This window comes from Ambystoma mexicanum, chromosome 1p, assembly GCF_040938575.1.
Source record: "Ambystoma mexicanum isolate Mex_15411 chromosome 1p, UKY_AmexF1_1, whole genome shotgun sequence".
NCBI lineage: Eukaryota > Metazoa > Chordata > Amphibia > Caudata > Ambystomatidae > Ambystoma > Ambystoma mexicanum.
In genome coordinates this window covers 1,169,766,469-1,169,838,557 of record NC_090921.1, presented here as the reverse complement: position 1 = coordinate 1,169,838,557, position 72,089 = coordinate 1,169,766,469, and the positions used below count along the sequence as shown (strand labels likewise).

Below are 72,089 nucleotides of genomic sequence, written 5' to 3'. Positions count from 1 at the left end.
TAGTACAAGTGGTAACGAGACTGTAGAAGCTCGACCAATCTCCCACACACAAAGAACACTCCTACAACACTCCCCATTTTCTTTCGGGCTTTTAACATCCCAAAATGTCCTGCACCAGGGTCATCATGGCACCATTGAAGAAAGTGTGTCTGAAGGGCCATGGTGGGTAACCAGAGTAGTTTCCCATGGAACAGTAGTCCTTGTCTTTCTTGGTGTAGCGGATCTGCCTCAAGGAATCGTTTTTTGTCAAAATCAGTGTAAGCATGAGAGAGATATTCTCATACCCTTCCAGTTTGGTCTGGATGGTAGAGAGGATCTTTGAAGGAGACACAAATAGGAGGCCTGTTGTTTTCTCCAACAGGACAGGGTCTTTTTTACGAGATAAAGCATCAGCTTTGGTGTTTTGGGTGACTGGAGAACATGTGACTTGGAAATTAAATCGAGAAAAGAACTGAATCCATCTGTTCTGCTGTTGGTTTATGGAATGAGAAGTACGTAGAAATTCCAGATTACGATGATCCGTGATCACAAGGATTGGATGGATGGCTCCTTCGAGATGATGCCTCCAGTTGATGAAGGCTTTTTTAATTGGCAACAATTCTTTATCGAAAACGTAGTTGTTTTCCGTGTTCGTAGGTTTTCGAGAGTGACACGCTATGGGATGTTTGAACTTGGTCTGAGGGTCTGTTTGAGACAAGACTGCTCCCACAGCAGAATCGGAAGCATCTGCTTCTATGATAAAAGGGAAGTCAAGATTAGGTATCCGTAGACCCGGAGCAGTGGTGAATTGAAATTTCAGACATTCAAATGCTTCCTGGGCCTGTGGGCCCCATTCAAATGCTTAACCTTTACCTAGAAGTCTAGTCAAAGGCAATAGTGTCTGAGAATAGTTAGGGATGAAACGCTGATAAAAATTGGCAAAAATCAAAAATTTCTGGAGACTTTAAAAAAATATATATATATTTTTTATTAGCATTTTCTTTAAACATGAATATCGGGATTTCAACATCATCCCTTCCTCCCTCTTCCTCCCTCCTCCCCCCTCACCGGTTGTACTGTCCTTCATTTTCTTCTGCTTCCACTCTTCGTATTCTGTCTCATCCTGTAAACATGTCCAAAAAGCAGATTTTGTGTGGGTACCACTGCATCCTAAAGTTGCTTTGTAGATAGTCTTATCGCCTCTCCCTAGTATGTTACAAATTTTTGTCGGGCTCCTTGAATATTGTATGTAATTCTCTCCATTGCCACGAATGCCCATATTCTCTGTAGCCATTCCTGGTTGGATGGGGGTGTCTTCTTTTTCCATTTTTGTGCGATTGCTAGCCATGCAGCTGTGAGGAATCCCATAAAGTTTCTCTTCTGTATCTTTGTTAATGTCCTGTCTTGGGGATTCCACATGCCACACATCTATACCTCTTGTCCTAGTGTTTCTGCGCCCTTAAACATTCCTTGCATTTGGGTCTTTACCTCTGACCAGAAGTTTTGTAATTCCGGGCAGTCCCACCAGATGTGTCTCCAATTGCCCACTGCGTTGCATCCCCTCCAACATCTGTCTTGTGCTGTGTTGAACATTCTGTGGAGTCTTTCCGGGGTATAGTGCCATTGTATCATCATTTTTGTCCACGCTTCTCTCGTCTGGATCGCCTGTGTCCATTTGGGAATTATTTGCCAGATGTATATTCATTGCTCCTTAGTGATGTTTTTCCTTAACGTAGTTTCCCATTTCTTCATATATTACCATTTTATTTCCTCTGTCTGGGCGTTTATGAATTTATATAGTGTGGAGACAAATTTATTTCCCCCTGTCTGTGTCATGATGTATGTTTCGAATGGGGTCAGGTCCCTTGATATTGCCTGTGTTATTCTCGGGGTAGTGAGCCAGTGATGGAGTTGTTCATATTGATATCTTTCCTTTTCCGTGAGGCCCAAAAGGTCCTGGCATTCCGTGTATGTTCTGATGTGTAGACCGTCATACATGTCTCCCACTTTTGTGCAGTCTGCTTCCCACCATTTCTGGAATGCTCCTTTCTCTGTGCCCGGGAGAAATTCTGGGTTGTCGAGTATTGGTATAATGGGGGCTTGGTCTTTTGTCAGTGTTTCTTTTTTGGTCGCTCTGTCCCATATTTTCAAGGTTGTGCTCATGATCTCACTTATTCGGACATTCTGATGTCTATATTCAGGTTTGATCCAGAGCAGGTGTCGCATGTTTGATCTTGCTACCGCTCTGTCCTGTGCCTCCCATAGTTTTTCTGACGTGTTTGGGATCCATTCCTTCAGAACCCACATCTGGGCTGCCTCGTAATACTTCTGGAAATGAGGGAGTGCCATGCCTCTTTCTGACTTTTGCACTGTGAGTGCTTGGTGTGACAGTCTCAGGGTTTTGTTCTGCCAGATGTATTTCGTTATTACTTTGGTGAGTGACTTGGAAAATGCCGGTGGCATCCTTATTGGGAGTGCTTGAAAGTAGTATAGAAGTCTGGGCAGTATTGTCATTTTTATGACTGTAATTCTGCCCCACCAGGATATTGAGAGTGGGTTCCATCTTTCCAAGTCTCTTTTCACCTGTTCTATTAATTTCGTGTAGTTCCCTGCATAGAGATTTTTTATCGAGTTGGTCAGCGTGGCTCCAAGGTATCGTATCCCTTCTTCCGCCGTTTGAAGCTGTAGCTCTTCCGTTTTCCTATGTATTTCTTGTATGTCTCCAGCCAGAACCATTACCAATGACTTTTGCCTATTTATTTTCAGGCCTGATATTGTTCCATATCCATCTATTTCTTGTATGAGGTGGGGTAGTGTCTTCATTGGCTCGGTTAGGGTCATCAACATGTCGTCCGCGTATGCCGCTGTCTTGTGTGTCTGCCCTCCCATTTCTATGCCCATAATGTTGGATGCAGCCCTTATCTTTGCCAGTAGTGGCTCGAGGAAGATTGCGTATAGGAGGGAGGACAATGGACAGCCCTGTTTGGTGCCTCTCCCTGTTCTGATCTTGTCTTAGAGTTCTCTGTTTACCGCAATTCTTGCTGAGGGTGAGTTGTAGTTGGCCCGTATCATGTTTATGTACGTGTTGCCCATGCCCATTATCTCCAATATTGCAAATAACATGGACCACTCCACCCGGTCATATGCTTTTTCGGCATCTACCGCTAGGATTGCTGCTGGGGTGTTGGTGATCCCCACTTTCTCTATCAGGTGTGCGATTCGTCTGATATTGTCATGAGTTTTCCTGTTTGGGATGAATCCTGATTGATCTTGATGTATCAGTTTGGGGAGCAGGGGCGAAAGTCTGTTAGCGAGGACCTTTGTGTAGAGTTTTGCATCTATGTTTATTAATGCTATTGGGCGGTATGAACTCGGATTCTCTGGGTCTTTGCCTTTCTTGTGAAAAACCTGTATTTTTGCCTAATTCATTGACGTAGCGATGTTGGCCGTGTCTTTAAAGGTGTTGAAGAGGATCGTTAAGATGGGGGAAAGAATTCCTGCGTAGGTTTTATAGAAGGCGGCTGTGTAGCCATCCAGACCTGGGGATTTATTTTTGGGTAGATCTCTGATTGCTCTTGTTACCTCCTCTGTTGTTGTTTATTCATCCAGTGATATTTTTCCTTCTGGGGTGATGGTTGGAAGTGTGATCCCCCTCAGGTATGCTTTCTGTTCCTTCTCTTTTGGTTTCTCCGATGTGTACAGTTTCTGGTAGTAGTCTCTGAATATTTCTTTTATCTCTTTGGATTGTGTTTTCATTTGCCCGTGTTCGTCTTTTAATACTGTTACCGTTTGGTTTTGTTGTTTTCCTTTTAGTTGTCTTGCCAGGAGTTTATCCGCTTTGTTCGATTTCGTCGCATACCAGTGCTTTAAGTATAATAGTTGCGTTTCCGCTCTTTTGGTTCTGAGTGCTTCTGGCTGGCTTTGGAGGTGTCGGTAGGCTCTCTTTATTTTCAGAGATCTGTTATCTGCCATTTCTTCTCTTATCTCTTCCAATTTGTTTTCTAATTCATTTTCCCATTGTCTGGATTGCTTGTCTTTCTGTGCTTTGAGGGCTATTATATGTCCTCGTATCACCGCTTTGAAGGCTTCCCATATTGTGATTTTTGAGACTTCCTGGGTATCGTTTTGTTCGAAGTATTCTGTTATTTTCTCTCTGATTGTTTCTCTCGTTACCGGATCCTGTAATGTTTCTCTTGGAAGTGTCCAGCACTATAGACCTGAGCACTTGCGAATCTTGGGGAGGGACATCCACAGGGGGGCATGTTCTGAAAGCGAGATCTGGCCTTTTTCTATATCCTGTATCTCCCCTAGTAGGCTCCCGGTGACCCATATATAATCGATTCTTGAGCTCGTGCCATGCACGTGTGAGTGGTATGTGTATCCCGGGGTAGTGCCTCTGATTCTCTGCCATACGTCTTCCAGGGCCATCTTTTTCATCAGTTCTTTTAGCGATTGTGACGGTGTCCCTTGTTGCGTGTGTTTGAGCGGCCTTCCCTCGGGTTCCATGCTATATTGAAGTCTCCTGTCGTCAGAATTACTTCTCCTACTGCGAAATTTTCCAGTTTGTTCAGTGTGTCTTTTATAAATCTGTCCTGACCCATGTTTGGGGCGTATATGGTTGCTAATGTCAGTGGACGGTTTTCGATCTGTGCTTTCGCAAATAGTTATCGACCTTTTTTGTCTGACATCGTTTCTCGTATTTGTACATTGAGTTGGTTAGCGAATGCTATCATGACCCCTTTTTCCTTCTCTTCATCGTTGGCTTGGAGTATTTGGTTGTAGCCTCTTATGTGGATTTGTCCTTTTCTTTTCCTCTGTATATAAGTCTCTTGTAGCATTATTACATCGTATTTTTCTCTGTGTAGAAAGTGTTCAGTTTTCTTTCTTTTTACGGGAGAGTTCAGCACTCTAATATTGTATGTTAGTATTTTCAGCCCCATCCTTTCCCTTGAGTTTCTGAATTCCCATGTCTCTTATTGTGTGGTTCGCAGGTATGTCCATTGGTGCCGGTGTTTGGATCTTTTCCCCTTGTAACTCTCCCACAACTCCTCCCCCTTCCTTCCATCCCTTCCCCCCCAACTTTTTCCCTGGGGAGGGCAATGGGCCCTATGGTTGCTCGGGTGGGTGGCCTTCGCTCCATGTGCTCTAAAAAATTCAGGTTAATGTCTTTCGCAGGGAGTCCTAAACCCTGCTTGTCTGTTGTGGATTCCAAGGGTGTCCCTTGGCTCTGCCGCATTCTCAGGCGACAATTGGCCCTTTTCTTCTTTTCGTTGCGTAAACGGTGTCTCCCTTCCATCTGATAATCTTATTCCTTTTGTCTTGAGATGGTATTATTTGTGGTCCAGGTTTCGGGTTTGGCGTCGCGTTCGTTTATTCTCTGTTTGCCATCCCCTCGGCGCCCGTCGTTCTCAGTGTGTATCCCTGTCTGTTGGCTCTTTCTCTTGCTCTTGCATGTTCAGTATTTTGAGACCCTCCTCACATGTGGTGATACAATGTTGCTTCTCCTCGTAACAAGAAGGCCAAATGGGAAGGTCCATTGTAGCGCACTTGTTTCTCTGCCAAGTATTTTGTTATTTGGGCCATCTCTCTTCGTTTCCTGAGCGTCGATTGCGCTAAATCCTGGAAGAGCTGAACTTCTTTGCCGTTCATTCTTATGTGGTCTATGGTCCTGGCTTTCGTTAAGATTTGCTCTTTTTGCGTGTATTGCGTCAGTGCTACCAGAACATCTCTTGAGCGGGATCCTGGTTCACCTGCTCTATGGGGGCCGACTCTGTGTATTCTGTCTATCTGGATTTCTTAACCTGAGCCATCCGTGTGTATGTCTTGGAACACCTGTTGGACTGCCGTACGGAGGTCTTTGTCCTCGACTGATTCCGCCATGTTTTTAATTCTTATGTTTGACCTACGGGAGCGATTCTCTAAGTTCTCATATTGGGTTTCTAGTTCTTGGGCCAGTCTTGCCAGTCGTTCTTGTGCTTCAGCGTATTGCTGTGTTTCCTCATCTATGTTCTGGACCGTTTTTTCCAGTTGGTCTGTTCGCGCCTCCAGATTCCCTATATCCTTCTTCAGTTACTGAATTGCTTGTTTCATCTCACCTTTCATGTTTTCATGTTTTCAAACTGTGTTTGCATGGAGGATATGAATTGGTCCTGAAATTCTTTAAACCACATTTTCATGTCGTCTTTGGTGGCCATGTCTGTGCCTCCTGACTGCTCTGATATAGTCTTCCCCTTATCTTTTTGCGTATTTGCTTTCGGTGTCGCTCCTTTGTATGTTCCCCAGAGTTGTATTAGGTCTTAATCTTGTTTGAGCTTGCTGCTGGATGGCTGTGTCGCCTGTTGCACTTGACAGTTTCTAGATCTTGACATGTGTGTGAGTCTTCTCCCGTGGTAGCCTTGGCGGTGTGGGTATTCTACCAGTTATGTTCGCTTTATTGGGGTTTCTTGCCCCTGCGGGATCTATTTTCCCTTGCTTTGATGGGCTCTTGAGTCGCCCCGTTTCAGTCCCTTGGAGGTGCCTTCTCTGTTGTGGTAGTATTGTAAGTGGGGCTGCTTTCCTGTTGCGTCTGGTTGTGTGCTCGCCGTTCATTTCTGGTATTCACCCCCGCGCAGCGTTAATCTCGTGTGGCTGGGTGTTTTCCCCTACGGTGTCTAATTCCTCCCCTGAGGGCTTTCCCAGCCTCTTCTGCCCCGCGTTGTGGCATGTGAAGTTGTCAGTGCCCCCTTTGTGGGGTGAGCCTTCGTTTCTGCCTGCTCCCTTAGCCCCAATCCCCTCCTGTTGTTGCAGGGTATGGTGGGGGGAAGAGGGGGCGTTTGCCTGCAGTCACTGTTGCCTGTTCTCCCACCATCCCTGTGCGCTTACTGTTTGTTTTGATTCTTTTCCTTTCTCCTGAGGTGGCGGTCTCGTAGTCCTCTGTTGTTCTCCCCTCTGGCGAGTGGTGTCCACAGTGCTGTGTCTGCTTTCTCTGCACATCTGCACCTGTGGTTCTCCTGCCGGACGCGTGCAGGGGGGCTTCTTCCCCAGCTGTTGGTGCACCGTCAGAGGTTCTGTGGATTTCCTTCCCCGGTTGGTGCGGCTATCTCTGGAGACTTTTGACAGATGTAGGAACGGGTCACTCCAGGACGGCATCAATCTTCTTTGGGTCAATTTCAATCCTTCCTGGCGACAGAACGTAGCCTAGATAGACTTCTTTCTGCTGATGAAACACGCACTTGGAGGCCTTGGCGTACAGTTGGTGCTTCCGGAGTCTAGGTAGTTATTTATCTTACATGGAGGACGTGCTCTTCCATAGAGGAGAAAATCAAGATATTATCGAGATATATGACAACATAAACGTCCAGAAAATGCTGGAAGGCCGCTGGGGCATTACATAGCCCAAAGGGCATGACCAGGTATTTGTAGTGCCCGTATATGGTGCGGAAAGCGGTCTTCCACTCGTCTCCTGCTGCTACCCTCACCAAATTAAAGGCCCTAAATCCAGTTTGGTGTACACATTGTTATGCCGTGCTTGTTTCGGGAGGACTTGAATGAGGGGTAGAGGATACCTATTCTTGATAGTGACTTCATTCAATTGTCTATAATCAATACACGGCCTAGGTTCTGTGTCGTCCTTCTTTGGTATGATGAAAATGGGTGCGCCTGCAGGAGAGGTGGGATGTCGGATTAATCCTTTGTCAAGGCTTTCTTGGATGTATTGCTTTAACACTACATTCTCTTTTTCTGTGAGCGCATATGTTCTTCCAAAGGGTACCTGGGCTTCGGGTACCAGTTTGATCTGAAAATCATATTGCCGATTTGGCGGTAGTCTGTTGGCTTCGACTGGGTCAAAAACATTGGCAAAGTCTTGGTATACCCCGGGTCGACCCGGGATTTGGGTCAATGCTACAAAACGTGGTAACCTAGAAGGGGCATCCTCCACTGGGTGTCACTCTACAGAGGAGAACAATCTGTTCCCATAAATGTGAGTTTGTGGTGGTTCCAATCAATCCTAGGGTTATGTGACTCCAGCTAGGGGATACCCAAAATTACCTGGAAATGAGGACCGGCTATGGCATCAAATCGAATGACTTCTTGATGGATTTGGGAGCAAAGCATGGTTACATGGTTAGTGGTATGGTTTGTTGCGTAATTGGCCCCGAAATGAGATTGGATCTGTCCGATATGATGGGTTCACACTGTTCTTTCACAAGTAGAGGTATCTTCATTTTCAGCGCAAACGAGACATCTATGAAATTGCTTGTGGGTCCGATGTCAATCATAGCCATCACGTCAGTTATCTCTTGTGTAGCTCCTTGAAGGTCCACCAATATGATAAAGTGGCATACTGGAGTATCTAGATTGATCGGGGTGTGGCTCTGCAGAGAGATTTGTTCTTGCTCGCCCTCATCCCTCCTTCTACGGACAAGCATTGCCGTTTTCGCCCTTGTGTATTGGTCTTTTTGGGCAGGTTCTTACTGGATGGTCCTGGCTACCACAATACTTCAAACTTCCTACTGCACCTCCTCCGAGGTACTCTTGCTTTCCTCTCATGACCCCACAAGCTCACTGTCGTCTCCCAAGTCCCGGTTCTCTCTAGGTTGGACTATTGCAACAGCCTCTTTTTTAATCTACCTGCCTCTACTCTCCGCCCTTTGCAATTTATCCAGAATGCAACTTATCGAGAACAGGACTGCAAGACTTGTCCTTGGCCTCAAGCCCTGGGATCGTATCTCTCCAGCTCTGAAATCTCTCCATTGGCTTCCAGTGGATGCAAGAATTAAATTCAAAACCATCTGCATTGTCCACAAGGCTTTCTGGGGCCTGGGTCCAACATACCTTAAGCTATTCCTCCGCAAATACCTCCCATCTCGAGCACTCCGCTCCTCTACCTCTAACTCTCTCAGGGTCAGCCATTTCTCAAAGAAACGAACTGGGGGTAGATCTCTGTCTTCGGCTGGGGCCTCCCTCTGGGACAGCCTCCCTGTCACTCTAAAACTTGAGGAGAACGATCTCTGGTTCCGGAAGCACTGCAAGACCTTCCTCTTTGCCTCTGCCCTCGCCCCCCACCCCTCTCCCCTGCTGATTCTGCTCTCCCTCGGCACCATACACCTGGCCACCCTCTGTCCTCAGGGCCCATATACCTGTTCTTCCTGCCATCCTCACGCACTGCCTCCAGGCCACCCCTTGCAGTGGGGTCTGTAGCTGTACCCATGCAGTCCCCCCCCCTTTTTCTTCCTGCACTTATCCGACCTACCCAGCCTGCTGCCTTAAACCCAGCACGTGCCACTTGCTGGCTGAACTACCATTGTTTGTTGCCTTCTTATTTATTAATTTATTCTTTATTTATGTTTTTTTTCTCCTTGCTCCGCACTCTCCTTTTCTCCTCCCTTCCATGCACTTCTTCCCCTCCCCCTCTCCCATGCACTTGCGCGTTCTCAAAGTCGCTGGGCCTAGTAAGATCGTTGTTTTTGTTCTCCCATGTTCCCCTTCCCTTGCCTTGTCACTCTCTGAAACACTTGTGTATGAACGCGATAGAAATAAAATATCAATCTATAGTAACCCAAATTGCCGTTTCTTCGCCTTTCCCTTTCTTCTGAGGTAACTGGGCCTCGTATACTACCGAGCTGCATAAGCTCCCATTCTGCCACCGGAGGATGGCTCTCTCAGTCAAGTGGAATGGGCATTGTACTCCATTCCATACGTTTGCGTTCTCCTAGCGATCTTGCCATCTCTGATCCAATCTGATCACTAGGGTAACACACTTGTTTAATGTGGCTGGTGGCGTCACTATTTGAGTGTGTAATTGATGTCTTCCCGCAAACCCTTTAAGAAGAGGGTTAGTGGCACATCATCTGGCCATGCGGTTTGGGAGGCGGGATTCTAAAACTGCGTGCTATACCATAGTAAGTCTTTACTCCCTTGACCTAGCTCGATAAACTAATTTCTGACCGACTGGGCTACGTACTGTCTGCCGAACATGGTCTTGATGACCTAAAAAAAGTCATCATATCTGTTAAGCATTGGGTCATTGATGTCTATAAACGGCATAGCCCATGACAAGGCCGTCTTTTCTAGATAAAGCAACATGAAAGATGTTTTAACTAAGTCCGATGCATAGAGATTAGGGCAATTCAAAAAGTGTATTTTACACTGGGTACCAAATGCCTTGAACTCCTTGGGATCTCTTCCATATTTGTATGGCATAGGAAGAGTGGGTATGTTTGGCCCAAGATTAACTCCAGGAGCAGGAAGAGTGGCAGGGGTTAGTATTGCCTTGGAGGAACTTGGGAGTCTTTTGTCCACCCGCCAGGGATGAGGTTCCCAAAAGACTGGATACAGGGCTTTTGCTTATCATAGTGAAACAAGACTGTGTTTTCTTGCCACAAAGTGCTTACTTCAGCCTGCAGTTTAAACATAGATTCAGTTCTTTTAACAGTGTCTCCATGGTTCAGGAAGGTGATGTTAAGGTCTTGTATTCTGTCATGATTGATGCAGACCTGACCTCCGGAAACCATGGAGACAGGGCACCGGGGTTGAGAGAGAAAAGGGGTTATGGTTTCACATAACCAAAATACCCTTTGCTATTCCCCCTCCTGGTACTGTAGTGGTGCAGGAGTGTTGTCCTTGATGATCGAACAATACACAAGGGCGAAACAAAAGAGAGTGTTAGCCCAGCTGAACGTTATCCCTCCCACTTCCCTTTGAGTTCCCTTTTGTTTTATATGTACCTACTCGAACTCTTCGTTCCTCCACCTCCCTCAGAGTCATTCGCTTCTCCAGGCAACGAGTTGGTGGTAGATCTCTTTCTTCAGCTGGGGCCTCCCTCGGGAACAGCCTCTCTGAAACTTGAGGAGAACGAGCTCTGGTTCCCGGAAGCACCTCAAGACCTTCCTCTTTGCTTCCTTCTTCTCTCTTCCTCTCCCCGTTGATCTCCTGTCTGATACTGCACTGGTCACCCGACTACACTCTGAATTCGGCATAGGTCCTTGCCTGCCCAGTTGCACACCCGCACTGCCTGCTGGCAACCCTTGCACTTGTGTCTGTATCTGCAACCCTACAGTCCCCCTACCTGCACTTATTGGACTCCCGCTGTCTGCATTTAACCCTTGCACTTGCCACCTGCTGGCCGCACCACTTGTTTTGATCCTGTGTACAGCACTGGCCCATCCTCCCTTGCCCCTGGCACTTTTCCCCTCCCCTGTCTCCAGCACTTGCGCGATCTCAATGTCATTTGGCCTAGTAAGATCGTTGTCTCTGTTCTCCCACTGTCCCCCTCCCTTGCCTCGTCGTGCCTTGAAGCACTTGTGTATAGGCGCGTTATAAATGCCATATCATACCTTACGCCGGGGGTCTGTCCACTCTGAAGAGACCAAGCCCGTCCGCCAGGAGAAGTGTTGTGAATAACTTAAAGGATCAGTAGCGGATAAGGGTCGGTGAAATAATCAAGGAGGAGGAAGTCCAGAGGGAAAGGAACCAGGAAGTAAGCGCTGAAGCTCAGTGTGTTGCCACTAGCAGGGGTTTTGTAAGTGCTGGGTATTATGGAAGCATAACGAGAATGAGCGTGATCGCTAAATACCTAATGATGCAGCGCTGAAAACAAAGTACTTGGATCCTTCATCGTAGGAAGCATAGAAGTCCTGGAGAAACAGCAGTTCCCTGCTGTCGCCGGAATACAAGACGTGTTCAGTTGAACATCGTCGCCTGAAATAGCGGATCCCTGATCAACTTCCTTCGATCGCAGAAGTGGACCGGCAATAGTCGAGTCGCCTGTACTAAGTGGTGTAATCTTCAGGAGCGCTATCTGGGTCCATACCTTCTGGTCCACCATGGCTGCCACAATCGCCCCGGCAACAGGCGAGTAACTGGATGCCTGAAATCAGTGTGAGGTTTGTAAGGAGCGCTCATGTTTTCCAGGCCTACCACAAAAGCTATATATCTGGGTAATAAGCCCCTCCCCCATCCATCGTAGGCTAAGAACGACCCCCTTTGGATCAAAATTATACCTGATTGATATAAAATGGTACAACAATTATTAGGGTCCTTATCAAACCTTCTTGGGATTCTTAGCATTTCATATCCCACGTCAGTGGGGCAGAGCCACTCTCCGGCGTCATAGCCGTATCACTCTGCATGACCCTAGATTCATAGTCCTCATCTTCAGAGCGCACTTGGCATACAGGTGCGTGCTCAGGATCTATGGCCAGGGGCTGCTGCAGAATATATTCAATTGATATGAAAATGGATATATATTTAATATAAAATTGATATCAAAATGTATAAAAAATGTACGGTTTTCTCATCTTTGAGAAAGTCAAAATTAAGGTAATGAGCTCAAGTACGGGGCTCTTAGCAGGATCTGGTTTTCACAAATCAACAGAGGGTAACAGTGGTGTCGACAGAAGATGATTAGGGTTTGTTCGATGAAGCAGCCTTAGATGATTCTCTCCTTTGACAGGGGAATCTCGTCCTTTGACAGGGGTTTGGACTTTGACAGGGGAATCTCGTCCTTTGACAGGGGTTTGGATAGAAAAAGAGAGCATAGACTATCCCAGGGCCTCCAACTCTTTTAGGCCCCTCTGTTGTACTTTCCAGGGTCAATAAGATAACCCCCTTTTATGGCATTTCAGGGAGTTGGGGTCTCGGGTTTACAGACAACATATCTTCTCAATTGCTGGGGTAGATGTTCTCAGTTCATACTATTCAGTGTTCTAGTTGCCTTAAGTTTCATGGAATGTCTAAAAAGTCTATTAAACAGGTCGTCCAATTCCTCCCGGACTTTACTTAACTACTGTTAATTGTCTTGTGGTCGGGATGCTCCACCGAGTCGGTAGGATTTCGGACGACGCTTGATCGCCTTCTACCATTCGCCTTGGGGTTTGCTTCATGGACCCTGTACAGCTGGCTGTCGGCAAGAGAAACAGGCACTCAACCTTTCTTCCCAATAGTGAACTTCCAGGCGCCACCTCTCTGGATACTGTACAGGTTTTTGTTGGTAGCTGTGCGAACGGAAGAGGTTAACGGTTTCGGCACATTTATTGGACCACCCGATCTATCCACTACAGGTCACTCCACCACAACCTAATCACCATCCTTCTGTAGGGCCGACTCTCAGCCAACTAGTATGACGCTTTCCCCGTGTCTTGCGAAAAATGTACTTCTGGTCAACTGGGGTGTTCTGCCACTCCTTCTCTTGTTCGGATTGCCTCTCACCCACCAGCTCTCAGTTGTATAGTGTTTGTCGTTCTGCCTACATGTGGGACGCCTATTCCCTTCTTTGTTTCTGTTTTCTCCATGGCTAACACCCGGTCGGCCTGCGCGAGGTGTCCTTGTGCGTTCCCTTGAACCATGCACTCCACGTCTCTTGCTCAAGCTTCTCGGGCCTGGTTTCGGTTGTTCTCTTGGCTTCGATCGCTCTCTGATTCTCAATTTCTCTCTCCACCTCGACTGCTCTCTATGGTTCTCACTCTAGTACTCTTTCCGGTTTTCTCTCTAGTACTCTCTCTGGTATCCGTCCCAGTACCCTTCTGCCTTTGTTTGTTTCCAATGTCCTGATATAGTAGGGTCTGCCCGGACGTAACGCCCATACCATTGACTACAGCTGGTCTGGTGTTTTTCCTACTAGCTTGAAGTGTTCTCGGGAGCTTCTTCATCTCAGTACCTAAACCATCAGGGTAGTTGGATGTTTCACAGTAACATGGTTTTAGAAGTGAGTTTAGACCCATAAGTTTCAGGTCCTACCGTCGGCCTACCGGGTTGGGGTTTAAAGGGACTATGCCTCCATATCACATACTTATCCCCATGAGAGGCGGCCCTCTCCATGAGATCCTCCCGCATATTACCTCCTCTAGGGGGACTATTTGTTAGCAGCCTCACCTCCCCAGACTCATGGAGAGGGGTTCTCCCCTGGGGAGAGGTGACACCATCTGAAGAATCATAATTCCCTTACCAACATTCACTTTATGTAGTCGGTTCTTAACTATGTCACTCTTAGTTTGCTAACTTAAGAAATGGCCTGATTACTTGCTTGTAATCTTCATTACTCTGAGCCTCATCAAGAGGTTGGCGGTATCCCGGCGGTAATTGCGCCGGGATAATGCCAACACAATTAGCGTTACCTCCACTCAGTCAATTTACGCTTGATCAGGAGCAGTGACATAGCTGTAATTCCCCATTGGACTGGGGTTGGGAGCGCTAATAGCGCCGAAAATGCCCTCGCCGCCGGCATATTCACCTCCAGCTCATAGCCAATACCTGTTTCCACATCATACCTTGTAAAGAATTCAAATATGATGTTATTTCACATAGACATAGATCTAGGCCATACAGTAAAACTGCCTCAACTTTATACAAATAGAATTGCAACAGTGGAGCAAGTGAGAATTTACAAAACTTCATACGAACAATCTTCAATTGGGAGATTAAAGGACGAGTCTTGGCTCGAATAGAAGTTTGCCAGTTAACAATAGACAGACGGTCCGGAACATCATATCCCAGGTATTTCAGAGAAGATACACGTTCAATTATGGCTCCATTTAGATTCCATGTATAGTGGACACATTTTCGTTTCCCAGTAAAAACCTGAATTTTAGACTTTGTAGCATTTGCACAAAGATTATTTCTAGCTGCATAAGAGGCAAATGCTTGAAGCTTATTTTGAAGGCCAAATGGCGTTTTGTCAAAGAGCAGAATGTCGTCTGCATAGGCAAGCCAATTACCCATCAAATGACCAATTTTTATAGGAAAAGTAACAATGTGTGACCAGATGTTTTCTATGTCACTAAGATACAAGTTAAATAGAGTAGCTGCAAAGTTACAGCCCTGTTTTACTCCTGTATAGGTGAACATTTCAGGAGTGAGCACACCTTGCTGTTTTATTCTCACTCGATAACAGGTGTCAAGAGTGTAAAAGAGCAATAGTTTGAACAAAAAATTCAGGAAACCAGAAATTCACCATTTTGGCCCAAAGAATGTTACGGATGATACAGTCAAAGGCAGAGCTAAGGTCCATAAAGGCCATATAAACACGGCCGTCAGAGGTTTTCTTTGCCTTAGCCAGTACATGTGCCAAAACAGTGGCATTCAGGGCAGTGCCCATATATTTCCTAAATCCAGTTTGATAAATGGAGAGAACATGGTGTTCCCGTATATATTGTTCGACCATCTTAAGTATAAGGATAGTGAAAACTTTGTAAGCAGAGTCCATAAGCGCAATCAGGCGGTAATTGCTTGGGTCTACAGGGTTACCTTTTTTAAAGATAGGAATAATCAAGGATGTAAGCCAAGATCTAGGGATACAACCTGAAAGAAAAATATTTTCAAATTTAAGTTGGAGTATTCCAGCCCAAAATAGTGGGTCGGACTGAAGGACACAGGCAGGGACCGCATCTGGGCCCGGTGCCCTAGTGTATGTCAGATAGTTAATTGCGGAAGCTATCTCATCTGTTGACCAAATAGTATGTAAGAATGATTGCAACTTAATTGTTTTAAATCCATAAAAACTCAATTTAAAAGGAAGCAAATATGTTGATGAAATAAATTTGCACCATTTCTCCGAAGAGATAGACAAGGTCATACAGTTAGCCACAGACGAAAAGGTCTCGTTAAACATTTGCCAGTCTAGTGTCATGCTTACATATTCGCATGATCATTGCTTGATTCATGGCTAAATGTTTCTTATGATGAATTATCCTAGTAGCGACCCGGCTCGCTTTTTAAAAAGTTTAAAATCATTATTCTTAGCCCACTTTAGTTTGGAAATTTGCTCAGAATAAGCATGTGGGTATGCTTTAAGAGTATTAATTTTATAAGAGGAAATAGTGGCCAGCTCCTCACGAATTATAAAGTTATTGTAGGCTTCAATCTCAATGATGTCTGCTTTAGAACATCTTTTATTTTGTTTGTAGCGTACAGAAGTACGTAAGGCATTATTCAAACAGAGACACAGCCTTCTATTCCAACTGATAGAATGAACCGAATGCCGTATTTCCAACAGGGCCAGTTTTGGAGCAACCTCACAATAACTTATAGAAGTAGGGAAAAAAGGGACAATAGAGATTACACAATGATCACCGAGCCCTACATCAATGATTTGACAAGTTCAACTAGAGTTCAGAGTATTAGAAGTGATAAAAAAGAAATCAATTGTCGAATAGGCATTCATCCTGTGCCATGTAAAATCAATGGCTCACTTTTTGTAGGGCACCAACCCCAGGCCCCAAGTGGCAAAGTATTTGACCCATCTCTGACCTCTCGGATCATGGTGTTGCGTGTTAGGAAGTTGATAATCATTCAGACAACACATATTAAAATCACCTCCTACTATCATAGTGCAATTAGGGTTATATATACAGCTAGTTTCAAAAATATCATCAAGGATGTCCGTAATCTCATCTAAATTGTTGGATTGATAGCTAGCATAAATACAAACCACCAGCAGAGTATCGTTGGCGGAGTTGGACAGAACAATTTCCAACGCTAAAACAGTAGAAGAGCAATGTATCAGAGTGGCAGAAAAAATAAGTGAGTTATTTACCAGGATAGCCAGGCCCCCACTCAGCCGGCCTGCGCCCGAAGTGGCAAGGGCACAATGCACCGTGTATCCATCAACAGATAATACCCTAGTCGACATGGTTTCTTGGAGTAGGATAATCGATGGAGCATCAAATACTGTTGTTGCTGATAGTGCTACCTCAAAATTATTGTAACAACATACATTCCAACTATGGATGCTCAAATTGGTCAAACTACGATTCTGAAGATTACCGCTTCCAAAATGGAATTCAGTAGAGTACCAATCCAAGACCAATTTTTCACGTTAGCAGCAATGGAAGACAACTGTGCAATCATCTCAGGGGGACTGGATTCCACTGAAGTGTTGCCAGGTGCTTTCGGTGCAATACTTGGTGGTAAACGTGCCAGATACTCTAGAAAGGCATAAGCTTGATCTAAATTTTCAAATAAGATCATCCCAATGCTCAAAGTCTCAAGTTCAACCCTAAAGTCCCAAATTTGTCTCAAAACAATCAAAGAGTTAGACTGAGCAATCATCCTTAGATTGTCCTCAGTAAAAAGCTTGACCCACTCAATGTCATCAGTGTGCGAACTTCGCAACATTGGGATCCGATTGAAGGTTTTAAATAGAAGGGAGCGATTAAGACGTCCCTCACCATTTAACTCAGGATTACTGATCCAGCCAAAAATAGGTAGGGTTTGGTCCCCCAACATCATTGTTTCATGGATCCGGCCAACCTGAGTGTCTGATACAGCTATGGAAAGATCCTGTAGTGGTGACTCAGGACATACAGGCCCAGATTGACATTTAGCATCTTCCCCTAAGACCCCTTCATTGGGCAAGTTTGATTGTTTCAAGTTTTGGACACACACTTTTATAGAAGGTGTATTCCCCAACACATCGGGTTTGGAGGCAGTCTTAGCAGATCCTGTCTTACCATGAGTTAATGGATAGAACGAGGATAGCTGAGACTGCTTACAAGTCCTGGCATCATCAGAACCACCCTCCCATTTCTTCGAGCCCATAGAAGGGTCCTGAGTAAGATTAGAATTCACAAGTGGAGGGAGAACCTTTTTCTACGTTGATACAGCTTTTTTAGGTACCAGTAATTTATGTTGGGTTTTAAACAAAACCCCCTTAGACAAGTGCACAATCAAGTCTTTTCAGTCAAGACTAGGATCCTCAACCGGTATATTACTTAAATGTTCAATAGTGTCTGCAGGGGGGGGAATTTCAATCACAGAGTCCGATATAGTTTTATTTTTTTGTTCTGTTTGTTTAACAAACGTTTTCTTTTTGGCCAATTTGTTAATTGCTTTATTATGCAACCGCCGTTGCTTACGTGAGAAAAAAACCTCAGCTGTAGACCCTTCCGGACAGCTTTCTGTATTCAAGCTGCAATTATGGGAAGAAGTCTCCGGATCAACATTCATAAAAGCCTGTTGTTGCTCAATAATATTGTTAAAGACAGTTGGAGTATGTAGCATCTCAGTAAAGAAGGCATGTTCAGTATCTTCAGATTTTAAACCAATATGACTGGCCAAACGACCAACTACAGAGGAAAGATGAACCAGCATAGTCTCCAATTTCTCCAGGCCAGTACCTGTCTCACAAGAGACTTCATGGGAGGCCAATGCGGCCTCCTCGTGGATCACTAACTCAGATGATCCTGGAGGGAGAAGGGAGTGAGCATAAGAACGCCGTCCTATTATAGATATGTTACCTGATAAGTGTGTTTGAACAGTTGTTGCTGCACAGATTGCATCTATAGGTTGTACACAAACATTAGAGGTCTTTGGTGCAGTATTAGCCACTCCTACACATTTATCTACGACGTTTTTATTCATTAAAGACCCCAAAAGCAAACCCTCCATTTTACTGAGCTTAGCAAGTATTTCAGTGTTCATGTTTTGCTGGGCTTTCAGTTCAGCATGTGTCAAATCATGGCCTTTGTCCAAAAGATTCAATATTCTAGTCATTACCGGAAATTGCTGATCATTATATTCTAACTCTTGGGCGACAGAGGAAGCGCCCATAGAGTTAATGTGGGAGGCCTCTTGACAATCAGGTAATAGCACACCTTGGTCTAGAGCAAATATTAGGCATATGCACAGGTTCATCGTTATAGGTGGCAGACATGACATCACCTGGTTGGCAAGGGGCCATTACACCAGGATATTGGGCAATGACCAAGGTATCCTCTGTTGGAGGCCTTTTTTTGAATAAACTCTTGCTATGATGCAAATGTACATTATCAATACCCCCAGCTATTCCAGAAGCCGGAGTGGAAGGACCCAAAGAGAGCCTTGTACGTTTACCAAGCTCATCCAACACAACCAGCGCCATCATTGTGAAGTCTAATGCATCCACTCCAACAAAAGCTGCATTACCTGGCCGTGCTTTAGCATCTATATCAGCTTCATGCATACTCAAGAAGCTATGCTGAACAGAATAATTATCGTCCAGCATGTCCTTTAAAGGAATAGAGCCAGTAACAGTTGGCGCAAAGGTGGATACAGAAACAGACAAGGACACCCCCCAATGGGCAGACTCACATCACACTGATTGACCATTCCTGTGTCAGGAATACCTGACAATAGAAGAGCCTGGGATTGAACATCAGCCTTAGTGGGGGCATCAAGCGTAGTATTACCAAGGATCACAGACCTCGGTGTAGAGACAGGATCAGGCTTACACCCTGATAGTGTATTGTGAGAGAGCTTAACACTACGTAGCCTAGCAGACATTTTTTTCTTTTAAAGGCCTATGATCTATCCACACAATAATAAGATTTTGTCTTGTCCGAAAATACAAATATTTAGCAAATGAGGGCGTGAGTAGAGCAATCAAAAGGTACAATATTAGGGAGGTTGCAGACTTACTAGATAGTACACACTGAATTTTTAGACCGCCACACCCGCACACCCAAACAGCAAACAGCACTTGCAGGCACTTCCGAGTTGCGCGCGTGGGTGCGCGTACCTAAATAGAAGCTGCTGCTCTGCCACTTGATGGTCTCCCTGGCAGGTACAAGATAGTCTTTCACAGAGACAGACAAGGCAACAGGTCTAGGGTAGAGGTGGGAGGGTACTTGTAAAGTACCAAACAAGCATAAAAATGGCGAAGGACTGGAGCAGTCCTTGGGAGTCTCCATGTTAATGTGGGAAAGGGTGGTTTGGAAAGTCTGTCAAGGGAGGAGACGCCTCATAGATGTAAGGACTGTGACGAGGAAGGCAGACAAAGGGGTAATGTGCTATTGCTTAAATCTCTATGCAAATGTTCCCTCGTGGCCTTGCCGTGTCGTTCGTTTTCGTGTCCTAAGATCCAAGTTGCTCTGAGCTGAGAGATGAATAAGGACTGATGCATGATAAAGGAGGGGGGATGTACAAAGAATTAGGATGTAGAGAAACAATGGTACATTGGAATTGAGGCAAACTAGATTAAGGAAAGGAAGCACAGTAATGAGTGTGGTGGGACTGATCAGGAAAGGGTGGCAAGGCACGGGTGGAAATAAGTCGGTTTTGTTGAGGTGAGAATGTTCTCGATCAAGGAACAGTAAGAGGGTATGGGGGGACCAGGGATCGAGGCAGGGTAGGCCCTGTCACAAATGTGGTCTTTAACATTGCATGGCCATTGATCAGAAAATGAAAAATGTCTGGTTTCTAACCCCAAATATATAAATTTCTTATTTCTGACAAACGTATTACACAATTGTCTGCTGCTCTTAATACAACTCTCTGAATGGAGCTGTAACATTGCTGCTGCCTTACTCCTCCTCAATGAAGCAAACGCCTTGGGAGGGGCAGTGAAAGATGTTGGCAATTTGACTAGACGCCAGGCTGAGCTACCTTAGCACCTGTACACTCCTTCCATACACTTGCCCACTTTTCATCTGAGGACATGAGGCTCAACATGTCCCAACCTATAGTACAGAGTTCCTTCATGTAAGCAATGTTTTCAAGGTGGAGCCTTCCATAATGTAGTTGTCTTCTTAGGGTTTCGTTGAGGGGACTTCCGTCCAATGAATTGACAATGTTTGCCCCCTTCTTGGTACTGCAGTCCACCAAGATGCCTTCCATATTAGACACGTAATTCAAAATAATCTGATTGTTTTCATTAGATTATCCCTTGTATCCTCTTGTTTCAGTTCCAATTGTAAATCTCCCTAATCAGCACTATTCTTTGATTTCCATACTCCATGCATTCCAACAAAGTGTTGTATAACTTCTGCTCCTGCACAGTGACCAGTCTGGTTCGTGTTTGCCTATTTCATGTAAATGTTGATTTAGCCTCATGAGACTTAATCTGAGGTTACTCCGAATCGTCTATTGTAATTTTGGTAGGTTTATCTGGGTCTCTCTTTTAGCTTTGACTATTTTCTGTATTGCGTAATGTTGTCTTCCTGTACTGCTGATTTTCCATTGTTTTTGCCAGTAGGTCATTCATTCTTTATTATAGGTATAGTAATTGCCACCTCTTCTGTATTTTTGCTTCTAAATCTTCCATCTCATTACCCAATATACCCAAGTGACTTGATATCCAGGTCAGTTCTATTTCAGTCCCCTTTCTGCTGATGCCTCCTGCTGAGGAAGAGAAAGCAGTGAGAAGGCCCTGCTTTCTTGGCGAAGTAGCGCCCGCTGTACCATGCATCCTGGGAGCCAGGACAATTTAGCTTCCCCCCCTGTGCATATCTTGGGAATGGTTGGCTGAGACCAAGGAACCCATTGGCCCAGATCCTGGAGTCACACTTGGGCTCATCCTCTAGCTGGAATCCCAGACTAGTTGTGCTCAGACATCCTTGCCTGGGGATTGCAGGTTAGCCTGTAATTGGCCTACGTATACCGAAGTGCATACAAGCATCTTTGGGCCTACTTTGGACACTGACTTGGCAAAAGCAAGGGAGACATCTGGAGAACAGTAAGAGACAATATAGCATAGCTAACCTTGGATATTGGAACAGTTTAAAGCCCATTCATACACAAGATGCCAACACACTCCTGATCAACATTATAACTCTCCCTCATTGTGTAGTTATGTACTTTGGGGGCACTTAAATTCCTGGTCAAAATCTTAAAGAGCCCCCCCAAAAAAGAGGGACTCGTCCATCAGCAGTTCTGAATCACGCTATCTCTCCCCCAGGAAGCATGCGGGAAGCAGAAGCGTCAAGAGTGGAGAGGAAAGCGCAGGAATAGGTGTGGGTAACATGGGACAGAAAAATTGTAGATTTAGTCTGGATTAGGTGGAGCAATGGTGCAATGACTGGGCTGTTGGTGTGAGAAATGCATGCCCTGGATTGGTGTTGTGTTATATTGCATTTGTATAGCACCTCCTGCCATGTTATGGCATGGAAGCGCTGTGGGTGGAGGTCCTTTCTGGGGACGAGTCAGAGGCTAAAGGAAGGTGCATAATACTATGCAGTAGTAGCAGTGGAGAGGAAATCTTGCGTAGATAGCTGTATTGTATTGTATTGTATTTGGTTATTTATATAGCGCTCTTTCCCCACTTGTGTGTTCTCAATACCCTCGGTGACCGTAGTCAGTGTGCTTCAAAATTCTAAAAGGTTTAGATTAGGAGATGCGTGTATGCATTTTGCCAGTCTAGGACTTGGGTGGCTGGCTAGGCTCGACTAAGCTGCCCAAAGCGAGGTCAGGCATGTGGGTGGGCGCTGTTGAGGGGGGTTTGCGATAGATTGCTATTGTTGGGAGTATGACCAGCTATACTGAATTTCTTTCATAGGTAGTCGCCGTATGCTAGTGGCAGAGGTGTTGAGGTACTTAAGGTGTTTCAGTCTGATCGGCTATGTGTGCTGCTAGACCGGAAAGCTTAGCCATAGCTACAGTCTACAGTGCATGGATGCTTGGCCGCGCCTGTAGACTGTGTCCACCACAGCTGTGGAGTGAGGTATATGTACCGTAGTCTTCAGGATATAAGTACCGTAGCCGTGCTGGATGATATTCACAGTTATATGGAAAGTGGGGCACTGGCTGACATTCAAATCCTGTCTAGATGTGACATGAGCTAATATTCCAAAAATATAACTAAAAAGTGGCACTAGCTAACATTTGAATCCTGTCTGTATGTGAGGTAAGATAATATACACAAGATATAACTGATAGGTGGCACTGGCTAAGATTCATAATCCTGTCTATGTGTGATGCAAGCCAACATTCATACTTAGAACTACATGAGGCACTGACTAACATTCACAATCCTGTCTAGATGTGAAGCAAGCTTATATTCACACGTTATAACTAAGATGTGGCAATGACTAACATTCACAATCCTGTTGCAGAAAGAGTGAGGATAGGGGGGAGGCTTGATAATTCTTGAGCAGTGTGTTTGTGGGGGATGGGAGGGGTCGCATTCAGCAAGAACTGGGCTTGGGTAGGGTGGAGTCCATATGGGCAGGAAGGAAGTGGGTAGGTCTGAGAGTGAGGCGCAGGCTACATCGAGAAAAGGAAGAAGGGCCAGTCACCGGGGTGATGATGGAGCACTCTGGAGAGGGCGTGTCATAGCAAGGAGGGGTGACAGAGCAGGACGAGGAAAGGTGGGTTGGGGCAGGGAGGGAATGGTGAAGGCTGTGAGAATCTATGTGATCACTGCACCACCTCTAACTGCGCCGACCAAAATGGCGACGCCAATAACGGCGCAGCACAGTGATCAGATAGATCCCTGTGCCTGCATCCCCCGGCCTGCATTTCCCTTCCAAACCCCTGCACCCCACTTACCTTACTGTGTGTACTGCCTACACCCTGCTATCCCTGCGGTGTCATCTCCTCCCAATAACGTGGGTTAGAGCTGACGCCGCAGGGTGCTTTTCTTTTTTTTTCTTTCTTGTCTCCCTCTTACCAAAATAGTAAGCAGGGGACCCCCGCAACCCCTGACTCCTGTTACACAGCCCAAAAAGAGCGGGGGACACCCCTGCAACCCCCTGCTCTGCTTGGGCGCAGTTAAAGTGTGCCCCCAAAGTTGCAGTGACTTCTGGGCACACAAATGAGGGCGACATTTCGGTACGATTCCGGCTGTGATGGTAGGGAATGTGCTGGTGCTGGAATGGGTGATGTAGCAAGAATCAGGCCCGGTACCTAGGGAAGATAGTTCTGGGGCAGCAGTTTGTATCAGCTGGGAGATGGGGTAGGGTAAGGGAGTGTCTAAGACCCAGGTAAACAAACGCAAGGCCAGCCGTTGTATGTTGAAGTGGCCAACAGGTGTGCTCATGTGGAATAGTCACTGATCATAGAACACGTGTTTTTCTATCCCTACAACTCCAACACAGACTGATGGGGCTACCAATTTGACGTTAATCTGTTAGTCTGTGCTTAAAGGGTAGCCCTTTGCCCCCTGTAGAAGGCAGGAATAATTACTGACAACATCCTACTGTGCCACTTAGGGGGTAGGGCAATGGAAGAAAAGCAAAAAGTGTAGGGGTACCTTCGGCGAGATGTTAAAACATGCAGGACGCATCCCAAATTAGCTCATTACTCTTGTCTAGCCCCCGGCAGTCGCCTGCTGTCCCTCTGGCAAGCAGTGTACATTTTGATAGGAGCTCAGGCTGTGGTAGAAATGCAACCTCATGCCCGTAATCCCTTACAGGGCTTTGGGTGTCGCAGGCGTGAGTTGGCTTTGAAGAGTGTCAGGTTAGTGGGCGCTGCTGAGGCTAAAAATATCTAATGTAGGAACTAACAATATTAAAGGTCAGGGAAGCGAAGAGCGCCCGTATTAGTTTTCTAAATTCCAACATGTAATCTCGTCCAATACTCCCAAAAGATCAAAGGTGCAGTATTGTGGCAAGGAAAGAGAAATAAGTTACGTCACCCTTCAGATACAGGACAAGTAAACTGTGATGAGCCGGCTGAGCACAGATATAATTACTGCCCAACTGCAGAGCCAGCACCGAGGGAACACTGCAGCTGGCAGGCGGCCTGCATACAGTAGAGCTGGGCCAATGACGCGTATAAATAACCACGGCATTCGGGCCTTTCTGCTGCCTAGAGACGCCTTGTAAAATACCAGCTGTGCAATGGAGGGCATGGGATGACATGAAAGCTAACCCTTACAATGGGTGTTTGGGCTAAACTGCATAAAAGCCCCAGACTCGAAAATAGTGGAAAAGGTTGCTTTAATGTGACAGGCCACAGCTTACATATAAACGCTACCTGGCTCCTTAGCCTTACAGACTACAACACATTAACAATCTCTAAATCACTTAATCAATTGAACACTTGATCAGTTCCTGCCCCTTATTTCTCTCCCCTCCAATTCCTCTCACCCTTCTTCCCCCCCTTACAGCCCTCTTCTCCCTGAGGCCACGCCCCTGCCTCTTCCCTACCTCTTCCCCCTTGTTGTACCCCCCCCCCCCCGGCTAGCCTGTCTGTGCAAACAGCGCTACCCCTTTCCTTTACAGCATCACTACCCCTTTTTGCTTCCCCCAACCATCCTCAAAGGGCCGTATGCCCAGCACCAGAAAAACCCTCCCCCAAGGTGTTCTTTCTGCCCCACCCCTTCCTTCCCTCCAACCTTTTATGACATCCTCCACTTCTAACCTCAAGTGCAACAAATAGTACTGATCCTCCAAAACCGACAAATGAACGCCATCTTTGCGGAACTAATCGAAATCCTCATACTTAATGTCTAGGTGGACAAGCGTACAAACCCCGCCCCTCCCCCCCCCAAGACCTGCAAAACTTCAACATTTCCCGGTTAGGTTTTTTCCTTGTCTGCTACACCACCCCCTCCCTTAACAGCTGCCCTCCACAGCATCAACTCAGTCCAGAACAAAGCAAACGCTGGCCAAATCACTCTCGACAAACTCGGGTCCCTCTTCATTTTCTTTAACATCGCTACACCTGTCTCCTGGCTTAAGCAAATAATTCTCCTGGCATGTAACACCAATGCTGCTGCCACACCATGGAGTTGCCTCCTATCCGCCAGAATTGGCAGCAACTGGTCCCACCTGAGTGCCCCCCATTCCCCACCCCTGACCATCTCAACAATACCAATTCATAGCTACAACCCAACTGGGTACCATAAATTCTTTTTGCTGTACCTCTCCCTGCCCTTTTCACCATAGAGTGGCCACATATCCATTTCTGAGGCACCTCACCGCTCCTCTGAGCTGTGTCTGAAAGAGAAGACTATGAGCTTCCCACCTGAAAGGCCCTCAACCCCCTAATCCCTAAGAACTCCCCTTTGCCCAGCACTCGCTCTGATGTACGCCTTATACTTTGCCGATTTCCAGTGCCCTAAACTCTTCACCCCATCCTCGGACAATCCTAGTCTGCTCCCCTCAGAAGCCGACCCTATCCTAAAAGAATGAGTCCCAAATTCCTCACCCTTTTCATCTTAAGCTACCAGAGCCCTCCTCATCGCCCCCAAAACCCGTGCAGCGGTCACCCCGTGCCCGTTCTCATGCTGAAAAAACAAACCCTCCCTCTGTGTACATCTCTGCCACCATACAACTCCCTACTTCCCCTGTCCAAATGCACCCACAGCCCTCTCCCCAACTGAACAGTCTTTAATTTTAATCTGATATCCATGCTGTCTTCCCAGAAATCCGTACACATCAGACCCCCTCCACCGCCGCCTGCAGAACCAACTCCGCCACCCAAAAGGTCCCAAAAACCAACCACATAAAACATGGCGCAAACACTTCCCACTCCCATGGAGACCAACATTTGCCCCAAGAACATTGCACAACCTACCCAGCAACTCCACCAACACTGATCTTCTCTTATCTCTTACCTTCAGCCTTACCCAAACTTCAACAGCCTGCTTGCCATTTTCCCCCGCTAGGCTGGAAGCCCCAGAACCACTTCCCATAAAACGCGAAACCCACCAGCTTTCCCGCTATCGTCGCCCTGGACCATCCTTTCTCCACAAAGCCCAATATGAACTTTATCATATGCTCCTACCTTTTCCTCTGCATCACCTCTCCAACGCTGCACCCCGCCCCCAAAACTCCTACCATGCTCTACTGTATGTTATCTATGTTCTTGGAGCCAGTGAACCCTCCACTAACTGCAGTGTTCTCAATCTCCTAGCTGCTACAGCTTCTCTGGGAGCCAGTGCCCTTCCACCTCTGCTTCCAGTGGCAACATTTAAACATTTAAAAAATATTGTGGCACATTTAAAAATGACCAATTTTGCACTTTTGTTTCAAGCGCAAAAACGTAGTTAGATGGATGCTCGGTCTTAGGTGTGTTTTAATCTAAGAACATTTCTGCCAAAATGGGCAGCCATGTGAAAGAGTGACCTTAAAGGGAAGAGCGTCTGTAGGGATTCGACGAAACAGGGATGAGGATAAAGTGATGATGTATTGAGACAGCAAACCTTATACTTATGCACTGAAACTAAAGAGTGGTAGAGAAGTCCATTAGGGTAGTCCAAGGGCGCGGCAGACATGGTAGGGGAAAAGAGCAACTCAATAAAATGCATGAAATGTTAGCATGAAAGGGGAAAGAAAAACACACAGGCTACAAGGAAGGGGGCCTGGAGAGCACAAGCCAAAGTGAAAGAAATATGTTTGAAACCATCATATAACAGATGCAAAAGCCTAGTTTTGCCTCACATAGGCGCCAGTAAATTAATGGAACTGGGATGCCACTGGGGTGTGGAGCATGTTGGGTGAACTCATTAGATAGTACATGAGATGTACTGGCAGGATACCTCCCCTATAGGGGTGTGGTGGGAGGTGCTGGGTATGAATCTCTCCCGAGTTCATTGGATGATAGATGAGATGCACTGAAACGATATCTCCCCCATGCAAGACCTCACTGGGGATACAGTAAGAGTTGTTTTGCATGCATCCCTCCCAAGTTCATTGAATGATAGATAAGATGTACTGGCAGGATAACTCCCCTATGGGGTTCCACTGGGAGGCGCCATGTATGAATCTCTCCCCCGATCATTGTATGATAGATGAGATGATCTGCAAGGTTATCTCTCTTAAGGGGGGTGACACTTGGGGGTCTGAGCATGCATCCCTTTTCAGTTAATTGGATGGTAGATAGGCTGTACAGAAAGGACACCTCTCCTTTATTGGAGGATCCCAGGGAATGCAGAGGGAGGTGAATGGCAACCATCCCTCCCAAGTTAATTGGATGGCATATAAGATGTACTGGAAGCAGTGCTTGAAATGGAAATACAGAAGTGTAAGTACTAACGATAAGAGTACCTGCATAGTGTTGAGAAGTGCTGTAGTCCCCAATTAAAGTGCAGGTACTTAGGAACGGCAAGTAGCAGCCCATTTAAAGCACTGACTGGAAGAATACCTTTCCTTTATTGGAAGACCCTGGGGAATTCAGCAAGAGGTGATGGCCAGTATTCCTCCCCAGCCCCACTTTTTGATATGTGTATTAGACTGAAAAGACATCTCTTGCTGTATGATGCACCACATGTTTACAGGTTGGTGATTTTGGAGGAATGTGACTCTATTATGATGGCAGACTTATGTTCCAGCATGTTCATGCAATGGGGCATGATGGAAAGGTGGAGTACGTAGAGCATGGGCTGGAAATGGAAAGGATATTTGAAGGAATCATATGTCCATCTTAAAGTAGATCTTGCACCAGAAAAGGACACCATGCTGAAAGGGATCTGTCATTTCTACCATGTGTTCCAAGTGTAGCATAGTAAAGGACGGAAGGGGCTTGTCATTCTTGGGTATTGTCAATGTCTCCCTTCTCTGGTGTACCCACTTTTATTGCCAGACCCAAATGAAATGTATAGAGTGTTGTCTGGGGGGGGGAAAAGGGGAGGAGGGAGGGTAGCAGAAAAGGGGTGTTGGTTGCTGAGTTATGAAATGGTACGGTGGGCCTTGGTAGATTCCCTTTCTCAAGTGGATCGTGGCATATGTACTGGCATAACAACCCCCCTTTAGCGCACGCATTGGTGAGGGTGGATTGCCAGTGGTGTAGGCAGGACTGAGCTACGTGCTGAATAATGTAGATGCCCTGAATATAGGATGCTTGCTGCTTTGCATAGAAACAAACTGCATTTTGGGAACATAAGAATGACCACCAATTGAGATGATAAATCAAATGTGCATTCTTTCTGATCAAGCAATGCACACTTGGTATGAAGCTCATTTCATCTAGCAGAATACTCACCATGACTGTAAGGTGTGTACAAAGCATGAGACATGTATGGCTTTGGACTGTTTTAATATTTGATTTAGGGCTATTGAGTCCAGACCACCAAATCCGGGAGAGGGGTGGCCAAGGGTTACCAGGGGAACCCCCAGTACCCAGGTTATTCTGGGAGAAGGGATAGTTACCCTTCCCGATGAGCAACCCAGAGTTGATCCAAGACCCTTGTACCAGCCGGAGCGGGTGTCCCAACTGGAGCGGCAGGTCCAGAACCTTACTCAAGATCTGAATCGCATGTTGAAGGCTCAGCAGACCCCTCAGATGAACATGGCGGCTCAGAATAATTCCAACCAAGCGTCTGGCACCCCGGAACAATGATGTGGAGAGAAACCTGATAACCAACCGGTTCCAGAGGAGGAGGCATGGGAGGAAGGGGGATGCAAAGCTGTAGAGGAAGCTTCCTTCCTCACCCATGAAAAGCCCCTAGACACCCCGGAACCGAAACTAAAATCTCTTGCCCCTGAAAATCGGCAACCCAGGGAACAGAGGGTGGGTAGGAGAAACAGAGACCAAAAATGCCCATTTTGTGGAGGAAGTTGGTGTCCTCCAGTTTGAACGGGAAGAATCCTTGAAGGATTCTGGGAAGAAAGTCTTCTCCTTCAAGGATGGGGGAATTCCTCCCAAAGGAAAATGGGTCCCAAGAGACCATAACCCCAACTGAGTAGAGGTGGGGACTGACCTATAGTGACTTAGGCACGAAGCCATCTACCCAGGTACTTGAGACACACCTTACATAAGGAGTCGCGTGAAACACTACAGACTTCCAGGTAAATCTATTGTTGTATTTGTTGATATTAGAGTCATACAGTGTACAGGCATAGCCAACAAACATTCTTTTTAATCCTATGTGGTAAATTAGCACATATCCTTTTACAGTTAGCTCATCCCATTGTTTTTATAGGTTGCCTACCAACTGAGAATTTGCAGAAGCTTTTGGTTCTAAATTGAACACAAATATAAGTGGAAATCCATAACGAGGAACGAATTGGACATGCAGGTGATTATTATTGAATCAATGAGATAACATGACAGAATTTAGCAATTCAGAGAACTATATTTAATTGTTATATTATGCATTGTAGGCGAATGAGAAAAAGATAAAGAGGGTGAACAACTCTTGAAGGAGGGGAGAGAACAAAGCCCCGAAACGCTTTGAGCATTATACATTGACATTTTCCAAAATAGTATATGACCAATTCATGTCTATACATTTGTGAGGGAATTGTGATGAATATATTGTTTACCCATGAGGAACATTGTGACAAAATTTAAGTGTGACTCAACACATTATTAAACTGACATTTTTCTAATTGTGCAACATTTTGACACTTTACCAATACAAAAGTAAATATGATGTATTAATGTGAATTTAGTAACATGTGATTCAAAGTAAAAATCAAATTGATCTTTTTGATAAAATTGGTTTCCAAAGAATTTATTTTCAACAGTTATTGTATGTCAAGTGCAAGTTGCCCACGTCGTGTAGCCGAAGAGTTCTTCCTCCTGATGGAACCCTCTGGCTCCAGGAATAGACAGCCAGAGCGATCAATCAGAGGAAAGAAAGGATGCCAGATGAGACCCAGACGACCCAGATGAAGACACGTGCCGCAGGAGTTGTTATCGGTGACGTCAGGGTGGTACGAGTGGCTGAGGACCAGCGTTGGATCTGCAAGTGAGGGGTTAACACAACACAGAAAGTATAACCAACCGCCCTTCTGACCAGATCCAACACAACAGTTTAAGAATGCAATACGTGTTGGTCAAATTCCAATAACAACCCCCTTCCCATGCGAGACTATGGCTTACCGTGTTTTTATCCTGATCAACACCGGGGAGAGTCAGGTGGCAAAAATGAAGGGAAGCAAATCCGAAGTCCACAATCCAGAATCCAAGAAAAGCCCAACCACCTATCCCGCCAGCACTTGTCAATGTACATAGCAAGGAAATCCAAGTATCAAGTTTGAACAATCCAAAAAGTTTGAGTTCCAAAGTTCAACAATCCAAAAGTTCGAAAAGTTCCAAAGTTCAACAATTCCAAAATAACCCAGACGCAATCCAGGTGAGTGAGGATCCAGAAGACAAACGAAGAGTAACCAAAACAAATGGGCGAAGGCAAAGATGTCTGTGAGCAGTCCGAGGTCGAAGCACGATGCAGGCAGCAAACAAGAACAAGGCAGTCCAGAATCAAAGCCAGGTAACGGTCCGGGTCGAGGAAACGAGGCAATCAGGAACACAGGAGGGAAAGGGGGGGGGGGTACTGCAACAGGGGTTCAAGGGAACAGGATACAATGCACAAGGTACGAAGCGCCACCAATTCTCAATCAGAAGCACCGATACGAAGTGAAGGCGGTGCGTAAAAAGGAGAGGTCACATGACAGCGTTCCGCGGCTTCCAGCGTCAGCAGTAGGAAACGCTGAGAGGACGCCAGCGTTGCCATGCCAACTTCCAGGCACCTGGTTGCAGCGTTCTTAAAGGGCTATGCAGCAGTTTCTTAGCCCTGCTTGCACGCCTGTACATGACATTGTACAATATTAACAAACATTGATTGTATTTACAATTGAAAGGGTGTGCAGGAGACAGGAGAGTTCCACAAGTGTGTGGACATCTGTTGGTTTCACATTGATCAATACAACCCAGTGGCAAGGTTGTATTTCTCCCCAGCACCCCGATAATCATCTTTTAGACTTCTTCAATAATTTACCCAATAGGAGTGCTCTGTGCAACATAGGAATTTGGACGGATTCAGAATCACCCATCCCTGAACCCCAGAAATGTCATCGTGTGAATGTGACAGTAACTGAGGGATCCTCCCCACAACCCAGTTCTAGAGACTGTTTCCAGGCTAGGGAGGACAGCACCGAGCTAAGGGGATTCCAAAATCTCGCCGATTTCAGGACGCCAAATTTTCGTTACAGATTCCTGGACTCCGACACTGAAAATTGTCCAAAACCCCACTGTGTCGGAGGTTCTATGCCCCTGCCTGAGTGCAAGGGCAATGTGCATTTTTAGCACTGGTGGACACTTGATCCCAGCCACTCTTCTGTCCAAAAGGGCCTTTGAGCAGCTAAATTCAGGAAGGGGGAAGAGGCACCAGATCCCTCTCACCCCTCTTCCTGGACAACTCCAGAACTTCAACGGGAATGAAGTTCCTGTCGAGGGGACTGCGAATCTGGAAATTAAAAATGGGCGACATAAGGTGAAGCACCCGGTAATAGTCGTGACTCCAGAGGGAACCCCGTGTCTATTAGGAAATGACCTCCTTCTGAGGTTGTCTCCGCTAATAGACTGGGTGAACAAGGTCCTGTGGATTCAGACTAACCGGCCAATAAAATTAAAACAAAGCATCAACTATGTCAGTTTAAATGGTAAATGCCACATGAACAAAAATCTGACCAAATTGAGTTCCATTTCCAAAACAATCAAATACCTGACATTACAGTAATTGCTGTCGGACAACAAACTGGTGATGGAAACTCCTCTCCATTCCTGAAAATCAACCTTCCTTCCAGTTTCAAGTGACATTCCAAACTGGAAGGAAATACCTTGAAATTGTATACTGATCCTCAATCTGAAAATCCAAGTCCTGTAGTCAAAGGTGATGAAAAACCAGCTCAAAGCGTGGCTGACATTCAGAAAATAAGAGAGCAGCTGTTCCTCCCTGTTCAGTTAAAAGAGGGGAGGGAGCCTGTTCTCGCCAGAGTGTGCCTGAATAATGGAAAAAGCTTCATCAGCGAAGCGTTCTTCAGGAAACTCCCAAAAGATCCGACCATTCCTGCATTTATATTGATTGATAAGTGGGAAATGGGCCAATTCCGAACATCTCCTGCCTAACAGGTGTATGATAAAAATGTCCACAGGTGATAAAAGAATAGAGCATAATTGTTGGGTCGTGCAAGATGTCCATGCTGCATTCTATTTAGGCAGTGACATTCTCTATCGGTTTGCAATTAATTTGGACCTTATAAATTACAAGGCCTGCTCCCGACTGGGTGGCAACCCCATGGGCTTCGATGATTTTGAAAAGGCATTTTGGTCAGCTCAATTGCTACCGTATGCAGTTGAAGTTCAAATTTGAGAGGAGGTCACCATCCCAGGACAGACCCGACAAATCCAACTTGACTTAAAAATTAAGAGAGGACGGAAACTTAAAAATTCAGATGCTTATGTACACCTCAGTGCCCATCGTCAACAGCAGGGGTTGGGATTAAACCCAACACCATTAGTGAACTTAGAACACAACACCATGCCAATATTGGTGGGTAACAGCGACCCTAGGAGTATCACTCTGGGCGCAGGCACCATTATCAAAATGGCGGTTGATGACCAGTGTTTTTCCATGGATTTACCAATTCCCAATGACTGCTATGACTGTGACGATGACATACCGCCAGAAAGGATCTTCACCCGGCAAGGGGGGAATTTCCTGCTGTACTCTTCCTGCCCTTACGGGGGGAAGAGATGACCTGTGACATCAGAAAGGATGAGGTGATATTCCAGGTCCCCAATGACTGTCTCTCTTACCTGAAAACCTAAGTCCAGGTCAACACCCTCACCAGAGATCTCTCCACACAGCTGGAGGAGGCCACTGATATTGCGAAACCCAAGGTCTTTCCAGGCTTCAGACAGATGGTTGAAGAACGGGTCAACCTCGCTGATGCCTGTGAGACCGAGGAACAAAAGCAAAAGTTGAAAGAGGTGTTTTTTAGATTTTCAAGATATCTTTGCTGTGTACTAGTACAGACCTTAGGGAGCTGAACAAACGGGTCTACATGTCCCGATGGCCTCTTCCCTACATTGACCAGGGACTGGCCCAGAATTACAGTAGGACATTAATTGAGGATTACGCAGGGGTCACAAGACCCCTAGTCCATCTGTTGAAGGGGGGGCAAGTGGGAGTGGGGTCCAGAACAAGCCGAGGCAGTAAAACAACTCAAAAGAAGTCTCTCACAAGCGCCTTGTCGAGCTTACCCTGTCAAAAAAGTTATTATTGGAGACAGGGTTCTCAAATACATGCGTAACAGCAGTATTATATGAAAAGCATGACAAGGTCAATACATTCATCTCCTATGCAAGTAAGAATATATCCTCTGTGGAGGGATAATTCAACGATTGTGAGAAGGCACTCCTGGCAACAGTGTGGGCGTTGAAAAATTACCTCCCGTTCATCCAGGGGGAGCACATCATAGCGGAGACTCCGCACAAGCCTTTGCAATATCTCCAAAGTGACAGAATCTGGGCCGGAAATGTAAGTAATTCCAGAATTACCTCCTGGATTCTGTCCATGCAAGGCTTTCCTGTGGAGGTCAGATATGGCCAAAACAAGAAGAGTCCCCTCGCGCAAGGATTGCGCCAAAGAAAACTGTCTCGAGGATGAAAGTCTCAAAACCCAAGACAACATTGAGGCATAGCTGAATTCCCCGCAAGAGGTCTATGAAAAGGACATGTACCAGGGGATGCCCACAGTATATGTGCATGTGTGCTACTACTATGTTCACAACAACAGGGAAAAGGAACTGGTGGCCGGTGTTGGGAATGCCTGGGTGAATGATGCCCTGCAACCCTCCGCTGGGTACAAAATCAGTCCCCGCAGTAGTCAGGTGGCGGAGTTGCTGGCAGTTCACCAGGCCATCTTCACTGCCGTGCAACACCGACTCCACAAACTGGTCATAATCACTGATTCAGATTATGTCCGGAAAGGGTTTGTGGCGCACCTGATCAGCTGGAGAACCTGTGGCATGCTGTTTGCCAATAATAAACCACTTATGTGTGATGCTGGAAATGCATCGGAGGGACAGGGCCTCTGTATCCTTGTCCTTTACTGCTTTTTATTGTGTGTTCTGTCGTGTTTTCTGCACAGGAGTTCATTTGGGACTCCTGGTGGTGCAGCTCTCTATTGGTTTCGGGGAACAGACCCATGGGAAACCCTTATGGCACCCATGGGTGGGGGTACAACCCTGTGCCCCTAGTGTATGTTTTTGGGCACCTGTGTGTGGCCCAAAGAGCAGGGTACGGGCTAGTGGCAGCTCTGTGCTGAATTGACTGGTGCCCTGAGTGTCCTCCATTTTGGGATGCCCAGGCCCTGTCATTGGAATCGGTAGATTCCTGATGGAGACAAGATGGCCCACGTGGCCTCTTGCCTTCCATCGCCTGTTACCTTGATCTTCCCAAAGTCCTGGGAAGCCCTGACTCTGTCCCTTCCCCCTGACTGGCTGGTGGGTGGAAGTTCCATATATGGTTGTGTGTGGAGGTGCTGACCAGACTGGCTGGAGCCTTCCCAATGACCGTATGTTGTGGGTACACTTGTGGGTGGGACCTGGGTGGATGGAGTGTGTGACAAATATGCACTTCTTGTTGTGGATGTCTGGTTTCTGTTGTTTGACACAATGACTGAGAGAGCCCTGCCCGAAATTGGTATGAATGCAGTGTATAGTGTTGAATGGCGTGGTACTTGTGCAAATCCAAATTCTGTGTTGTGAGTGTCTGGATGGAGAAGAATGGCCTGAATGCACAGTGCGCCTGATTGGTTGACAGACTGCTGAATGCCATTCGTAGTGATTGGATGCTTAAGTGTGACCCATCGGTATGAATGGGAGATCAACAGTATATCTGGGGACCTCTCACTGCTAGGAATTGTGTTCAGAGCTGAAGTCCAAACTACGACGAGTAACTGGGGTGAAACTGAAGCTTGACCTTGAAGCCCTGCTGGAAGAGAATTGCTGTTGCTCTCCTTCATCAATCTGAAAGCTGCTGTGTCTCCAAGGACTGACCCAGAGAGGACCTGGTAAGGCGCCCTCTTCCCGAGCTACGAGGGACCATCGTGCACCAGCTGATTTTTGCCAAAGGTCCCTGGTAGACAGGCCTACGACAGGCTGCCGACCAGAGACGGGGACTGCTGCAGAATCCCAAAGAGAAGCGCCCGGACTGTTGTCCACCACTGTCGCCGACCGGAGCCGCCGTGCTCCCATTGCCTAAGAACGTTTGATTCACAGACGAGCTTGTCCGCACCGCCACCCGCCTTATCCCGCCGGAGAAGGCCAGGCCGTCGACGCGCTGAAGAGCATCCGCCGGTGCATTTCCCGCCACCCAAAGACCACAGTGACGCCGACAACTCGACACCCTTGCTGGGCCAGTTCTTCAAACTCTTTGTGGGCCTGAACTATCGACTATCGACATCGAGGTGCCCCACATGCCTCTTCCTTGCAGGACGTTTACACTTCCCCGTCGACGAGCACCGCTAGGAAAGAAGCTGCCAGTTCACCGGCGCAGTTCACCCTGCTCTCCGTCGGACGTTTGATGACCCGTAACTCCTGCTTTAAAGGGAGGGTACTCAAGAAGGGCCGTCAATTCCCTGACGAGGAACGCTACAACGCCAGGTACCTTGGGGTTGCAAAACTATTGGAAAGTCTCTTGTGAACAATATATGGACTGGGCTTGTGATATATCTTTATTCTACAGGTTGCCCAGGTGGGGGGATCTCCACCCAGAACTGTGTCTAGGTATCGGGGCCAGTATTCTGCCACTTGTTCTAACCAACTGCTTTCCTCTTATATTTATTGTTGGTTTCCGTTACGAACTGATTTGTGTGCCAACCGTACAGTTGATGCACTTTAATGCAATCAAATAGTAATTGTGGTACCACGTAGAACTGTATAATTGCCATTATAGATAACCGAGTACAAAGTGAGTTATTGTGATATTGTACATAACCTTGAATATTATATAAAGACTGTGTTTTAACTAATACAGTGTGCGGACATTCCTTTGTGGGTACTTGGGGACTACACTGTACTTAAGAACCAGCCTGCATCACCTCCTGAGAAGCTAGGCCTTGATTGCTCGTCCATTCCTACCGTAACAGAGAATCTTGGCTGGGGTCGTCTGTGTCTCTCCTCTACCATATAGAGAGAAGTACAGACACCTCCCTCTGGTCCTTTACATTAAGCATGGCAAACACATACAAAATATTGATGATCTGGTCATCTCCAATGGGATGACCATCTATTGGAGAAAGATTAAGGGTCATTTCAGAATAGAGGGACCAGACAAAACTGGAAAACAACCTGGCTGATCAGTTGGCCAAAACCGCAGCCATCCATGGGGATCTCGAGATCGAGTCCCTGTTGGAGGAGATCCAGGTCACTGCTGTCACCAGGTCCCAGACACTTGCTCACAATGAACTCTCACTGGCCCAGTGGAGTAAGGAGACCCCAGATGCTGATTTAATCACGGCACAAAAAGGGGATGCGATTATTGGGAAATGTTACCAACACATTGAGGGCCCCATGAACTTTCCTCTGACGGAAACCGATTAAATTGGGAAAGAGGATCTTAGGGTGTTGATGAAGTTTCCCAAAATGTTCCAAATCCGAGACGGGTTGTTGGTAAGGAGATCCATCTCTGGATGTGACCAGTGGGTGGTACCTACTTCATTCCAAAGCCTGATGCTAAGTCACGGCCATGATGCGGCCACAGCCAGTCATCAGGGGTTTCACACTACTCTAGAAATCTTGCGGGAGGTTGCATACTAGACACACATTGGGCAGCACCTCGACAAATATTTGAAGGGGTGTCTTGTGTGGGCACAATTTCAGCCAAGTTCACTCACACACCGAGCTCCCCTCCAGAAGAAGGGGATAACACTGCGTTGGTCAGATTTACAAGTAGATTTCATCGGGCTCCTCTAGGGGGGAACAAGTACATGTTAACAGAAATGTCTCCCGGCCCCAAATTGCAAGGCACAAACAGCAGCTGCCCTGATGATCAACCACATCTTCTCGCGTTTTGCTTCCCCCAAAGGATTGAGTCGGACCGAGTAAGTCACTTCACCAGCGAAGTGATGGGTAAAATGGAAACTCCATATTGCACACCACCCATCCTCTAGTGGGGGAGTTGAGAGGAACAATAAAACCATTGTGAGCATTCTGAAGAAGTTTGTGGCAGATTCTCGGCCAAGTTGGGACATCTGATTAAGGCTTGCCCTGATGGCCATCATATGTACACCATCTTCTGCAACCAACATTTCTCCATTTGAGCTAATGACTGGACGAAGGATGGTGCTACCTCAGCATCTGCTCTATAGAACCTAAGAGAACACTGATAAACGCCTCCACAACCCATGAATATGTTGAGAATCTACGAAAACACCTTCAGCATGCTTTTGCGTACGCTCAGCGGAATCTGGAGAAATCAGCAGAGGGGATGAAAACCCACTACGGCTTAAAAACAACTAAAAAAGAATACCAAGTAGGAGGCAGGATTTACTTGTACAATTGTACACAACATTGCACCTGTCGCCTACAGGATCCGCATCACCAAAGGAGAGCTGTCAGAAGAGAAATGGGTCCACATCAATCAGTTAAAAATTTAGTTAAAAAGTCACCCGAGGCCCACTTTGCAGCTCAAACAGAGAAGACATCTGAAGAATGAGAAGAAAAAGAAAAAGCAGAAGGACATGTGTAGGTGCATAGGTACATCTATATAACGGAGTATTTTTCTTTATTGTTACTGTAAAAATGAAATAATGAGGTGTTGTAAAAGTCAAGTGTTCTTGTTCCGTTGAGTAATTTGTGTGATGTTATTGTCCAAATGTGAAGAGAAAAAATAAAAAGAAAAAAATGTGCAACTATAAGCATTGTTCTGCTGTTGTAACTCTTCCGGGAAGATTGCCAGCTAAATATCCTAAAACCTGTTTTTATCTATCTCCTTATTGCCTGGTGAGGACCTCCCGGGGGCCTGGAAATGGAAGGAAGCAAAGGGGGTGCTGCTCCATACCCTCCAACAGAAAGACGGAAGGAGATCTTGCTGTGCCGCTCCCTGATGAAAGAGAAATAGAACTCCGCCGAATGAACCCCACTCCGCCCTTCTCTCCCTCAACAAGAAGTTGCGGCAGAGCAGGGGGGGGGGTCTGTGGGGTACATTTAAGCCCTAAAGCAGACCCCCCAACCATAAAAAACTGCATTTCAGCAGTCACCCAAAAACAGCGGTACTTTCGTCTGCTAAGCACATATGGGGCGAGATTTGAACATAGCCACCCCAAGAATGGCTGCATTTGTTTTCTTCATGTGAATCCAGAGAGAATAACTTTGTCAGAATGGCTGTGCATTGCTGTTCTATCACTTCAAAAATTCAAGGCTGCACAAGAAAATGTCTTGCACACCAGACTGCATCGAACTGGTGCCTCCTTTCATTCATATATCACAGTTTTGTTCCCTTTAAACACAGCCATGCCGTATATTGCATGTGAATACTATCAAATAAGGCCATCCTTCAATGAACAGCATTGTTTTTACCAAGTAAAGTTCATGAAAAGCAAAATAATTCTCCTTTAAATCCTGACGGCTTGGATTGAATTTTTGAAATAAATGAAAACACGCAAAGTACTTCAAAAGGGATGCTACAGCATGGCTTTCTCTCTTGCCTCGTGTCAGTTACCAAGAAACTATTTTCAGCATATCTCTGTGTCCTGAAACTGACCAGATCTTGGAAGATCCTTTTCAGAAAGTTAATGCAAGAGACCGCATTTTGTGACAGTAAGAGGAGCGAAAAAGAACACGTGTAAACCTGCTTTTGCAATGCAGGAAAATTACATTTGTAAAATTAAATGTGAAAGAGTACCGTGGCTGGCACAGAAACACAATTTTACACGTGGGGAGAGAGGCTGCAAAAATGTATGTTGTACTGTTTTTCTCCCAAAAGACAAATCATCCTTGCAAAGGCCCAGGAATTTCTGTCAAACCCGTTTGTCAGAGAGGCCAATGTCGCACCTACCCATGAACTGATACTGCAAAGGGCATGTGCTCTGTTTCCTGGGACCTGATGGTGTGATAATTACATGTTCCCCCAGACTGCCAGGCAGAAATGCTCCCATGGATAAAGGAAGAGTCAAGCCCTTTTGCCTCGTAGGTGTGGTTTTCTCTCCTTTCAATCCCAGTATCCACCGGAGGACTTCAAAGGGTAGTCCGGGAAACCCTTGTGCAAGCCAAGCCTGGCAGGGACATTTGGCTCTGGGGGGGTCGAGGACCAGCCACATTTGTAAAAAAAAATTCACCCCAATGATTTGAAAGAACTACTGTACATCATGACATTTGTTTTTGGACAAGCAAAATGAGATTATGTGTGTCTTCCTGGCATGTGGGCGACTGGAATCGCAGTAAAAACGCATTTCTGAATGAGGCATAAATGACACAGACATGATATTTGGGGAGAACATGCCAGATACTAGTATGTATATATGTAGCCATTTGTAGAATTGTAGATGTTTTGTCTCCTGAAAACTGCGAAATTGTGCCCAAGGGCCAATTCCTTGTAAAATGTGGGATCTACCTATCTGATTTTTTTGTTAGGGTGACTATTGTAAATAAGGTTTTATTCCATAAACTCCTTTTTGTGAAAAATTAGGCTTGTAAGAATAATGGGAGTCATAAAACACACACACTTAAACTGATGTCACTTCTTTGTACCAATCAGCCCAGAGTGAGGAGGCGACCCCAATAGCCTGGCCTATCACATGCAAGGGGTACGTCCAGGATACTTCCGCCCATATTGTAAAATTCTCTGATGTCATTCTGGCTATATAAGAGGTAGACAGGGAAGGACAGGGTGATTCATCATTCAAATTTCACCCTGTAAGATTCCAAAACTCCAGAACCAGGTCCAGAAGTAGCTGACCCAGATCCAGGCAGAACCACCTCTCCAGAACCACATTAAACCCAATAATCCAGGCAGAAAAGAGGAGAGGCAGCTGATCCCCTTTGGGAGAATCCAGTAACCAGATCCTTTTGCCCAGCTGATTCATCCTGCTGTTCACAGTGACCAGACTTAGCCCAGCTGTTCCCCTCCAGGAGCCAGTTGACCCAGTAACCAGATCTCTTGACCCCACTGCTCCTGACCAGATCTATGGTCCCGCTGTCTAGAGGCCTTGCTGGCTGTCCAAATTACCCAACGAAAGTGTACCTTGTAAGTATCACATCAACCAGTCCCCAAAAACTGTATATCCTGCCTGCTCTTTTACCTTGTATTTTGTTCAAATCCTATAAAACCCCATAAAACCCCTAGTCATTTCTCAAACTGTTAGTATTCTATTTATCCTTTCCCTAGAATAATCTGTTATTTCACATTTGTTAGCATCTTGCTTTTCCATCTTTCAATTATTTGTGTAAATCCTTATTATTATTTTAAATAAATTAATTATGTCACGGACGGCACTCTGTTAAGAGTGGCATAGGACACCCAGGAAGGGTTTTGGGTGGTTGTGCCTAAGTAAGGTGGACAGATAAGTACACACACAGCTGAAAGTAATGAGAACGAAGAGTAGACAAGTGTAGCAAGGAATAAGGTACAACAGAATGGATTCCCTCTAGGGGTGTATGCAGATATAGGAAAAGAGTATTCCACGGACCTTAGGAAAAACTCTAGCCTTCTGCACAGTTTGCTATAACAGAGGCCCACGCTGTTTGCTCATGGCTTGGAACAACAGCTATGGGTGTCTGTAACGTAGAAACGAGACAAGGGAAGGGGCAGAGGTTGTCTGACGGAAACCAACGGACAAGCTCTGTACAAAAGGGTCTACAAACAGTACAAAAGAAGATACTAACAGACAAATCCAGGAAAAAGTCGATAGCAAACTAGCAGAAGGAAATGAAGGGAAAGTCGTGTAACAGGATTGGATAGCAGAGGACAGTAGGGAACAAGGTTGAGAGCTCAGAGGAGTAGGAAAGCAATGAGCAAGCCCACAGGAGCAGGGCTGTAAGGTAGAAAGACCAGAGGGAAAGGGCTTAGGGCATTGGAGTAAAGCAGGCTGCAAGGCACGGAGCACAGAAGGGCCGGGTAGCAAGGAGTAAGCCCTGGGGGGCAGGGCCGCTGACCATAGAATGCTGCAGAGGACTGTAGAGGGCTGCTAGGCTGAGAACCCAGCGGACAAAGGCTGTAGGTAGCAAGCAGCAGAGCGTGATCGGCTGCAAGGTAGGAAGCCCCGAGTACAAGGGCTGTTGGCAGCGGAGAGAAGCAGGCTGCGCGGCAAGGAGCCAGAAGGACCGGCAGCAAAGAGTAAGCCCAGAGGAGCAGGGCCGCTGACTGTAGAAGGCTGCAGAGGACTGTAAGCTGCAAGGTAGGGAGCCCAGAGGACAAGGGCTGTAGGCAGCCGGAGTGAGGCAGGCTGCAGAGCAGGGAGCTCAGAGGACAAGGACTGTAAGCAGCCGGAGTGAGGCAGGCTGCAGGGCAGGAGCCTGGAAGACCAGGGCGGAAGGTAGCAGCTGAGCGTGATCGACTGCAAGGCAGAAGCCCGGAAAGGCAAAGGCGGGGGCTGGAAAGCAGCAGAGCGTGATCGTCTGCAATGTAGAGAGCCCGGCAGGGCACTGGAGAAGGCTGGAAAGCAGCAGAGTGTGATCAGCAGCAATGTAGAGAGCCCGGCAGGGCACTGGAGGAGGCTGGAAAACGGCAGAGCGTGATTGGCTGCAATGTAGAGAGCCCGGCAGGGCACTGGAGGAGGCTGGAAAGCAGCAGAGCGTGATCGGCTGCAAAGCAGAGAGCCCTGCAGGGCACTGGATCCAAAGCCGGAGTAAGGAGGAACCGCATACAAGATCCGTAGCTCAAAGCAAAAAGGTGCCGGAAAGACTCTTAATGCAAGAGACTAAGCCCCTGCAGGCAGCAGCTTTTATACCGTCCTGCCCAGCACCAAGGCAGGCTAATTGGTCGCACCTGGATCAGCACACCTGCAGACAATCGGCCACCTCCCTCTCTGTTCCTGAGCTGGTGGAAGCAGAGGAGATCCCTAGGGCTTCTGGGGATTGTAGTTCCGAAGATGACGAATAGGAATGGCCAGGAATAGATGGTTATAGCCAAGTGCATTGTGGTAAGTGTAGTTTGTTGGGAAAAATAGAAAAGCACCAAAGTTTCTCAAATGGAAAATAAAGTCCATATTGATCGCAAATGTATGCACCCATGGCGCAGGCATGACAAATGAATTCCCCTATAAGGAGGTATGCGGCGCAAGCTGGTAAAATTGCAAATTAACCCCCTTGCGTCGAGTGTCTTTCTTTAATAATATAGCCATTAAAATATAGTCTTAGTAAAACTGGTAACTTTGCTAACAAAACCGAATTGCCCGTTTGTTTTTCTTTAAAAATCTGATTTGCATTTCCTATAGAAAACCCATACTAGCATCTTATAAAGAGTCTTCCTGTTACCTCAGTACCCTTTCCGTGATGTGCCTTTCTTTCCCATCCTAAATACCAATTTTTGATTTTGATTGCTAAACCCACTTTATTAGCTGTTTGCCAGTTTAAAGCCTGTGTGAAATAAGGAATTGCAATTGTACCACGTGTGATTTCTGCTGCATTGTTTTCCTTCCCAAAATCGTTTTTCTTACCTTTGTTCATGTTGCTTACGTGCCCTGCTCAGTAGCCTGTCAGCTTCCTTGCCTTTTTAGTATAGCCACTTGAATTTCAGTCCTAGCGATCCTGCCGCAAACGTAAACTGACCTCTAAGTCTTCAGTGAAATCCGAGTATACCATTTTGCTCCTTTTTAAGGTTTTCAGTTTCTTTGACTTCCCATTCTGGAGTGGCGGGTCGAATTTAAAAACTGATTTTTCCCTCTTCTTGCTGACTCCTTGCCACTGCTTTGTATCCACACAAAATTTAGTTAGCAGGTGTTTGGGGAAGTGCTGCAGGGGGAGTGCATAACATAAGTGCCATCTATGATTGTGAATAAAAGGTGATATTACATCCATTCTTCTTAAAGGTGTATGTACATTGTGCTAGAAGTTGAATTGACTGTATTATAAAACTTTGCATTTATATTGTCACCACACTGATGATTTCTGCCCCAATTTTGATTTGATTTTCTGTGAATTCTAAAAATGAATAAATATTTCATTGTTACACACCGTTTGCGACACAGGGTATTTGCTAAGGTGGGAGTGAGACAGATTGGGTGCCTTCTCAAGGTAGAATCTGAAATCAATAAAGATAAAACTTATTTTTATTCTGCGCCACATCCCTTGCCAGTAGAAAGAGTCCTGGTCTGGAGTGTGCAGTGTCGTAAAACCGTTACAATACCTTTCCTCTATTGTTGGACCCTGGGAAATGCAGTGAGAGGTGATGGGCAAGTATACCTCCCCAGCAGAGCTCCCCCCTTTGATATGTGTATAAGACCGAAAAGGCATCTCTTGCTATATGATGCGCCACTTGTTGGTCGGGTGGTGATTTTGGTGGACTGTGACCCTAGTGTCATGGCAGTCTTATGTGCCAGCATGTCTTGTGTAATGGGGGCGATGGAAAGGTTGAATGCCTATGGCATGGGCTGGCAATGGAAAGGATATTTGAAGGAATCCTATGTCCAACTCAAAGTAGATCTTGCACCAGAAAAGGACACCATGTTCAATGGGATCTGTCATTTTCACTATGTGTTCCAAATATGGCATAGTGAAGGACGGAAGGGGCTTGTCACTCATGGGGCATTGTCAATGTCGCCTTTCTCTGGTATACCCGCCTCTCTCTGCCAGAACCAAATGGGATGCATAGGGCCTGTTGTCTGGGGGTGGGGGGGGGGTGCGGGGGGGTTTGTTGCTGAGTTATGAAATGATACAGTGGATCTTGTTAGATTCCTTTTCTCTCAAGTGGATGGTGGTATGTGAAGTTCTACTGATGGGCAGTGTCTTTTCTCTGCAGGGCACCCACCTTGCTTAGGTTAGATGTTAAGGCAAGACCCCTCTAAGGTGAAGCTATCTCATGAGAATGTGTATTGTTTGGGGTCATGTTTTATGGCCTGCTTGGGATGAAGTGTCAGGTGTGGGGCTTGGCAGACCGTGCATGTTGCTGATCAAGAGACACGGAAAAAGAAAAAAAAGGTTGATTTTCGGGTTCCACTGTAAAGTACAATACTCTTGTTGAAAAATCACATACTGCCATTCCCGCCTGATCCTCTGGGCACAGATCCATTAGCAGAGAAACATGCAGAGACCAGCCTCTTGAAAAACAGACTCCACTTTATTGCTTCACTAAACACAGAGCTTAGTCCACAGAGAAATATTCCAACGCAATGAAAACAGAGGCAGGAATCGAAAAATAGGCATTGCAGAAACTCGAGGTCGAACTCAAACGCTTCTAGCAGCAGTTCTGCAAAGGTCCAGCGTTTTTCTGGGGTTCATCCCTGCGATTGGAGCTGTGTCGCAAGAAAGTCTTGTTTACAGCAGCTTAAACCATTTCTTGGCCACAGTCTGGCAACTCTACAGTCATTTCTGACGGTGTTTCTATTCCACTGGGCTCTTACAAGACCTCTCATTTTGGTGTTTGTTTTGTAGGCGATTAAGTCTGTCACATACACTAATGACCTTTCATAGACACTGTTCTTTGGTAAGTCTCAAAACTGCCTCTGTAGACCTGTGGAGGAAGCATCTGATCAGAGGCACTTAAGCAACATGCATCCAAGCAAAGTGGTACTTAAAGTAAGTGTTAGTTGCAGGTGAGCACCAGGTTCACAGGAACAGAGACTACAGTAAGAAAGACTGAAGGATCAGACCCCCAGGTGCATTGCCAGAAAAAACAATGGAGTCTTTAGCCATTCATTTTCCAACGGGCATCTTCTGCTCATTTTCCAGCCAGTGCGGGTTTGTCCTGGCGGACGATGGGAATGGTTCGCTCTTCGGGCTTTTTGGCTTCAGTGGTTGGTGCCTCGATGGTGAGGATGCCTTCTGGGGAGAGGGCGCTGGTGATGGCTGTCGGGTTCACCACCTTGGGAATCGTGTACCGTCGATGAAACTCCCGGGAGATGAAGCCATGTTCGTCCTGCGAAGGAATCAAAGAAAACAAGTTATGAGGCAACCCAGCCAACAACTACATGGTCCGTTGGCATGACTCGTTCACAGTCACTCCCTCCCCTGGGCCTGTTCTTTTCACTCAGCGCTAGCTCTTTATGCGCTCATGGGGTGCAGAAGCACAAGGGTACCCCCACGTCCAGCGCAGCAATCAGAGGGTGCCTTGCCTCCAGCTCAGTGTCATGTAAACTTAAGTATTGGTCGGGCCCAGTGCCTATTAGAGAATTCCCCTGTGCCAGGCGCGGCCCTTAACCACACTTTACAAGAACAGGGAGCTCAGTTCTGTTGTTCGGCTGATACTTGTTCTTGGTGGGTATTTGAGGCACATACGTTTTGGGAGGTAACTGGGGCTGTGGGGCTTTCATTTGTAAATGTGTCATCTCAGTTCTAATTGCCTATAACTTCATAAAAATGGGCTGGTGATGACAGAGATATGTTTAACAAAAGTAATCGCCAGCCCCTTTGTTTAGGTGCCAACTAAACACATCTTTGAGTCAGAGAGGAGTCTCCGGCGGGGTTCAGTGACGCCCCAACGGGCTCATTCATAATGTTGGTGAGGAGAGGGCGGGGCGCGCACCAAAAAATCTCACATGGGATGCTGGCAGACCCGGGGCCAGCGCTACTGTCACTCCTCCATCCAGACAATTGATCGCCTTAGAATGCGAGAAGGGATCAACTAGGAGTGGTTCCCATTCTTCCCTTTCCCATGGCATTTTCGCAACTTAAAGAGTGGCTATTGACACCCCGGAAAGCATGTCATCCTGCTAACAGCTATAACACCCCCCTCAGTGGGGGATATTACAGCTTGATAATGATGCTGGGACCCACATTAAGGCCTTTTCTTTTGTTGACACTGCTACTTGGTTCCCGGTCCATTACCAGGCGGTAATGCTCCTACTTGAGGGGCAATTGCTTAGACAATACTTCAGGCCTGATTTACATAATAGCTTTCAATGGTACTTTCCCATGTTAAAACATTTTTGTAAATCAGGCCCTAAGATAACTACAGATTACATCTTTTGATTGAAGCGGGGATCATTATTTGACGCTTTAATTGCTGGAATAGTTATACAGTTTCATGGAAAACATACAAACAAAATTATAAGACAAAAACACAATTCGGAAAACGACACTATAATGACAATCAATCACAAATCCAAAGAGCTCATGACACTAAATGATCTCTCACACACATATATCGGCTTTTGTTCCAATTCATCCGATTCATGAATTTTCTTTACTACGATAGAGAATTCACTGCAACATAGGACCAACTCAACCACCTCCAATGACAGTTCTGACCCCGACAGGAAGGTGTTTTGCTGGGACCAGGATTAAAAGGTGCCTCATGTGATGTTTGCTGGACCTGGAAAACTGGGGCCAGTGCACTTCAGCAAACACCACTGATGGACCCTTTCCTGGGGCAGGATTTGGAGTGCACTGCAGAGGCACCTGATAACGCTAGGGCACCAGCTTTCCAATCAAGTAAAATGTTCCTACTTATTATGCCTTCGCCCAACAGACGGTAACCAAGACTACAATGCCTAGAAGGCATTCGTTTGTAAACCGAAAACCCAGGATTCGTAAAGTCGTGTCTCAAAATGCCACTAATTGATGAATCAGACGTATATACTATGGGGGCACGCACCACCCTCCCTCCAGGATAAGCACTGAGTTTAGATAACATCTCTAACTAAGGTGTTTACTCTCCGGATCATATACTCTTAACATTTATGACGAGGCCCACCTGTCTCTCCTCGTGCTTGGCGTGCACCTCCACGTGGTCTCCAATCACTTTCACGTTGAGCTCCTCTGGTGAGAAGTGTTTTACGTCCAAGAGGACCGAGAACTTATCCTTATCCAGCTTCACCTGTGGGGGACAAGGAGAAGAGGGGTGAGGTAGGGCTGAGGATGGGTCTATCAGTTTCCTTTTTGCTCCTGTTGCTCCAGTAGCAACATTTTTTCCTAAGTAATGTCAAAACGCTCAAGGAGATGTCACAACAGAAGATGCTGGGCGCCCGGAGCAAGAACATCCTGAAACGTTGATGCTTGGTGCGCAATGCTAATGTGTTAAAGCGTAAGAACATACCAAGAAAATAATGCTGCTGCTTGACATCTGCCCTCTCTGATCCCAGTGCAATACTCTCCCCTCCAATCCCAGATTATTATTTAATAATACATACAAGGTCAATGGCTTCAGGGCATAACGCGATTGGATACGATGCAAGCAATAGAATTCAGTTTTAGTGCAGGGTCATAGGATGCTGAAACAGCTATTGGTCCTTGGCTTTGCCTCCCATAATAAGTCAATGGAGGCCTCAGTCCCCCATGGCAGTGCAAGGTCCTCCTGATACCGTGGCCCTGCTTGGGCTGGCTGGGGAGTGGGTATAAGAAGCAATGCTGCCTGGTTCTCGGCCTGCCTCTGGGCCCAATAACGAATTCGTGCTTCACTCCGGACTGTGCAGGACACAGTTTAGTGGTCTTGGATCGCACAGTCTGTGGGAACAAGTATAACCCATGAATGACCAAATGGCTGCCAGTGGCTCCGAGCAGGATGGGTGGATGGATGGATAAGGAGGAGGGAGCTCAGTGTGATGCCCTGCTACGTCAGTGGATGAGGAGGAGGAAGCTCAGTGTGATGCCCTGCTACGTCAGTGGATGAGGAGGAGGAAGCTCAGTGTGATGCCCTGCTACCGTCAGTGGATGAGGAGGAGGAAGCTCAGTGTGATGCCCTGCTACGTCAGTGGATGAGGAGGAAGCTCAGTGTGATGCCCTGCTACCGTCAGTGGATGAGGAGGAGGAAGCTCAGTGTGATGCCCTGCTACCGTCAGTGGATGAGGAGGAGGAAGCTCAGTGTGATGCCCTGCTACCGTCAGTGGATGAGGAGGAGGAAGCTCAGTGTGATGCCCTGCTACGTCAGTGGATGAGGAGGAGGAACCTCAGTGTGATGCCCTGCTACCGTCAGTGGATGAGGAGGAGGAAGCTCAGTGTGATGCCCTGCTACCGTCAGTGGATGAGGAGGAGGAAGCTCAGTGTGATGCCCTGCTACGTCAGTGGATGAGGAGGAGGAAGCTCAGTGTGATGCCCTGCTACGTCAGTGGATGAGGAGGAGGAACCTCAGTGTGATGCCCTGCTACCGTCAGTGGATGAGGAGGAGGAAGCTCAGTGTGATGCCCTGCTACCGTCAGTGGATGAGGAGGAGGAAGCTCAGTGTGATGCCCTGCTACCGTCAGTGGATGAGGAGGAGGAAGCTCAGTGTGATGCCCTGCTACGTCAGTGGATGAGGAGGAGGAACCTCAGTGTGATGCCCTGCTACCGTCAGTGGATGAGGAGGAGGAAGCTCAGTGTGATGCCCTGCTACTGTCAGTGGATGAGGAGGAGGAAGCTCAGTGTGATGCCCTGCTACGTCAGTGGATGAGGAGGAGGAAGCTCAGTGTGATGCCCTGCTACGTCAGTGGATGAGGAGGAGGAACCTCAGTGTGATGCCCTGCTACCGTCAGTGGATGAGGAGGAGGAAGCTCAGTGTGATGCCCTGCTACGTCAGTGGATGAGGAGGAGGAAGCTCAGTGTGATGCCCTGCTACGTCAGTGGATGAGGAGGAAGCTCAGTGTGATGCCCTGCTACCGTCAGTGGATGAGGAGGAGGAAGCTCAGTGTGATGCCCTGCTACCGTCAGTGGATGAGGAGGAGGAAGCTCAGTGTGATGCCCTGCTACCGTCAGTGGATGAGGAGGAGGAAGCTCAGTGTGATGCCCTGCTACGTCAGTGGATGAGGAGGAGGAACCTCAGTGTGATGCCCTGCTACCGTCAGTGGATGAGGAGGAGGAAGCTCAGTGTGATGCCCTGCTACCGTCAGTGGATGAGGAGGAGGAAGCTCAGTGTGATGCCCTGCTACGTCAGTGGATGAGGAGGAGGAAGCTCAGTGTGATGCCCTGCTACGTCAGTGGATGAGGAGGAGGAACCTCAGTGTGATGCCCTGCTACCGTCAGTGGATGAGGAGGAGGAAGCTCAGTGTGATGCCCTGCTACCGTCAGTGGATGAGGAGGAGGAAGCTCAGTGTGATGCCCTGCTACCGTCAGTGGATGAGGAGGAGGAAGCTCAGTGTGATGCCCTGCTACGTCAGTGGATGAGGAGGAGGAACCTCAGTGTGATGCCCTGCTACCGTCAGTGGATGAGGAGGAGGAAGCTCAGTGTGATGCCCTGCTACCGTCAGTGGATGAGGAGGAGGAAGCTCAGTGTGATGCCCTGCTACGTCAGTGGATGAGGAGGAGGAAGCTCAGTGTGATGCCCTGCTACGTCAGTGGATGAGGAGGAGGAACCTCAGTGTGATGCCCTGCTACCGTCAGTGGATGAGGAGGAGGAAGCTCAGTGTGATGCCCTGCTACGTCAGTGGATGAGGAGGAGGAAGCTCAGTGTGATGCCCTGCTACCGTCAGTGGATGAGGAGGAGGAAGCTCAGTGTGATGCCCTGCTACCGTCAGTGGATGAGGAGGAGGAAGCTCAGTGTGATGCCCTGCTACGTCAGTGGATGAGGAGGAGGAAGCTCAGTGTGATGCCCTGCTACGTCAGTGGATGAGGAGGAGGAAGCTCAGTGTGATGCCCTGCTACCGTCAGTGGATGAGGAGGAGGAAGCTCAGTGTGATGCCCTGCTACGTCAGTGGATGAGGAGGAAGCTCAGTGTGATGCCCTGCTACCGTCAGTGGATGAGGAGGAGGAAGCTCAGTGTGATGCCCTGCTACCGTCAGTGGATGAGGAGGAGGAAGCTCAGTGTGATGCCCTGCTACCGTCAGTGGATGAGGAGGAGGAAGCTCAGTGTGATGCCCTGCTACGTCAGTGGATGAGGAGGAGGAACCTCAGTGTGATGCCCTGCTACCGTCAGTGGATGAGGAGGAGGAAGCTCAGTGTGATGCCCTGCTACCGTCAGTGGATGAGGAGGAGGAAGCTCAGTGTGATGCCCTGCTACGTCAGTGGATGAGGAGGAGGAAGCTCAGTGTGATGCCCTGCTACGTCAGTGGATGAGGAGGAGGAACCTCAGTGTGATGCCCTGCTACCGTCAGTGGATGAGGAGGAGGAAGCTCAGTGTGATGCCCTGCTACCGTCAGTGGATGAGGAGGAGGAAGCTCAGTGTGATGCCCTGCTACCGTCAGTGGATGAGGAGGAGGAAGCTCAGTGTGATGCCCTGCTACGTCAGTGGATGAGGAGGAGGAACCTCAGTGTGATGCCCTGCTACCGTCAGTGGATGAGGAGGAGGAAGCTCAGTGTGATGCCCTGCTACTGTCAGTGGATGAGGAGGAGGAAGCTCAGTGTGATGCCCTGCTACGTCAGTGGATGAGGAGGAGGAAGCTCAGTGTGATGCCCTGCTACGTCAGTGGATGAGGAGGAGGAACCTCAGTGTGATGCCCTGCTACCGTCAGTGGATGAGGAGGAGGAAGCTCAGTGTGATGCCCTGCTACGTCAGTGGATGAGGAGGAGGAAGCTCAGTGTGATGCCCTGCTACGTCAGTGGATGAGGAGGAAGCTCAGTGTGATGCCCTGCTACCGTCAGTGGATGAGGAGGAGGAAGCTCAGTGTGATGCCCTGCTACCGTCAGTGGATGAGGAGGAGGAAGCTCAGTGTGATGCCCTGCTACCGTCAGTGGATGAGGAGGAGGAAGCTCAGTGTGATGCCCTGCTACGTCAGTGGATGAGGAGGAGGAACCTCAGTGTGATGCCCTGCTACCGTCAGTGGATGAGGAGGAGGAAGCTCAGTGTGATGCCCTGCTACCGTCAGTGGATGAGGAGGAGGAAGCTCAGTGTGATGCCCTGCTACGTCAGTGGATGAGGAGGAGGAAGCTCAGTGTGATGCCCTGCTACGTCAGTGGATGAGGAGGAGGAACCTCAGTGTGATGCCCTGCTACCGTCAGTGGATGAGGAGGAGGAAGCTCAGTGTGATGCCCTGCTACCGTCAGTGGATGAGGAGGAGGAAGCTCAGTGTGATGCCCTGCTACCGTCAGTGGATGAGGAGGAGGAAGCTCAGTGTGATGCCCTGCTACGTCAGTGGATGAGGAGGAGGAACCTCAGTGTGATGCCCTGCTACCGTCAGTGGATGAGGAGGAGGAAGCTCAGTGTGATGCCCTGCTACCGTCAGTGGATGAGGAGGAGGAAGCTCAGTGTGATGCCCTGCTACGTCAGTGGATGAGGAGGAGGAAGCTCAGTGTGATGCCCTGCTACGTCAGTGGATGAGGAGGAGGAACCTCAGTGTGATGCCCTGCTACCGTCAGTGGATGAGGAGGAGGAAGCTCAGTGTGATGCCCTGCTACGTCAGTGGATGAGGAGGAGGAAGCTCAGTGTGATGCCCTGCTACCGTCAGTGGATGAGGAGGAGGAAGCTCAGTGTGATGCCCTGCTACCGTCAGTGGATGAGGAGGAGGAAGCTCAGTGTGATGCCCTGCTACCGTCAGTGGATGAGGAGGAGGAAGCTCAGTGTGATGCCCTGCTACGTCAGTGGATGAGGAGGAGGAAGCTCAGTGTGATGCCCTGCTACCGTCAGTGGATGAGGAGGAGGAAGCTCAGTGTGATGCCCTGCTACGTCAGTGGATGAGGAGGAGGAAGCTCAGTGTGATGCCCTGCTACCGTCAGTGGATGAGGAGGAGGAAGCTCAGTGTGATGCCCTGCTACGTCAGTGGATGAGGAGGAAGCTCAGTGTGATGCCCTGCTACCGTCAGTGGATGAGGAGGAGGAAGCTCAGTGTGATGCCCTCCTACGTCAGTGGATGAGGAGGAGGAACCTCAGTGTGATGCCCTCCTACGTCAGTGGATGAGGAGGAGGAACCTCAGTGTGATGCCCTGCTACCGTCAGTGGGGTAGGTGTGGGCCCGTTTGATGCCTCGGTGATCCGGTGAGGCTAGGCCCACGCTCTGTGTATTCAATCACGGTGTCCTGATCTCCCGAGGACAGGCCTTGGTATGAGCTACCAGTGTGACACCTGTGTTTGAGCATGATGCAGTGGTAGATTGGTAGTAGGCCCTGGAATGTGGCAGGGATCGCAGGTGCATTAATAGCTGAACAAGCAGAGTCCACCAGGCAGTCATCTGACCATATTGTGACCCATTGATGGAGATGGCAAATCCAGAAATCTGTTACAATTCCACCTTGTTATGGTATGTGCAGTAGTTTTAATCGTATATTGTATATTTTGTAAGTGGCATTAAAAAATTAACTGATTACATTGATTTTAACATGATATGCATTGCTGCCAGATTCAAGCATTGATAACGGACTGGATTCCAGATCCATACATCTGTATGACATTCCATTCCATATCCAATCGCCTCCTGCCACCATTTATGTGTATGGTTTAACCATATGCCCTGCATCAACTCCACTGGTTCCACGAGGGATGCAATAATCAAACAAGCATTGGCAAAGCCTACAGTTTTGACTTGTGTGTAGGCATTGAATAGTCATTTGGAAAAGTCATTTACCGGATGGTATTAACTGACCATACAATGGCAACAGATGGAAAATGGGGCTAGTACTTGGCCATATTATGTCAGTGTGTGGCAAAGGCTACATATTAGAGGGTCTGCAGTAGCGGCCCTGTGGTTATGATTAAGTTGCTCAACTCATAGAAAGAGCACGTTTTGGGCAGCTTATAACTTTGTTGTCCCCCAAACCCCTCTGAAGGAATCCTCACCAAACTTTGCAATAAAAGTATATGGGCCCCACAGAATGATTTTGCAAAGTTTGCTCCAGTTTCATCCAGGGGAGAAATGTTATAGAGGGGGTGGGTGGAAAAATGTGTGGAAATCCTCATCAACGTAATGGAAGAAAAAAAATGTGCTCACACCTACAGCCCAAATTGCTGGAGAGATTTTTACCAAATTTGCCCCAATAGCGGCTTGGTCATGAAAGCATGCTTTTGTAAATTTGGTGTAAATCCGTCCAGTCATTTTTTTTTTAACGGCCTGATCCGGAGTCCACGTACTTGTAAAAACAAATGAAACAATCTCTGTGGAGGTGAGGGGTGATGAGGATGGGATGGGATAGGGCCATAAAAAGTCAAAAATCAAGTGTTTGTTCTTCATCTCAGATGTTCAGGGACATCCATGCATATTTCTGCATTACAGGGTCGGTGAAAAGCAGTTGTTGGATGGCTTATAACTTTGGCACCACTCAATGAAACTGCATGAGATTTCACAATATCATTTAGACCTAACCCTGAATGGAGCTGTACACGTACGCACGCATGCACGCACGCACGCGTGCACACACACACACACACTTAAAAAAAATCACAGCAATGAACAGATGTGAAGACACTGAATTAAGACCCTTTAATTACACTCGTAGAACATTTCCTGCTGCCATTAACTCTCAAGAGGACTGCTTAGAAAAAACACTGGTATTCATTCCATGGCAGCAGAATCTTTGACGCCACTACTGTGACAGAGCTAGTTCAAATACATCTCAGTTGGCCATATTTTGGGTGCCCATGGCCATGGGCAGTCAATGGTTGGTTAATAGAACCAAACAATACCCACAAGATATAGGCATCCCTCCCCGTATCCCATCTTCCTGTACTCTCTGATGCAATAGTTTAGCTTATAGATGACACTGAAAAAGGATCTCATTTTGTGATCCGGTGGCAGCTATGCTATACTGCAACTGAACACGTTAAATGTACAGTAATTATACAACAAATTCATTTAAAAAGTTGGTGTTAAAAAAAAAACGCTACAGAAATAAAACAAATGTGCAGAGGTGAATTAAGGTACGCCTTCAGACGAGTAAATATATGCATGCCTAGGGCACTCCAGCAAAGCAGTCGTGACACACCCAAAGCCATATAAATTCAGACACACCCAAACGCAATATAATATCCACACCGCTCATCTCAAGCAGCGTTGGTCCCCAGTCCTCAGTGACACAACCCTTTATATGCATGTGACCCCCTCGTTATAGTTAATGGGTACCAATTCAATTGGGTAATAAATGACTGTGCATGTTACATCAAGGGGCAGACACACTATTGAAGGGGACCCTTCCACACTCAAACCCCTAAGAAGCAGAGACACAATAGTGTATATGTATTTCGTCATTTATAAAGTACAGGAAACCCTCGGGCATGAAGGCGTTGGTTACATAAAAGAATACGAAGCACAGTCAGGCAGCCCATTCAGTTGGATAAATAAGGAAAGGCTAGTGGTAGGCTGTAGTTTCACGATCTTCATAGAATAGCCAGGTATTTAGATGCCTGCGGAAGGCCCAGTACAAGAGTTCGGATCTTAGCAATGGTGGCATGGCATTCCAGTTCTTCGCCGCAATGACCAGGAAGCTGATCCTTCCTGATCTTTGACGATTAAATCTTGGAATGGAGAGCGAATGTGTGTAGGAGCAGGTATGTTGGACTGATATTTGGTGAACTTTAGGGACAGATACTTTGGGGTATTGTTGGTGATGCACTTGTGGGTGATAGCAAGTTTTAAACAATGCGATCGCGGATAGGCAACCAGTGCACTTTTCATCTGACTGCAGAAACATGACCTTTTTAAGGGATGGCCGAGGCTGCTCTCAGGGCATTGTTTTGAATAACTTGCAGCTTTATGTTGCAAGCGCAAGTGCCAGCAAATAGTGAGTTACAGTAGTCCAATCTGGATCCTATCACTGCTCTTGCTAACGTGATGCAACTGTCAGGAGAGAGGGAAGGTCTGTAAGCATTGATTGTTTTCGTGGTATAGGCTGCTGAGGAGACAATTGCATTTACTTGCTTGGTTAGTGACAGGTTGGAGTCCAAGTAGACCCCAAGGGTTTTGACTTTGTGAGAGACTGGGACAATGTTTATGCTCCGTCAATTTTCTTTAACCGAGATTGCGGTCCGACCAAGAGCAGCTTGGTCTTGTGGTCCTGGCTTGGCAGACCTCTCCTATGTTTGTGTCAAGAGAATAATCTCCTGTAATGGTACCATCTGCGTAGTTGCTGTAGGAGATAGCCCGAGTGTCCAGAAGATCGAAAAGTGGCTTTGTGAACACAATGGGAAGACACATTCGCATCACAAATACCCAGCATTCACTCTGCTATGCACACATTTCAATGTCATTCTTTGCAGTAGCTCACTTCTTTTTAGCCTGTACTTTTCTCATGTTTTTCTGTTTATTAGATTTTTCTTCCCTCTCCTCTTCGTTCTCTTTATATTTCTTTTTTCTCTCCTTCTCGGTTTGCCCCCTCTGTGGCAGCTACTCTCTCTGGTTCTGTATTTTTCTTTTTTCTCCCCGATTCTATTTTGGTCACCCCCTGAGCCTCTCAGTCTGTGGTTCGCCCTTCAGGGAGTCACACTGCCCATCTCCGCGTCGACGGTACACTGTCGCTAATGCATGGATCGCTGCCCGTCCCCGGTTGCCCCACTGGATTCTGTTTTCTCCTCCTTGTTGTGTGGCACTGACTGCACTTGTGCGTGCATTGTTTGCAGCGCGCCTGCTCCTGGTGTCTATATTGCTGCCTGAGGTTTGCCATCTGCTTGCCCCGCCCTCTGTCACGCCCACACCCAGAAAGCTCGAGAATAAATACCGTCAGTACACAGACGCTCATTTAGGGGACAGGCTGCTGCACGCACTCCCCGATACTACTGCACCTCTGCTTTGAACGTCAAATCCAGCTACTTCGGTCCCATCGTAGCCGACTCACACCCGAGGTCGATAAAGCGGGTTAAACAAGTACCATGGAGATGTCCGTGCAAATATTAGATTCTGCCCCCAGGCCCCATCTACCTTTCTCCAGACAAATAGACTCCACCATTATTATAACACCAAATCAGTTCTGGTGCACGCTATACTAACGGATGATAATACCAGCCAGCCTCGAAAATGATGACAACTTTTTATGCCATTTTTTCGGATTTATACAACTTTGAAATTACAACACTGCCTGCAGAGATATGTGTAAATTATACCTCCATGGCCATGGGTTGATAAGACGGCGGCAGCGATGTGGGTGTAACCGCCCGTTAGACCAATGTGGTGAAGCTCAGTGGGATAGCTCAACTGGTCAATGCCCCTGCCGTAAGTTATTTTTCTAGGACCCTAAAAGGTCGGGACTCGTCTTTCTATCAATACGCCTAGCATTGAATGATCCCACATTATAGTATTACCCGTTGTTGATGACGAAACTGCGTTCAATAAGGGACTTACCTCTGAGAGCCCCGTCTCCGTCGGGAACTGCATGCTCGGGAAGCGGCTGTAAGGGAAGAGGCTGCCGGAGAACCCAGGCTCCAGGTCAGTCTCCAGGAGTCCCTCGCCAAAGCGCTGGTGGAAGATGCGGCTGCTGGGGATGAAGGATGCAATTGGGAAGTAGGGGCGCCTCATCCAGGGGTGGTGAATAGTGACGTCCATGGTGCCAGGGGTCTTCGGTCCGCGAGGCTCAGTGGTAACGGAATAGAGAACGCGCAGCTTTCAGTCCTGCTGCACGGGCTGCCTGTGCTCCAGTTATATAGGGCTGGGCGCAGAGCCCTGGAAAGAGCCAGAACATTGCAGAAGCCGCCCGAGTGCCAGAAGAGGGCAGATCATTCCAGGCTGCCCCGTGCCCGCCCGCAGGGGCTGAGCCTCTGTCTCAGCGAGGGGGAGGGTGGTGGAAGGAGGCGGAGCGAAGGGGGAGTGAAAAGAAAGAGAACCAGGGAGGTTTTTTAACGACAATGATTCCTATAACTCTTCAATAAGTTTCACGATGTTGGTTCTCATAAAGACTATTGTGGGCAAGTGATATTTTAGACATCACTTGTTTTTAAAGTACCACCCACTTATGGGTTTTGATTACAGGCTATTTGGCAGATAAGGTAAATATGGAGGACCGCATACAGTAAATATGGTTTATTTACGTGATTTGGGCTAAACTTCACAAAAACACCCAGACTCTCCATGAGTGGAAAAGGTTGCTTTAATGTGACAGGCAAAGCTTACAAACCTTGCTACCTGCCCCCCCCCCCTCCCCGATACCTCCTTTAAAATATTCCTTCCCCCTTCACCACCCCAACATCTTTCCCAACTTTATCCATGTTCTCTTCCCAAGCCAACACCCATCCTTCTACCCTACCTCTTCCCCTTTCTTAAAATTCGAGCGAGCCTGTCCATCAAAACAGTACTAACCACCCTCTTGATCGTGATAATAAGCCTTCAGCTTCCACCACCATCATTTAATAATAGGCCTCATTACAAGTCAGGCGGTAACCCTGCCGCTGCTACCAGCGGGTTGCTGCTGGACTTGCAATATTTACCTGCGCCTGGCTTTCCAGTAACACAGGGTTATTACAACCCCAACCTTCTAGGAAGTCAGGCGCTGGGAAATGGTAAGTCCCCATTACCATTTGAGTCCCATAGGATTCAACGGGAAGGCGGTCTACGGAAGAACCAGCGGTGCTTTCGGTGAAGCTCTGCGGGCTGGTGCCGTTCTGCCCGCCAGGTCTAACCCTGGCGGCAGAACGGCACCCACCTACAAACTTGTACTTTGCTGGTCCAGAAACAACGGTGCCGGCAACGGCATGCAATTCCCAAAACTGCCACTGCTTCCCCCCAGTGAAGCAAACACTTTCAGAGACTTCCGAAAACCACTCCCTACCTTCAATTACCCCTCCTCTTCTTTAAGTATTGCCCGGCACTTGGCAACCCCATACTTGCCGGCTTCTCACTACCTTAACTGGACCTGACAATGCCACTCACCTTTCGCCGGAGGCCCCAAAACCCCCTTTCCTCTCCCTAATGCTAATCCTGTTATCTCCCTGGACCTAACTCTACTACAGCAACAAAATCATCTCCTCCTATACCACCCCCCTGTTTTTTGCCTAACACTAATTCCAATCCCTGATAGTCCCCCCTGTCCTCGTACCAAATACCCCTGGGCCTCTGTCTCTACTATAACCACAAACCCGGCATAGACAACTTCCTGCATAGTCTGGCCCATAACTTGCCGCCCCTTCCTTTCTCCCCCCCACTTGCTGTCCTTTCTCCCAACCCCCCCTGCCTCTTGCTAGCATTTCTTCCCGCCCCCAACCGTTTTTCATACTTCCCATCCTCTTTGCCCTCTAGGCCCAACCAGACCCCGAGACCCATTATTGAAACATTACATTCCGAGAATTGCCCCCTTATCGTCACCCTCGACATCCCGGTTAGATCAATCAGAGCATGTAAAAATTACCTCCCCAATTCTATTGCATTGCTAACTCCTCAGCCACCACTTAATCCTGTAACTCTGCTTGCACTCTTACGCCCCAACCCAAACCTAGCTCCTCGCCGTCAACAGTACCTATCCATGCCCACACCAGCCCAGTGTTTTCCTCTGGCGTTCCCCCTTCCACAAGGTCTGCCCTCCCTGTGACAGGGGTCGTCTTCCCCACCGCTTAGCCGTTCCTCATACCTCACCACAATTCACCTTCAAGACCCCCTTTGTTGCCACTTAAAAACTCACCATATCATCTCACTAATTCCCCAAATCAGTTTTTTCAATCCTGTTTTCCCCCCAAAGTGACCTATATCCTCTTATTCCCTTGGGTGAGCAGGAGCCCTGTACAACCATACACTAACTCCAACCATTACAGTCACCTAGAGGGGCACCCCCTTTTCTCCTTTACCCCATCCCTTAGCTGTCAGATCCTTGACTACACCACCCATACTCCGCACTGGTACTCCCTTGGCTACCTAACGATCCAATTATACCAATTGCCACACCGTACTCCCCTTTGCGATGCTCCAGCAGAAAGCTGCACTCCCAATACACAAGGGGCTGTCCGTCCACCCTCTGCCCATGGACTTTAATTTGCACTCCCATCGACCTCACTTAATACCTTTGCACACCTTCTCTTTTGCCCTGCCGCCCTGCACCTCTCCCCTACCATGCTCAAGCAGACTGCTGCACCCCCCAAGTACACCAGGGGCAGCCAGCGCCCTCTTTCCATGCATTTTAACTTACACTCCCATCAACCTCCCATAGCCCTACGCATCCCTCCTCTTTATGCGCTGAAACGCTGTGTGCCATCCGCACTACACCCGAAACCTTCGCACCCCACTGATGCACCCCCTGTTGCTACTGGGATGCGACCTCTCTTACCCCCCCCTGCATAACCCCCCACCTGGGGGGCGTCCCATGTATTTAAGGCATCTGCCCCATCTGAACCCTAGCACACTTCACCTTATTAAAGATCATTGCGCCCGAAAGCGTTCCCTTTTTTTGGTGCTTTTGCCATAACCATTTTATCCTCCGTGCTAGCTCTCCCTTCCTCTCCATGACCTTTCCCTCGTCTTCAACACGTTCCTTAGTTCCCAGGCTTAATGTTCATTCATCAGCCAATTCTGCAGACCCATTTCACCCTCCACTGGGTACACCATTAAACCCCTTGTCCCCTTCCAGTCCCTCTGGAACCAGCCCGTTCACTGACCCAATTGTACCCCTACTTGGGTACTCCATAAACAGCTTGTCATCCTCAGTTTCCCTTGCGCCGTCTCTTTCCTCCTTCACATATCCCTTCTTACAACCATGCCTGCCTACTCATTCCCTGCAACATCCTTTCCGACCCTCTTCCTCTGACTCTTCCCTCTCTGGTAATGATCACGATTCCAAACCGCCCATGCACGATCTCAACTACTTGAGCCCCTCTGCACGGTTCCCTTTTCCCATATATATTACCCTATTCACACCGCTCACCCATAGCTAAACCCAGAGTCAAACTGGGCCATACAATTGTCTCGGGCACCATTAAAAAAGTGGCCCACTGTTCTACTGTTGCAAATGGCTATTAATTCCTTTTCTGACACTATTTGAATAGTATCTAAGGGGTAGTTTTTTAATAAAATGTGATGCAAATTGTGCATTTTAAGGAATTTTTATTCAGCAACACTGATCAAAACGATTAGTCGCATAGTGAAGTAGCTCATTAAACCGGCCCATATTGGCCAAAAAAGTGGCCCACTTTGACCCAAAAAACAGGCCCACACCAGCATTTTGCGTTTTTGGTTCGGCCATGGGCCTATTGCCCTATAGGCCAGTCTGACCCTGGCTAATCCTTGCTGCCATTACTCTGCTGCCAAACTACCACCTGCGTAACGCTCACCACGTTATATGCACTCTTCGTACAGTGAACTTCGGGTTGTGGACAAAGCTAACCTTTCTTATCCAATGCTATCTTTTCTTCATTCGAGGCTGCCAGCAGGTATCACAGGCAATGCAGGAAAGCCTCTATCAATTTAATGGAGATCTTAGTATATATATTATGTATATTATTATATGTATGTATATTCAGTGAAAAAGCATTGTTGAAAGGACACTATGGTTAAGTTTCACTAATAAAAACCTATCAAATTCAGTGAAAAAACGTTTTTAAAGGGATGTTATGATTACAAGTAAAATCGAAAAACCCGAGAAATTCGCCAGTTATGGTAAGCTATGCAACCATAATTCGCCCCATCACCATGCACTGCAAAGACTAACACCCGGGCCATCAAAGATGACATCACTGTGATGAGATCACAAATGGCATAATTGATGACATCACTGAGTAGACATTTGTCCTTGCCTAGCCTTATGTTACTATTTTTTGTACTTACAGTTTCACACTTTGGAAAAACTAAAACACAGGACAGATTTTCAAAAGCATGCTTTTAGGTCCTTGCTGATGCTCCTAGAACAAGTTTGTTGCAATCCTGCCCACCACTTCAGGCTGTATCCACAGGCAGAATTAATTTTCCCATTCAAACCTAGGGCTTCGCCCATGACGCATGCCCCAAAAAAGCAAATAAATATATACATTTGTCCTTGCTCAGGGACAGGCTACCAGAATTTGCATGTTCAGATGTGTGGCACACCTGTGTTTTCCTACGCATTGATTTACTTGGGGTTTTCTTCTTGCATGGTTTCTGTTTGGTGCGGGTCTCATGAAGGAAGGGGGGAGCCTCTCCAGATGCCTCCTGCCTGAGGGAAAACACTCTGGCAAGGGGACTCCTGGAAGACTGCCAAAACAGACAAAACCTCAGAGCAGAAAAAACCTGTAAAGTGACCTGTCAGCAGCGGCTTGCGAAATCTGCTGATTGAAAGGCTGAATGGAAAGGATGGCCACGGAAGGAAGGGAATATCACAGGAAACTAGGAGGACAGAGAAGAGGAACGGGGAACGACGAGGGACAGCATGCAAGGAACTAGGTAAGGTAGCGCTGAGTTAGGTACCTGCATACCATGCATTGAGATGTGCTGCGCCTCTTCTGGGCGTAGACACCTCATGAATCATATTCAACAAATCAACTTGCCAGTTCCTTTTTTCTATGAACTTTGGGTGATAACTTTCCTCCCTGGATCTCCAACTGCCGGGCTCGGACCCAAGTGACAAGGGGGACAGTTCACTTCCCCATGTTTTCCAATACGTCTTGTATTCACAATCCTAATGTCTTTTTAAACAATTCTTCAGGCTTCACCCGTGGCTCTCCCTCTTACGGGCGTAGACCCTTCACAAATCGTATTCAACAACTCAACTAAACAGTTCCTTTTTCAATCAACTTTAAGTGGTAACTTCCCACCCCTGGATCTCCCAACTTCGGGCTTGGATACCTTCCAAATGTCAGCCTCCCTCCTTTGGGACCACTATAACTTTCTTTTACAAAAAAGTTCACTGTGGACAACCCTCTGCCTGGTTCACTCTTGTCAACACTGTGTTCTTTGGGACCTTTCCGTCAGCATCCCTCCGGCCGGTTCACTCTTGCCAACTTTTGTAACACTCTGTTCATACACTCATTTCACCGTGCAGGATTCATTTCCTTTAGCTTCACAATCATCTATCCGTCAAAGACTTTCGATGGTACAGAGGATTTTACAAGACACCTGTATGACCCCTTTGAACTCTTTAGCCTCTTCCCAAGGTCTTCTGGATTTGGTAGTTTCCACCATCGGGTAATCGCCAAGAGTCTCCTGCGTGAACATCCACGTGGTGCTGGACTCCTCTGTTGCTGGCTTTCTCCCTCTCTCATCAATAGAGTCTTTAAACCTTTCAAAATTCAATTTAGCCATTGGCTACTTTCCGTTCAACACAGTTCGGTTTCTTTTCAGTCTCCCTTTGACTTACTGGCTGTAATGAAACACTTGCCTTTCTTTATCCTTGGAGTCAAGGTTGGTACCACCAAGACTAGCGCCCTTCCCCGACTTGGTTATCAGAGGAGAAGGGTCTTGCGTACCATAGACATCTGCTGCAACATACCCTGGCTATTGTTTGCGGTCTTATAATTCCTTCTGTAGAAGTTTCACAGGCCTTGGTCAGAAAGGGCAAGTTCGCTTCTCTCCTTTTCACCATTGCTGCATGTGCCGTCTTTTGCCTCCTCTTGAACTGCCATGCTGAGTTAGCTCTCTCTTCGTGTGATCTGCCTTGCTCCTCTTGTGCTCCACCTTTTATCCCTGTGAGTAAAGGCCTATCAGGCGTGTGTGATTCAGGTTAATTGCCTGACTCTGCCTGACCCTTGTGTCGGTACATGTCAGGTAAACACCTCTGGGGTTATTCTGCCATCCTCCATGGGGTAAGAAAGTGTTTGTGTCAAAAAGAAAGGGTTTGTCATGAGAAATTATATTCTTCATCCTAGGGGTGTTGGGAAAGTCAGAAGGGTGAGATTGGTAGAGTTTGTAAATCAAACGGGAATGACCGGGATTAATATTGTGAAATAAACCAGGGGGATTGTGGGAACAGTGGTGTTTCATCTGAGTAGCCTGGGTGTTTGGGAAAGAATAACCAGGGGGATGGGGAAAAGAATGCTCAGGAGTGTTTGGGTAAGAGTAATCGGAGGGATGTGGAGAACAGTTGGGAGTATTCGTCCAGGGAACAGGATAACAGGGATTCTGGGAGAGATGGTTTCTGGGTGCAATGGGGTTTAGTATCCTAGGGGATTTGTTATATACAGATGGGTCGCTGGATCTGGGTAAAATAGATTCAACAGGAGGAAGGGGGGTAAATGTATTACAGCCTACAAAGCCTTAGGTATATTGTTCTCCTCTCCCTTTACACTGGTACGATACCGCATCTCACCTAGGTTATTCTTCCAAGCACGACCCCGGGCTCTCCTACCCAGGTCATCCTCCCTCGCTTGTCCACCCCCAGCGTTGGGATCTGAGAGCGCCAGCCCTTCCTTTCTCACACCTATGTCTCGAGAAGCTGATGAAGGCATATTTAAGACTGTTTCAGCACTGATGAATCAGGGAATCCTAGTGCCATTGGAATCCTCGTGCAATACTGTGGTATATCTAATTAAAAAATCTAAAGGAGGGTCATGGAGATGTATTCAGAACTTGCTTCCTTTTAATCAGATTGTAGAAACTGAGTTTCCATTAGTTCCTAAACCTGTGAGAATGTAGCATCCCACTTGAAGCTAATTATTTCACTGTGATTGATTTGAAGAATGCATTTTTCTCAATCCCGTTGCACAAGGACTCACAAGACCTAACTTGCTTTACGTTCAGACAAAAAGACTAAAACATACTTGTTTACCTCAAGGGTATTGTGAGTCCCCATCTATCTTTAACAGGGTCTTAGACATGGATCTAGGTAACATTGAACTCAAGAGTGCAGTAATTCAGTACATAGGTGATATACTAATCTGCAGTGAAACAGAGGATGAATGTAGGCAAGACTCTGTCCAGTTAATTACTATATTAGCAGACAAGGGATACAAAGTAGACAAAGAGAAATTACAGTATTGTCAAGAAGAGGTGTTGTACATAGGCCAGTTAATTTCACATGAAGGAAAGAAAGTGACACCAGAAAGAGCTGAGGCTATTTATTTATTTTTTTAAATATACTTTATTGTTGTTTTTCCATACAAAGTTATCTTTACAACAATTCTTAATATTACTTTATAACGTTACTATCTTTTAAAAACAACATGATACCATAAAAACAAGTTAATCAGCACAAAAATAAGCTCCCACAGCAGTGGTACTTTGCACAAAACCATATTCACAGTCTAAGTACTATGATATGCAGAACTTGTACATATCAGCACATTATCTCCTCCTCCAATAGAGTATGAGATCTATAAATGAATTAAGATCAATAATTTCCCCATCGGGATAAACGTGCTTCTTACACTTTCATACTTTTGCTGGATGCACTACCACCTCGTCAGCCGATATATCTGACAACACATCCGCCGATCCATCTAAGCGAAATTCCTTACACTTTTAAGTTCTTTTCAATAACATATAACAATTGTGCTAAATCAATGATTAAAGGCATTCTATAGCCCCACATACATTGTATCCAGAGCATTTCACATTGATAAGCTGTTATTTCATTTTGATATTTCAACAAGTTAGTTTGCCGTGCTTTTGTAAAGAAGACACAATATATAACAAGATGTTTCGAAGTTTCTTTTTGGCGATTTTTGCAAAATCTGCATCCTTATTCTTCTAAAAATAAACTGTTAGACCATTTCTTGGTACGCTCTAATGTTGGAAAGAGGTTGAATTTAAACCTCATATAGAGAGAACGCATTTTATGGCCAGGGCACTGTCTCAGGTATGGCAGATGGGGTGACTGTTTATGCTGAAATTTTGCATACTCTTTAAATAAGGTATATAACCCAATTTTATCTGAGTTCACTGCCCAATCATATTGTGTTAGCCTCACCTTTACAACTTGAGGACGTTTTATTAGATCTTCCCTTTCCATGGCTAATAATACAAGATTTTCGTCGCAACCTTTTCCTGCCTCAGCTACAGATGCTGGGACACCCTTCTTTAACATGTTGCCAAGATCATCATAAAGGGAATTTGACAATGGGTCTAGCATTTTTGCATGGGACGCAAGCTTACGCCATAAGTATTTAGCAGCCAAGGATGTCAGTCCCAGTTCATGTATGATAATCGAATTTGGGGGTGACATAGGCAAATGTAATACTTTCTTCCATATTTTCCCTTGGATTTTGTTTAGCATGTGACCAATTTCCAAATAACACAGATCTAAACCATATATGATGATTGCTTCTACTTTGAGCTTGTAAAAGTCGATCAGAGGAATCATAGACAATTTGCATATTTTTGAGTAAATTAGTTTCATTTGGACAATCAGAGGCATCGCTTTGATTGAGATTTCTACTTGCCATTTGTCGATCGAATCAAAGTTATTCAAATTGTACCCCAAATAAATCATACCCAAAGCACGTGGAATCGGCAGTCCCTTTATCTTCCATTGGTATCTTATGATTTTTCGCTTATTTGTAAACACCAAGATATGTGATTTCTTTGGGTTTAGCTGGAGATTGCGATTCTCACAGAATTCTACAAGACATTCTAGTTTGTTTTGCAGCCCAAAAGGCGTAAGGTCAAACATTATCAAGTCATCCGCAAATGCCAACCAATCCAAACTGAGATCCCCTCATTTGATCGCAAAGGAATTACACGTGGACCAAATTGTAGCTATCTCAGATAAGTACAGATTAAACAATGTGGCTGCAAGGTTACAGCCTTGCTTTACACCTATGCAGGTTGAAATAGGAGCTGTTAAAGAGCCTTCCTTGTCGATCTTAATTCTATAATTTGTGTCGGAATGTAGCATTATAATCATTGCTATCAGGTAAGGTGGAATTAGAAGCTCTTGCATCCTTTGCCATAATAGTTGTCTGATTACAGAATCAAATTCCCCGGTTATGTCGACTAGAGCCATATAAATAGGACCATGTCCTTTCTTCCTAGTGGATTTCAGTAAATGTGCCAACAGTGTTGCATTCAACTGTGTACCCATACCTTTGCCGAACCCAGTTTGAAACCGTGAGAGGATTTGTGTTTTATGATGAAGTCGTTCAGGTCCTTTAATATTAAGGCAGCAAAGATCTTTGCAGAGATATCAATTAGCGCTATGGGTCTAAAATTGGTGGGATCATTCAACAGGCCCTTTTTATGTAGTGGAATTATAATCGCAGTTAGCCACGTCTCAGGCACTTTCTTTGATTTGAATACACATTCCAGCCTCCTTAATATGATTTTTGCCCATAACTTCGGTCATCCTTTATGACACACGGTGGAATGCCATCAGGCCCAGCAGCTTTAGAGGGTTTTAGCCTCGCTATTATAGAAATAATATCATTCGATTCCCAAGGACATTTAGAGGGAAGAATCATAGCCAAATCTAGAGTTTGTAACCCACTAAATTTCTGTGGCAGGGCATACTTGGTCTTATAAATTTCGCTCCAGACTTACCCACTTACTGCCGAGCATAAATCCGGCTTTCCTTTTAAAAGAGGATCTTTCAGTGTTGCCCAAATTTCCCTGGAGTTTTTCCCGATTAGGTTCAGAATCATTTTCTGGTTGGTTTCTATAAATATACCAATCTTCAACTGTTTGACATCATTTCTATAGCTTGTAAGAATTTTTTTTTCCTGATTCGCATAACCCCCTATTTCATTAGATGATTTCATCAATTTGCGAGTTTCATTGTTTTTTTGTTTTTTCCTCAATGCAATTTCAACATTATAACTGCTCTTATAAGCAATCTGCTTAACCATTGAGCGTTCCTTTACCAAGGTATCAAGATGACCACATATCATGCCCTCGTTTTTCCTTTCCCATGCGATAAGGTCAAACCTAGACATCCTTTCCACGTTTATTTTTACAGTGTCTCTGTTAACCAGGCAATTTAGCTGCCTGTATAGGCCAGCATTCCACCTGATGGAGAGTGCTTTTCGGTCTATCTCCAACAAAGACAATGCCGGCTTAGCTTCATACATCGGTAAATTGCAATCTAACAGACACTCCAATATGCAGTGATCACTTAGATGTGATTGAATGATATTACAATTTATTCTAAATTCTGATAATGAGTCCGAGATTACCAAATAATCGATTGTTGAGCATTTCATTCCACGAGACCAAGTGTATGCATGCACCTTTTGTACAAAGGGTACTACATACAATTCCCATTCGCTCAAGAAATTCCTCCATATTTGCCCCCTATGAGAGCTGAGGCTATCATAAAGACACCAAAGCCAAACAAAGTGAGGCAAATGCAGCAGTTTCTGGGTTTATGCAATTATTGCAGGGCCTGGGTGTTCGACTACAGCATATATACCAAGCCACTTTTGAAAGCACTAAAGAAAGCACAAGTTAGTAAAGAAAAGATAGAATGGACTGAAGAAATGGAGGAAAGATTTGAGTAATTAAAAAGAGCAATTTGTACAGCTCCAGTTTTGGGAATCCCCAATTATAGCGAAGATTTGTCTTTGTTTTCACACACCAATGGGTCAGTAATGACAGCAGTACTCACACACAGGACAACATTAGGGTATATACATTTGGCATACTACAGTGGGATTTTAGATCCAGTTATGAGGGGACATTTCCCATGTGAACAATCTTTGCAATTGAGAAGTCCACAAGTATTACCATGGGCTGTTCCATGAATCTCTACATGGAGCATGCCTTATTTGCCATTTTAGAGAAACCCCAAGGTACGTTGATGTCAAAAGAGCTTCGGCTTATGAAGTAATGATCTCTAATCCAGCAATTAAGGTAGTGAGGTGTAAAATAGTGAACCCAGTTTGTAGCCGAACCTGTAGAAGAAGGTGATCATGTGCATGACTGTTTAAATTATGTTGAATTGTATGATGATATACCCTGTGTGATAGAAAATGATCTAGCGGGAGGGGAAATTATCTTTATTGATGGGTCTTCGAAAAATGGACCAAACTAGTGGGGAGAGGCATTCAAGCTCCGCAGTTGTAAGACACAGATTAAATGGTGAATTTGAGGTAGTGGCGAGTGCGAGACTACCGTCTCATTTGTCAGCACAAGCGGCAGAATTGGTAGCTCTTATTGCGCTTGAAAAACACAAAGGGCAGGAAGTGATAACGTAGAGTGACTTTGCCTATGTGACGCCAACCGTAAACGCAGGGCTATCACGCTGGAAAAGGCGGGATTACCTCCACGCAGAATGCATTCCAGTGCAGCATGCATCGCTATTGGAAAGGCTCATTAACGCCCTACAACTCCCAGTAGCCAGAGCGGTCGTAAAATGTGCAGCACATATGAAATAAACAGACTTTATCTCTTGCAGAAATGAAGCCGCAAATATACAAGTCAGAAGAGTTGCATATTCTTCAGAAATTTAGAGTTTTGATACTGAAGATACTAAAGAAGTTTTGAATAGAAACATGCTAGTACAAAAGAGATTTAACATGCTGTCAATTACGCAACTAATAGTGATTTAAGCTAGAACCCCCACAACAAGATCAGGAGTTATGGAAATGTAGGGGGTGTTCTTTATCCCCCACGGAAGCATTATGGAGACAGGAAAGCACTGGAAAGCAAGCTATGCCAGCGGCATTGTAACTTGTAGCAGGAAGTGTACAAACTTGCAGAGATTTACAGAGGCTGAAAATGTACTTTGTAGAAATTCTCTGAAGGAGTAAAAAGTGCTTCCTGACTATGCCTAAACAACAGTTTCTGATTAGAAATTGGAAGAGAGATCAATACCCAGATTCATTTTTCGGTGAATATCTGTTTCAATGATAATATATGATACCCATTGACAGTGACACACATCGGCTTGTAGTTGCTATTTTTGTAGTTGTTATTTTTGTGTTTGTACTTCAGTCCTACCCAGCTCTTTTTAGGAGAGTTGTTAATATTCACACCTTTTTACATGACCCTACAAATGGTCCACTGATAACAAGACTCTAAATAGCGATTATTTGTTTTTCAGTGTTTATAGTCAAACAGACCTTTACACTATAAAATGACACATTTTACATTTGCATCATTTCACATTTTACATTTACATCATTTCATTTCAATTTAATTGTTAATACACATTATTACACTTTAAAATCAATCTTCCAATAAAGATAAGGATAAAATATTAAAAGAGGGAGATGTTAAGAATCATCAATAAGGCAGACATTCAATGAATTGCATCAATATTGCATACATTTATTAAACAAAGGAACCTGTTATAAATACTACTCATACGACGGCCAGTTATTTTTCCACCTTCTGCCATATATGGTAAGCAGCCACCATGGCCACTAAAGATTTTGCTCCATATATGGAGGCCCAAACCTCATCAGTTGTGTAGTCGGAGTACTTAGGATAACCTCTCTCATAGAGGGGAACCAAAACACTACAGGTAGTGAGTATATGCCTACTTGTTTACACAGTTAACTTTCATAAGCGGCAAAGGCGGTTAGATCTTACCACTCCAAACCATGCCCCTATATTTTCAAAGACCTGTAGGGTTTCGAGCCTCAAAGAGGTGATAAAGTGGACTAACCTAGGCGCATACCACTTTAGCAAGTAATCACAGGGTTCATTCTTCTTTTTTTAAAAAAATTATGTTATCAACATTTTCAAATAAGCAAGCCAACAAGCCTGAACAGTCAGTAACTAAAGAAACAGAAGGCAGTTTTACACATCATTTCACCACGTAATATTCATTGAATGAAGAAGAAAGAGAAGAGAAAAAAAACAAAACAACCAATGATGCCATAATAATTCTGATGCACCCCACCTTCCCTAGTATTGGTTCATACTCAGGTTAAAAGTGTAAGTCTTCATACCACAAAGTCCATGTTGCAAAGTAAACAAAACAGGTGAGTGTACTATGGACCAGATGTTCAAAGTTCACCGTGGTTTGTCATCTGAGGGGTACAATGCGGTGTGCACCAGGGACTTCCATGCCTCAAATAGTAAGCCCACTTCACCACCATGTACATCTATGGCCCTGCCCCAAGCCGTAGTTTCTGCTAAACACCTACGTCGCATCTCACGCAACCACACCATATATTTCGGGCCTTTGCTTGACTTCCACAACATAGCTATGCATCTCTTGCCCAAAATAGAAGCCAAGTCCATAAACCTGACCGTGTGCTTGTGCTTACCAGCCCTGGGGTACACACCTAGAATGCATTCTTGTGGGGACCATTGATACCTCGTGATGCCCGCCCTCACACTGGTATTCTTAATCGCCTTCCAGAACCTCTGCGCTGACTGACACTCGCAGAACATGTGCATCATGTGCGCCTCCGCCCTACCACACCTGGGGCAAGTAGATGTCGCTTCCTTGCTAAATTTGGCGACTCTAACCGGGTTTAAATATGTGCGGTGTAACACATTGATCTGCAGGAGCCGAAACCTTGCATTACGTGAAACCTTCCCACCATGGCTAAGTACCCATTGCCATTGCCTGTCTGTGAAAGCTATGCCTAGATCAGCCTTCCACCTAGCTTTTAGCCCCACAAGGTCTATAAGTGTGCCTTCTATAAGAGATTTGTACAACCGGGACACAGGCCTCCAACCATCTTCCAATTCATACATGAGCGTTAAAAGTGGTTTCAATTGTGGCTCTGTCGGCCAATCTTGCAAGGTTAGTTTTGCATATTTAGTGATTTGCATATGTCTCAGAAATTGCCCTCTGGTCAGCCCCTCGTTTTGTGTGAGGGCAGAAAACTCTCTATAGGTACCATTCTCATACAGGCCCCCCCCCCCATTGCAATACCCACCTCCTCCCAGCGCCTCATTGTTTGGATTTCCCCTGTCCCCGCTTTTCCATCTATCAGTATGGGCCTATGAGGTGAATAGGGATGCAGGGTCTTCAGAATTTTCCACGTCCTCTGCCATATCCTCCTGCCCACGGTTAATAATAAATGTTGTGGTTATAGTGTGGCAGGCAGGCACCAGAGCGTTTCTTTCAGCCGCACCGGGTGTATCAGGGACCCGAGTAAGGTGTGCTCTGCGTTTGGATCATCAGCCAACCATTTGGCTAGGAAGCTAAGATGCGCTGCTAAGTAACAGAATTCTAACCTGGGCAATTGTACCCCCCTGTGTTCGAATGGGAGTGACAGTATATTAATAGGTATTTTATGTCTTGTGGGGCCCCATAGGAAGTCACTTATTACTGTTTCTAGCTCCCGAAAAAAGGGGGCCTCAATGTAATATGTAACGTTAGTAAAGCTGTATAACAGCCTCAGAAGTATAATCATTTTTGTGATTTCCACTCTACCCATGAAAGCGAGGGGGAGACGTGACCAGAATGCCATGGAACTCTTCACACCCTCCACTTTCCGTAACGTATTTAGCATATGCATCCTTTCTGGTGTTTGTGCTACCTGTAGTCCCAGATACCTGAAGCAATCATGTTTCCATTCCAGCCCCCAGTCCAGCGTTGCTGTTACACACACATCATTCAGCTCCGCAAGAGGGAAGAGACACGACTTGCGTCTATTAAATGCAATCCCAGACAGTCTGGCAAAGTGATCTAGCACTTTCAATATGGGCGGCAAATTATGTTGAGGTTGACAGAGGTAGAGTAATAAGTTGTCCGCGTACAATGAAAGCAAATGAGTAGTGCCACCAATACTTATTCCGGCCTCTAGATACTCCTGCCTGAGGTACTCTGCGATGGGCTCGAGCGCTAAAATATACAACATCGGCGAGAGGGGTCACCCCTGACGTGTCCCCCTCTGTATGTCCCATAGCGCAGTTATATGTCTTCCCGTTTTAAACCTGGTGACAGGAGATGTATAGAGAATTTTAACCCATCTACAAAAGTGTCCCCCAAATCCAAAGGCCTTCAATGCTGCCTCCATCCACTCCCAATGAACTGAATCGAAAGCCTTTACCGCATCTAGCGAGGCCACTACATATTGTCCTGGGATAACGTTGGTCTGTTCAATTATGTGCCACAATCTACGCAA

The 72,089-nt window shown here is 46.3% G+C and overlaps 1 protein-coding gene across 1 annotated transcript; it reads right to left on the bottom strand.

Annotated features, from left to right (window-relative positions):
• Nucleotides 1–44,579: 44,579 nt before the first annotated feature.
• HSPB6 (heat shock protein family B (small) member 6) lies at nt 44,580–56,998 on the bottom strand. Its single transcript, XM_069604870.1, has 3 exons — nt 56,584–56,998; nt 47,173–47,295; nt 44,580–45,396 (listed from the first exon to the last, which is right to left on the bottom strand). The coding sequence occupies exons 1-3, from the start codon at nt 56,782–56,784 to the stop codon at nt 45,199–45,201; spliced, it is 522 nt and encodes a 173-aa protein (XP_069460971.1). The 5' UTR covers nt 56,785–56,998; the 3' UTR covers nt 44,580–45,198.
• Between the last annotated feature and the right edge of the window lie 15,091 nt (nt 56,999–72,089).

Excerpts from the sequence above, each read along its gene's own strand:
- HSPB6 (XM_069604870.1), bottom strand. The coding sequence starts at position 56,784 with ATGGACGTCACTATTCACCACCCCTGGATGAGGCGCCCCTACTTCCCA. Across the intron at positions 47,296-56,583 it reads CGGAGACGGGGCTCTCAGAG|GTGAAGCTGGATAAGGATAA; the intron begins GTAAGTCCCTTA and ends TGTCCCCCACAG. Across the intron at positions 45,397-47,172 it reads CCAAGCACGAGGAGAGACAG|GACGAACATGGCTTCATCTC; the intron begins GTGGGCCTCGTC and ends ATTCCTTCGCAG.